Source organism: Vigna angularis, chromosome 8, assembly GCF_016808095.1.
Source record: "Vigna angularis cultivar LongXiaoDou No.4 chromosome 8, ASM1680809v1, whole genome shotgun sequence".
Lineage (NCBI taxonomy): Eukaryota > Viridiplantae > Streptophyta > Magnoliopsida > Fabales > Fabaceae > Vigna > Vigna angularis.
The window spans coordinates 7642978-7696440 of record NC_068977.1 but is presented as its reverse complement, the minus strand read 5'-3'; the positions used below and the strand labels follow the sequence as shown (position 1 = coordinate 7696440).

Here is a 53463-nt window from a genome sequence, read left to right as displayed (position 1 = left end):
TGGTTCTTACGAAATAAATCTTTAAATAGACTTAGATTTTTTTAATAATTTAAATAAATCAATTTTGTTTAAACAATCCCTTTTCCAAATTGAAGTTGCATTAGTATAATAAGTATTGATTAAAACAATGCCCAACAACAAGATATATTATTTTGAAAACATCTTTAACCATTTTTAAAAATACAACATATATTTTAATCATAAAATAAATTTATTATTTTAGCAATATATGAGAATGTAGGATTATAAATAAATGTTTACAATGAGAAGACGAGGATATAACATTTGTGAATTTCACCATATTTATTTTTATATATAAAAATCTATACTAATCCTCACTCTCAAAATAACATATATATTTGTATTTATGTTCCTATTCGTCTAAATAATTGAATATTTTTTAAAAAATAAGAATGGCTTTATTACGGAGAATTTAGTATTGAAATTATTCATATTTTACTCTCTCTCCTTAATATCAAATAATAAAAAGAAATTACATTAAAAATGCTTTAACCACATAAATAATAACAAGTACATTAGAAATATTTGAGTATTCATTCATAAAAGTAAGAATGATATACTTAAACCTTATCAATATATATATTCTCTCTCAACAATGAAAGAGTTGCCACAACTAAAATTTAATTTATAATCCAAACGAACTTGAAATGGAATTTGATGTTGTCCTTCAAATTAAGCAAAGCATTGCATCATATTACTCTCACCATAGATTTCCCTACCAAATAATAAAAACAAATGGAATGTCATAAATTCAAATTCTAAACAAGCATCACTCATGATGAGCAAGTTTACAACTTCATTTTAAGCTTTTCAAAAATAATTTGAACGGTTGGCAGTAGAAAATTAATAAACAAGATGGTATGATAACATAATAAGAGATGCCAAAAACTTTACCTTAAGGTCTTGACAATGAAGACAAGATGGTTACATTGATGAACCAATGAAAATAAGCATATCCCTGTGGACTTTTTACTAATAAAGTTCCACAAACACTCCAAAATCCAACAAAAAATCCCAACCCCATGCTCAGATAAAACTCAAAGCTTAAGAGTTCATCCTCTTTTTTGTGAACTCTTCTTCCTCTCTGTGGACTCACATATGGGCATTGGTTTTCGAGTGGTGAGCCACAAAGCCCAGTGTTCCCAACATAAGAAGTCGTATCGTAGGTATTTAGTGGGCCGCCTGTCGGAATCATTCCTGATAAGTTGTTGAAAGACAAGTTCAAGTAACCGAGAAAATTCAAATTTGAAAAGCTTCTTGGAATCCTACCATGAAGATGGTTTCTTGACAAGTCAAGTGATTCCAAGTTCATCAAACGACCAATGTTGTCGGGAATGAATCCTGTAAGATTATTTCCCGAAAGATTTAAGCTTCTTAAACCATCTAGTGATGTTATACTTTCCGGTATCTCTCCTCTTAAGTTGTTATTAGAAACATCAATGGCTTTCAAAACTCCTAAAAATCTCTCGAATTCCAAGTTTCTTCCTTTCCATGTCAATGATATTTCCTCAAAATAAAGCCCAATTCCACTGTCATGAAATACTAAAGGTGCAGATGTTCCATAGAACACGGTTTCAATTCGAAATTCCATATCTGACATTGCACTTATGTGACCAATGCATTGTGGTATTTCCCCTGTAATGTTGTTTGACGAGATATCCAATATTTGAAGAGATAATATATTACATATACTTGTGGGTATGCTTCCTTGGATCCTGTTACCTCGTAGACGCAATACAATCAAATTTTCCAAGTCTAACCATGTTTGTAATGTTCCTTCAAGATTATTATCCCCAAAATCAACATATCTCAAGCTTCCTTTGCAAAGAGTCAGAGATGGTATCTCACCGAAGAAATGATTGTTATTTAGACGAATCGACAAAATACCTTGTAAATTGCCAAACGACTCTGGCACTCTCCCTGATAAACTGTTATTTGCCAAATTTAGAACTTCCAATCTTTGAAATTTCTCCCAACAATTTGGAAGGGGTCCTTTGAGTGCATTACTAGACAGGTCAAGATAAGTTACTGAGGATGTTTCACAAAAGGAAGATGCAAACCCTGAGAACCTATTATTTGAGAGAAAGAGCTCAAATACACTTGGAGGAAAAGGAAGCAATGGGCCAGACAAATTGTTGAAACTAAAATCCCATGTACTCATAAGCCCTGTCTTAATTTGTGATAGTGATTTTGGTAAGACTCCGCTAAGTTTATTATGGGAAACATTTATGTATAACAAATTTGATGATATGTCCCCTAACCATTCAGGAAACGAACCCTTAATGGATGTATTAGAGATTTGCAGCACCTGAAGTTTCTTTTGTTGTTTAAGCCACAATGGAAATTGATGCCCCAAAATGCACGATGATGCATATAATGCCACCAATTGAAAAGGTGGAACCAAATCTGGATTCAAGTTAAACGAAAGAGAATTTTTACTCACATCAAAGATCTTCAATCTAGATAGGTTTGATACATGCTCTTGACTAATGTCCCCATTCAACTCATTTGAAGAAATGGACAAAAACCAGAGATTAGAAAGTTGTCCAATACTATATGGAAGTCTCCCACTCAATTTGTTGTGAGAAAGATCCAGAAAATGCAATGAGGCAAATTTCGTCACTTCGAATACAGGCAATGATCCATTCAAATTGTTTAAACTGAGATCCAAAGCTTTAAGACGAGGCAAGTGACCAAATAATAAAGGCCCCACAGTACTGGTATTCTGAAGTGAAAGTCTTTCCAAGGATGAAAATAATGAAAAATCAGGAAGCAACCCTTTACCAAATGGGTTATGGTCAAGATTCAACACCTCTAAATCTTTTGCAGAACAAAATTCTGGTAAGTAATCACTGAGCTGTTCAGACAATTTATTGGAACCGAGGTACAGCTTCTTAAGTTGACACAAAGTGTTAAAGGTCTTTATGATGCCATTATCAAGTTCATTATGTGAGAGATCAAGAACTCTGACGACTTTGCTAACATTCAACACCCATGACATGATTGAAGAGTCAAAGTGATTTCCTGATAGACTGAGGATTTGGAGGTAAGTGGAAGAATTGATGTGGGAGATTGATTTAGGTTTGACTTGAGGGAGTCCACAATCATTTACATAGAGTTCAGATAGAAAAGGGACTTTACTTATTGATGACGGCCAATCAGTAACAGCACCAAGATTGTTTCTTGAGAGATCAAGGTACCTCAAAGTAGAAAGGTGAGAAAGCCAATCAAGGTCTCTTGCAACAAGATTATTTTTCCCAAGGTCAAGATATTGTAAATTGGAAAGATTTGACAGAGCATAAGGAATGTAATTCAAACCATTCCATGCAAGTTTTAAATGTGTCAATTGACCAAGTGAACCAATACATTTTGGGATGTCTCCCTGTAAGTAATTATGACTGAGATCTAAGAAAGTGAGATGCTGCAGCTCACATATTGAAGAATCTATCTTACCTCCCAATACTGTAGGGGCACCGAAAAATTCCATATCTGGCATTGTGTCTAAAAGATAGTTTAAATCTTCAACACGTGTAGAATTTGAAAATCTGAGACGAAGAGAGGTTACATGACCTGTTAAATTATTGCATGAAACTCCTTTCCATATGCAACAATCATCACCGTTCCAGGAAGATAGAAGATTCATTCCATGAACAAAACCTTCCTTTAACTTGAGAAGAGCTTGCTTGTCTGTCTCCGCACACGTCTCTGCATGCAAACTTCCATGACATAAAAAGATGCATAAAAAGGTGGCCACACAAAGCTGATAGAGTCTGCTGCGAATCATGGTGATGAACTCTAACTTTTTTGAAAATGTTTTGGGATATTAAATGTGAAGAATGTAAGAAGGAGATATGAAGTGAAAACATTTATAGATAACAATTAGAAGACTTCAAGTCCATGGCAAAAGCTCATTTATTTCCCCATTCCTAGTATTTTCCAAGTCTACTTAATTATAATACAAATATAAACTTGAGCTTAGGGTCAAGACTTTTCTGCAACACATTGATAGGTGACAAAAAAACACGTTGCATTTATTATCGATGAGGATGTTTCAGACCACTTTTCTTTTTATGTTGTATATTGTGGTAAAAAGTTTAATCCTCGTTTTAAAAAGTACTAAGAAAAAAACTGCATTTACTTCGATTTTTTCTATAATAACATTGAAATGAACAGAGGAATCATATGTCATGAAATAATGACCTATTAGAAAATACTTCAATGAAAACAGTTGTAATATAAGATCACACCTTCAATTGAAGTTAGTTCTTTTGGTTACCATTTTTTTTAATTTTGATAATTTTGTAACTATATCAAATCATTTTTTTATTCACTACCCAGTCAGAAATTTTTTTAAAATGCAGGATCTCTTTTTTAAAAAAAAAATTAATTAAGGTAGTTTGGACGATAGAGCAAATAAAAGAAACGTCCGCACAAAAATATTTTAAAGAAGTTAAATTTGTCGCTTTATTTTGTCCTTCTTTTTCATATTTGATTTGTGGATTCCATACTTTTGTGGCTCAAATACTAAGTTTCTTTGAACTTATTACATTTTCTTAAATTTTAATTTGTGAAATACTCTAATTTCTATTTTATATTTCCTTTTCTGATCCTATATGAAACATTTTGAATCTTACAATATGATAATTTCTGATATGTAAATTTTGGCATGGCTTTTTTGCTTTATCTTCTTGTTCTGTTATGATTTTTCATTTTAATTTTTTTACAGTCCTTGAATATTATTATGTTATAGTCCATATTTTAGAAATAATCAGAATATTCTGAATTTTTGTTATAGTCTATAGTGTTGGTTTTATAAACTGAGAGTTCATTATTGCAATGATTGGCTTCAGTATTGCGAAGATTTAAGAAAGGAACCCAATGGTATGTTTTCAACAATTCAATTGTTATTTTTTTTTAAATAAATGCACAAATTTATTTAGTACTTCAAGTTATAGTAGACAAAGTTTCCAACCATCATTAGTATCTTTATCTTTATTATGTTTTAAGTCTTAACCAGTGGAGTCTATAATTTCTATTTTGTTATGAAAGATTTTGAAGTATGTTATTATTATCTCTAAGTTAAATTTTAAATTGTTACTAATACAAAAAAAAATATGTCCAATATTTCAAGCTTTTTATGTCTCTTTTAGATCAAACGTAATTATACGTAAATTTATGTTTATTCCATAGACAACAAACATAAATCTTTTATCTTTATTTTCTCTATTCTGTATAAAATTTACATATGTTAGTACAGACATAAACTTTTTAGTTTTGGCATGAAATAAATATTTGAAAAAAAGAAAATATTCATCACAGCATATATAATTGAATAAAAAAAAGGTAATTTAACTTAAAAGGAAAAAAAGCTAATCAAAACCTAATTTTCTATATAATACTTTTATAGCTTGTCTATTCTAGTCTTAGTTTTTTTATTTCCTTCTTTAATATGGGTGAGGAATTTTCAAAAACCTAAAATAATGATACAATGTTATTATATCTAAAATTTTTCAAACTATATAATTCATGTATTAGTTATAGATGTTTATCGTTATTTAGTTCCCAATGATACTATCTTAATGATGATTTTGTTCAAATACATCATATAGTATCCATATTTGAAGGAATTATTAATAAATGAAGAAAAATTTAATATTATACAACTTTTACGCAAAATATATATAAACTTGAGTGATTATATATACGTGTGTGTGTGTGCGCTTACTAAACAAAATTGACTAATTAGTATAGTCACCTAAACTTGAGCTGAGGGGCAAGACTTTTGTGGAATATAGCACTCTTTAAAACATGTCATGATCACCTCTCTACAAAAGTGTGTGAACTGTTATTTTTCCTTTGAAAAATGGCTAAAGTATTGTAAGCAATTTCACATGACTTCTGCTATAGCTAGCCTTGGTACTAGTGGCAGGAAGATGTGCAGTCTTCGCCCCAATTTCACAAATTTAGCATCACTCACTATAATATTTTTTGTGTGTATTATTAATGTTTTCCTCAATCATAAACTCATAAATTTTTTTTTAATAAATGAGCATATAGACTTCACTGTTATCTTAAAGAGTATATCTTAAATCTAATTTAATCATACCATCAATTTGTAAAATATGATTTGCATTCACTTTTGTAACATTATAATTTGATTACTATATAATCAATGTGAGATTACAAAAATATAGCTCAGTCAACCTTCTTTCTCATCGACATTCATATTAAACTCACTGGCGATATCGACACATGCTTAGTGATATGACTACAATTACAAAGTTGGCATCAGTACTATGAAGTCAAGGCTAAGGCCCTTTCCTAACTGTTTTTGATGTTTTTCTTTTATATTATATATTGTTGTAAAAATTTAATTCCTCATTTTAAATTTATTTTGAGCTATATTTTCACTATAAATTTTACTAGCTTTACTAGAAAAAAGAAAAAGGGTTCAAACTGGGATCTATCTTACATTACAAAAGTTCACAACAAAGTTTTGAATCAAAAGTTTACAAATATTGGTGTATTCACTATAATGTAAGAGATTTATTAATGTGATATGAATTTCTTCTTCTTTTTTTCAAATGTACATATGTTAGTTTATTCATCAGCCAAGAGTTTAACTTTTTTTGCAAGGATGATCACTAGTGGAGGAAGAAAAAGAGATGAAAGATTGTAATACATGGTTTGACTAACCAGGGTACAATTTGGTCTGCTGACCTACATATGGGAACTAAGATTGATATATAAACATGATTTTCTTGAAGTATTTAATTATGATGCTAATTGAAAGAGTTTAAAGATTATTGCATACATAAATCATGGTAGGCCTTTCAATACTTTTTGTTTTGACAAAGGAGAACATATGTAAATCTACAAGATGGTAAATCTAGCAATTCATTCACTTGAGAAGAGAAAATAATGAAAAGTAAAAGTTTTACACTATTGTTGATTAGGAAGATGGATTTTGGGAAGGTACACATATTGCACTCTTGATTCCAACAGAGCAACATACTTATCAAGCATAGACACAACAGCTTCAAACTCAGTCACCTGCTTCTCTATGTTATCAATCTGCTCAACATATTCATTGAAGCTACCACTCTTGCATTTCAACTGCTCTACAAAAACCCTCAACCCTGAAGCCAAGTCACCAAACCCTTTGTACTCTTCTGCCACTCTTACATTCATCTTCTCCAACAGTTCTAGGTGATTATTTGTCCCCTAACACAAAATCTCATCACATTATAACAAAACAAGTAAATAAAAATCACAATCAACTTTTCAAACAATGCTACATTTCAATTCACCAAGTTTTGATTGAACATATAAAAATAGGATGTCAGAGGGAAGGAAGAAAGAATTTGGAGTTTCACCTGAAGCTCGGATTTGATCATGGTGGAAATGCTACAGAATAGATCATCCAGAGATTCAGCAAGCTCATCTGGCTTCTCATCTTGAGGTTCATCTTTCTTCATGTTATCCATAGTTGGAGAGCATATATATTTCACCAATTGACAAGGTCACAACCAACCAAGAGCTGGTTTTCAGGTCCAAACTGCAGTAATTTGAAAACAACAACCCAATGTAATTGCAAGCTCAGAAATCAAACACTAACGTTCTTCTCATAAATTGGATGAAGAGTTTCCATATTGCACCAAAGACCCCCCCCATTCTGCCTCTAAAAATTCTCCAGTTTCCCCTTATTTTTCTTACCTTAAATTTAAGCAGCATTCAGAAAGACAACACCAGAGAAAAGTTCAGGAAACATTTAAGTTCAGTGATTAATAAGATGGAAAGGAAGCAAGTCAAGCATAGCTAAAAAGATTATATAGCCTGACACCATCAACAAAAAAACAAAACTAACAAATTGAAAACAACTACATATATTTTATATAGCCTTGCAACTATTAATACCAATATTAGATATTTATGGAACCTGTAAACTTTACTCCTTGGAATTGTGACAATAATGCTGTAGCATATCTCATACTAAATATACATAATAAAAAATATTAATCAGTACAATAATAATAATAATATTTCATATCTATTGGTAACAGTATAAAACACATCTCACTGCCGATTATAACTTCTTTAACTGAAATAATAAAAGAACGAGGATAAAAAAAAGTAGGAGAGGAACTCAAATTTGAAAACCATTAAAAACCCAAATCTGAGTTGGGGAATTGGCCACGGCGGCGAGGGGGCGGTCGGCGGCAGGCCTGTCGCGACGGAGGGGGAGTGAGGGATACATGGAGAAAAGAGGAAGGAATTCGATTGAAATTGTTTAAAAAACAGATCTTTGAAATCCAATCAGTGATCCACAAAGGCTTCGCTTCCAACCCAATTGATCAAACTGAAGGAAATTCATTCCCTAAAACGATGATATCAGAAATGAACGTGCATATAGCAGAAATCAATTAAATCAGTCTCAGAAAAAGAGAAAATTGATTATACTATGAAATGCAGGGAAAAGGAACACTCACAGAATGGGATGAACACAGTGCAATTGGAAGGAGACTTACGTTGTTTGCAGGTTTTGTTCAATCAGGAAGCTAATTTTTCCTTTGTTCCTTTTTGTCCACCCTTGTTGGCGTTTTCTATTTTATTATAAATTTTTACTTTTTAATATGTGGGGTTTTTAGTGATGATTTAATGGAGACTATTTAAAATATATATATATATATATATTGTTTTTAATTCTATTTACTGAATATAACCTACTTTTTAATTAATTTTCAAAAGTAACATATATAGTTTGAAGGTGAAAAATCGATTACTTGGAAAATCGATTTCTCATCATCATGAATCTCATTATTATTAAATTGCATATTAGAAATCAGAAAGGATTCACTAATTATCTTTTCAAAGAAAATATATTTAATTTATTTTTGGACTTTTTTTGAACATTCTATTTTATATTTTTATTTACTGAAATACTCTATCTTTAAAATAAATTATGAAACTACAATACATTCTATGCAATGAGAAGTCAGCTATTTGAAAAGTAAATATTTAACTAATGTTGAATATATGATTACTTAGAGTTCCAATTTCCTTTTGAAATAGCACGAGTTAACTCGATGAACTGACTATTGAATATCTACTCTAAAAATTATAATATTTTTAAACAAATAAGTTATTTTAAACTTTCAATATTATCAATTTATCTAACTTCTTATCATCATGAAAAGTTTTAATGATGATTTTATTTATAAATTTAATTTTAGAACATTGTTCAATTTACATTTTCTTTTATTCAATTAAATTGTTTTACAAGGTTATTCAAGTATTAGATTATTGAAATTGTAAAGAGGTCACAAAAATAACCATTAACATCCACTTTAAGTTATAAATCAAATAGTTGTCTCCAATTTAAGTAAAAATCAAAATTGACATTAATGCCACACACATGATAAAAAAACACAAAATTTTTATCTAAATGTTCAATGTTAAGAATAAGAAGATCATTGAATTGTATGTTCAAAACAAAAAGATAGGTTATTTCAGCAAATAAAATTAAAAAAAAAGTCTTTAATGGATGTTTTTATACCAGGCTGAAAATTATAGTTTTACTTGCAAAATCATTAAAGTTTAAGAATTTTTTCGATATAAATCAGCTATCGTTATATTGAAACAATTTTATTAAAATAATTTTAGTTTTAAAATATATACATGATTTTTATTTACGCATTTCGTGTAACTCTTTATATTTTTAGAGACTGACAGGAGTTCATAACAATTCAGTCATCACATTCAATCAACTAAGTTAAACATCTTTAGATTTTTCTTATTTATTTAAAAACAAAATATAAATAAAATAATTAATGATATATGCAGATTGTTTATTTATTTAATCTTTAATAACATTTTTAAAGCTATAATAAAAGTTCACAATATAGAAATTAAAATATAATAAAGCAAAAGAGAATAAGAAAAAAAAAACTATTACATCTTACACTTTTGAATTTAAGAAATAAATGATTAAATATACTAAAAACAAGATTAATCTTCCTTATATTTATAATAAAAAAATATAACCTTAATAAAAATAATAATAAATTAATTAAAGATAAAAATAGTATATCTTACAAAAATCAATTAAACTCTCTTTTTATTTTTATTATGGTTCAGAGTTATCTTTATTCTTGGAAACTATGGCAATTTTCTTTTGTTATTTCCAAATCCTTCACTTTAAATTAAATTCTTTCTTTAAACAATTAACATCCTGAAAGAATAAGAGAGAAACAATTCAAAATGAAAAGATGAGCCAAAGGGAACTTTTCAGTTATCTTTTAACTTTTTTACTAGCTGAATTCAGCTTACACAAGAGAAGTATTTGCTTCGCAAACCTACTCTAAAATGTTAGTTCCTAATATTTTCTATGTAAAGGGTATTCTGTTCTTATTATTGTTATAATATTTTCCCATAAGATAAACTTATCATTTTTTATGACAATATTATATTTTCACTTTTTATCACACTAATGTTTATAAGGATAAATAATAAATAGTTTTCTACATAACATTTCTTATCTTAATACTTAAACCATTTACTATGGTTTATTGTTTGGCATTAAACTTGTAGATATTGATATACCAGCACTTTTTTATATTACATTCTTTTAACTGTTACATTAATTAACATGAGGAAAATATTATGTCTATGCAGTAGTATGGCATTATGCTTTGCTTCAAATTTGAAAGAAAATTATCTTAATATATAGTTTAAGATTTTTTGCTGAAGCTATTAGACGACTTATGCTAAAAGCTTATCTTGTTGTTCTAATTTCTTAGTACTATTAAGCTTTTCATGATTTTATCTCTTCTATGTTTTGTTTTCAATTTGGAAACACGATTCCGGTTTTGTTTTCTTAGTACTAGTATCTTGTACAATTTTTTTTGTAAAAGTGTTTGAGCACCACTAGTGCTTTATTTTTATTATGTTCATTTTTTACCGATAATATATATATATATATATATATATATATATATATATATATATATATATATATATATAGTTTAACATGAATAGTAGAATAAAAATAAAAAGTATATAATATATTCGTAAATGAAAATTACATAAAATTTAAAATCAATACATTTATTTACATCATTTTATATTTTCCAGCTACTTTAACATATATATAACATCCAAACAAATATACCAAAATTACTTGCCGCATATCAACATTTTAGTTTTGAACAAACTTTGCAGCTAGTTTTTGCCAATCATAGACAAGGTCTCTTGAAACATGATTCATTATAGTTAGACGAAACAAAAATGCAATAAATCTTACATTCTACATAATATACATCAAATATCCATGCAAAAAAAATAGCTTTCATGACACTGGAATTAGCATGAACAGCAATAGACAAGTCCTACCTTATATGAATATTATTAGTATTGTCTCAACAAACCCAGAGGCTTCCAAGGGCTTCTTCATATGCCCGTTTCCGACTTATTTCTACACTCCATCCTCCAGATCTTGCTCCTCTCTCATCTCGTAGCTTCTTTGATTCCTCATCATCACCTGCAAAGCCCAGCATGTCACCTCCTCCAAGTGGTAAAGGTTGTGGAGCCATGCCTGTGGGTCTTGGCTGTCCTCCTGCAAATGTAGGTGCATACTGTCCCTGAGGAACAGCTCCAAATCCTGTTTGAGAATTTTGGTTTGTGGCCTGCATCAAGAGTATAGAGAATAGAGAAAGTTAGGCGTGTTCTTAAAACCGTTGAAAGGACATTTTCCTCTTTTCAATGCAAAAGAGTTGAGGCCAGAGTAGTGCTAGATTAGGTTTACCTTCAATGTAACTACAACACAAACACTCTTAGAATCTTTCATATATTTATATTATATTTGGAAAGGGTGCTCCATGACTTTGTAGCACAAACTAGATATTGGAACAAAACAGAGAAAACACTTTAACGTGCAAATTGTATTGGCTAATTCAAACATAGTTAAATCCCAACCAAAATAAAACTGCTAAAAGAAAGAAAAAGGCTTCAAGCAAAGTTTTATTGGTATTGAAGGCTAAGGCAATCAAAACTTTAATCATACTGGTTATTATAAAAGTCTCAAATTAAAAATCTCACAGCTGAAGTATCACAAACTGCCAGAAAAACCACAGTTATCATGTATGTTATTGTTCTACAAAATTGCATCTACAATGAATCCACATCTTCACAGTTGCTTCATATATAGACAGACACAAGCAACCCATCAACCATCAAATGTCCAAGAGTTTGTTACGCAACTACTGGCCCATTTATGCCCCATAGCTTGTTATGTAGTGAAACTTTTGGCTCATTTGTCCTTCTTAACTTTACAGCCGTATCCTTTTCTTTTTAAGAGAATCTGATTACGATTTATTAATTTATTTTGGATTTCAAGGATTCATATTTTTTTTTCAGTCAAATGTGGATCAAAAAGATATCAAATGCTGACTTAAGGAAAAACAATCAACAATTTTCACAAATGAAACATAAGTAGTTGTATTAATAATCAGTTTGTGCATGTAATAAATATATATATAATAATAATAATAATAATAATAATAATAATAATAATAATAATAATAATAGAGGCAGTAACATGATAAGACTAAAGCCCAATATCACATAACAGTCTAAACTAAATAAAGTTTGAATACTGTGCCAGAAAGTAATAGCAATCAATTTATAAAAGTCCAATGCTCACCACATCGTTGTCAGTTAGTGCAGGCTGTCCCTTACTTGCTGCCAGAGCTGCAGCCAACTCTTCAGCCTGATTAATTAATATCAGCATAAAAACAGATTAAAAAATGACAGGAAACTTGTACTTATATAACACACTTAAGTTGCACTCTTTTTGTGATTGAGACCATGAATGAAAAGTCTATTACTGAAATGTACCTTCCTAGCTCGATTAATCATTATTTGTTCGGCATTTTCTTCCTGGTATTTAGCAATTTTTTCTTCAATGGCTGAAATATCTATTCCTTCAATCAAGTTAAATGCTGCAATGGGGGAAAAGGTAGGTAAATCACGAAAAGAAAGCAAAAGTTATCAAGTGAAACAGCTGTTAACAAGACAATAAAAGCTTACTCATGTCCTCTACTTCCTCCAAGTAATCATTATATTCCCTCAAAGATGGGAAATCGTCTTCACGTTTGTTAAATCTATAAATTTACAGTTTAGTTAGCAAAATTATATAACTGACTGAATTTGAAATAAAACGGCCAAACACGCTAAGAATTAAAGTGCCGAATATAGTGCAATGATCATGATACTTATTTCTATTGCACAAAACATGTGTAATTTAGTATACGTATTCATTAAGAACTCTAAATATAATTGACATTATATCGCAGCTACACTTGCTAGTATAATGTGGATTAGAAGGCATGGCTCTCGAAAGAAACCAAAAAACTCTACACTTCGTGCCAACATCCCAGCTCTTCTTTTCCCAGCCACAAAACCAACCAAAGAAACTAAACATATGGTCCAATGCCTTGCTCAATTGGACCCTTCAGCAATGAGTAAACATATTCTGTAATACTACCCAGGTTTTTCTATTTGAATTGCAAAATTTAATTGGAATTATTTGATGTGAAAATTGGTGGGGAAGTAGTGCAGCATATTATAGTAATGTACCCTATATTAACTAATGCAATACTACCCACTAACGATGACATTATAGTAATGTGCCGAATATTAACTTCTCCAACTACTGCAGCTTCAATATTTTTTTCATAAAAAAGGCACAATTTATCCTGCAAATTCTGCAGGATTATTTTAGTTTAAATTAGATGTATTTGCATGATTTTCATACTACCAGATGAAAACCAAAAAGACACATCACATACGATGATGATTATTATTCCGCATGTCAGATATACAAAACAAGCAAAGATACATTCATTACAATACAATAAAAGATTAAAAAAAATTAAAAAAATTACATGCTAGAAATCCTCCTTCTGATGGCTATCTCCTTGCTGTGGGGATTTGTACTGGAGACCACCATACTGTTACTGTGAACTTCTTGTTGCCAACTTTATATTTCTCACCTGAATATTAAGCATTAAAAAATTTGCTAGTGAAATAGAAATACTTTTTTTCTGTCTATGAAACAATGAAATTTAGTGATTATTAAAATGAAATGAAAATAATCAAGATATAATAATATAGATAACAAAGGCCTCAACTATTTAACAAAAAAGGAGAGCACAATACATTGACAACTAAATCAGGCCATACAATCCCGAATAACTCCCCTTCCTCCCATTACATACCTTCCAGAATCAAATTTGTGATGTTCAAAAGCCCACGATGGATTTAGGAATTGTGAAATTATATGGGTAAAGTTCACGGGGAACGTATACTTATTCATCCTATGATACCCGATACTCAGGCTGGTTCTGAGTTTACTCATGTCTTGTACACTAAAAAATTGATTGACATTTTCTCCATGTCTTTGTAGAAGAAATGAGCTTTGAGAATGGACAGGGTGCAAAAGGTTGGTGCAAAATTTGAAATTGTACGCATAAAAAACCTAGTTTCAGAAAAACAACTCAAATTGAAAAATCTCACTTAATAGTAGAATTCATACTTTCAAATGCTAGTGAATGAAGTCTTTTGTTTCTGCAGTCATCTGACTGCAAATTGTTAAAGCTTCAACCAAATAATTCAGGGAGCCTCACTTGTTTCTTGAACGTGTATACTGAGGTTAATGAATAAAAATGTTCACTATTTTGGTTTACTAACAGATCCATAACATGATCAGTTAGCTTGTGAATCTATGACTGTGATCTGTGACTGCTAAATCTTGGAGATTCCTCCATAACAGCAGCCACAACACAATTAAATACACTTGTTAATGCATAGGACTTGCAAAGATGTACTGAGTTCTGAGGAGCTAGAAGGAATCACATGCAGGTAATTCCATTGATGCATATAGGATTTTCCTTACTCACACTGAGAGGGTTTTCTACCTTAAATTTTTTATCATTATTTTATGCGTACACATTCCCATTTTGAGTTGACAAAAGGGAATTCATATTCATAATTCCCACCATAGAAATAAATAGGGAGATGGGAAGCTGACATTCTAAAGAAAATATGATAAAAATATCAGCAATACAAAATAAACAACGGTAATGACAATTGAAAGTGAAACACTAGAACATTTGCGAAAACAAACAAAACAAACCCTATCGCACCTACTACACCCCTCCCATGATAGTCAAACCCTATTGCTATCCCAGTCCCATAAAGAGGCCATTACCACCACCATCCACAAAATGTTACAAGAAGGAATCACAATTCTTACCCACAACCCCTACTCCTCCTCCCCTATTCTCCTTGTTAAGAAGAAAGATAGGTAGGTCATGGCAATTTTGTGTTAACTATAGGGCCTTATATGTTGTTAAGTCAAGGATAAATTCCCAATTCCATATTCCTAATGTGGATCAACTTCTAATCAATATCTTTTGGGTTTACTAATTTTCTATCCACCTTCAAATCAATAACGAATTACTTGGTTCATTAATTTCAACCAACAATTTGCCCTTGGTTTCTTAGATAATATTCCTATAGCAGTTCTTATCTCCCTGAACATAAAACACATTTCGGCTTAGTTTTAGACGCACTTGTTTCTAACAAGTTTTTTTATCTAAGTATTGTATCTTTGGAGTTTCAGAAGTTACCTACCTAGGCCACATCACCTAAGATGGGAGAGTGTCCCTCGACCCTGAAAAGATCTCAGCATTCACCACCGGACCTCACCCCAAGTACCCCACCGCACTTCATGGATTCTAATGCCCCATGGGCGTTTACAGGAGGTTATTCGCAGTTATCCCACCCATGCCTCTCCTTTCAGAAATTTGTCAAAGTCCGACAAGTTCCACTGTCCACTGCCACCAGACGCATGCGTTTACAAAATTAAACAACGCACTAACAAATCCTTGTCCTAACCCTTCCTGATTTATCTCAGGTTTTTTCCCTTGAAAAAAATGCATCTGCACCCACACTACAAAATATCCGCCAGCATCTTATCCAGCCTGAGTTTTTTGCCCGCACCTGAAAAAAAATCAATACATAGGCACAAACAGAGAAAAAAAAAAACAATTCAATCAACTTGAGCATTCGGGGATCCATTCCCCCACCACACACACATGTTTAAAGTGTACAACAACACAAGAAGCAGCAAACAATGAAGTAAAAGAAGAAATTTGACATACAAATTCTATAATGTAAGAATATAACCATGATACCACCAGAAAACCATATACTGCTACTGCCAATCATTTCAGTATATTATCCATGTTTATTGGAAATTACAGAAACAAGCATAGACGGAAACAAACCTAAAAAAGAAGACTCGGACAGAGGGAGAAGAGATGATTAGATCCTGCAAAATCAACACTTAGGCATCTGCCACATTAAACCCTCGAATTTTTCTCTCAGATAAACCTTTTTCTTCAAAAAGTTCCCCCAAACCCAGATTTACTCAATTCACCTCTTTCTTTTTCTCAGCTAGATTTTAAACTGAATTAACTTTGAATAAACTTATTGATTTTTAATATTCATCATTATGTCTGAAATAAAATTAAAAAAAAAGTAGTTAATGTAGTTGAATTATTAGAATAGTTTAATTTAATTTAATTAACATTAAGAAGTTATAATAATACATTTTGTAAATAGATATTTTTTTCATATAATGTTAGTGTTCAGAATTTTAAACATCATCATTATTATTATTATATTTATAAAATTAAATGTAAATAAATTTATAATTTTATTATAAATAGTTTTTTATTTTGTACGTAATTTGTTAATTTAAAAAATAATTAACTTTAAAAAGTGGTTAAATAAAAAATGATAAAATAATTAATTTTTATTTAAAAAAATTATTTAAAAGATAAAATTGAAAAATAAATATAAACACAAAAAATGAAAAAAAATTGTTACATATAGATATAGAGTATTATTATATAATCATATTTATATAGTAATTATTTTATGTTGAATACGGATTATTGACTTAACTATTTTAAAATTATTGACATAATTATTGATTTAATTAATTTTTATATGGCTGATAAATATTTTTTTAAATTAGTTATTATTATAAAGTTATGGACATATAGAATTAAAATGTAAAATGTTAAATTAAAAAGTAGAACTAGAAGTTTTAATATACTTAAAGAATTTAGAATTTATGCTTAAATAAAAAAAAATTGGCATTGTAGCTGTTATTTATTCAAATTATTTTATAAAGTTGTTATCATTAAGCTAAATTCAATTATAGTATTAAATGTGCATTATTAATATCAATGTTAAAAATATTATGATAAACATTGTTATTAATTTAAAAATTTAATCATTATTATTTTTAAATTATATTTGACAGGTTTGTTACAAATAATTTTTTATTTAAATTAAATTAAATTACCTAACTAGGTGTTATTTTTAACCCGAAATCAAGTTGTTTTGTGATATACATATTATTATTAAGCTTTTTCATACTAAAAATTGTTTAATTTTTATTTAAAGTTGTTTTCATTTACATTGAATATTTCTTTTCCCATTCACACTAAATATTCTTTTGCCTAAGTAATAACCGTTTAAATTACAATTTGATACTATACATACCAATATATTTACAAACTATAATTATTTTTAACAAATAACTAATTTATACATTTATTCATACAAATATAAGTTGGAAAATTGTAATAATAATTGTTTATTACGTTTAAAATTATAAAAAATGGTACAGTATGCTAAAATTAAAAAAGATGAACGATTTAACTGATACAGATAACATTTGAGTACAGAGAAAAGGAAAAAAATAAATGTTATAACATCATCTACGCTTATACAAACAAGGTTTAAGTGTTGGCCATTCAATCTCCTTCCTCTTAGAAATTTGCTTATCCTACACACATAACAGTAAGATGAATCAGTAGAGATGATTATATCCTGCAAATATATAAAGAACAAAGGAGAAAAAAAAAATGAAATCATATATATTCACTGCAATTTGCTGCATACCTTTTTTGTAAAGTAAAACAAAATAAACATTTTATTTGAGAAGTCCTGCATGGGTGTAAACACCAGTTAGCAAAACTCAAATCCAAGTTAATTACAGTAACGAAATGAACATATCCACACCTTCTTTACAGATTTGAAACCTAGCTCAGAAATAGCATTTGAAAACTTTTCAGGGTCTGCTCCTCCAGTATTTGGATCAAACCTACTCTTAACTTCTGCTATCAAAAGCCAGCCACTGTTAAAGAAAACTATACAAGTCAGATTCTCAGTAGGGATGCAATGTCCACCAAGAGAAGTTAAGATCATGCAAAAGGAAACAAACCCTGGCTTTAGCACCCTATTTGATTCTTCAATGTAACTTTGGTAGTTGGTTCCCATCAATGAAAGACAGAACACAGCAACGTTAACAGATGAGGAGGCAAGGGGAGTCTGCCAATATTTCACAGAAGCACTTGTAAGTAATCTGGTTTATAACCTTCAAATAAGTGCTTTGAGTTGAGACAGTTCTCAGTTTAGGACTCTACTTCGTTTATTTTGAAACTAACAAAAAATGCAAACCTGAAGCCTGACCAGTTGCATTTGCTTTGCAATGTTACCAGTAATAATAGCATATCATAATATTCATATCAATAAAAATATTCATGATCACATAATGTTTATTTTCCAAATACATGAAACATTACACTTTTGTGAAATGAATGCCAAAAACTGACCAATCATAAACTGACTTTTCACATATTATGATGAATAATGACAAGGATGGATGAAAAATAAAATTACTACTGATGCTCTAAAAGTAACTTCCAATGTGCACAGGCTTACAAGAAGGAAAACATACATTTGCCATGTCACAAGCAATTACATTTGGATCACTAGAGACAAGATCCAGAGAGAAGACTTTATTCTTCAAAGTTTTAGCAATGAGTGCTTCCCCTGGAATAGAAACATGAAGGCACTAAAAATGAGCAAAAGAACTTAGGCATCAGGTAAAAGTGAAAATTTGCAATAGGATCAGAGTAACTTCTCACCACAACCAAAATCAGCAATAACAAAAGAAGGGCTCTGTTTTTTCAGCCACTTGATAATTACATTAACCGGCTGTTCAGGCCAATTTGACATCTGCGATTTGTATCCTGCATGATACTAGCCAGATAAATGAAAGACAAATTGAGACCGACAATAAGAATGATATAGAAACCACTAAAATCCATGCCAGAAAAATCGAAACAAAATTTGGTTCAATCACACAAGAAATCATGAGTTCCTTTTTATATCTAAAGAATGTGAGTTAAAAGAACCCTTACCATGTCAAATAACGATGGTTCTTCCTTGAAATAATCTAGAGCCTCCTTTCCACTGAAAAGACATGACACAACATAAAGAACAACATATAACAGAAAATCTAAGTTTGAGGTGCAGAAAACAATGAAGAAAATAAAACAGGCGAACAGACAACACAACATAACATACGTGCAAGTGTAGAGCTTCTCGTTAATCATCCTGAAATGCCCACCAGACAACCTCGCTCGCATCTGCGACAAACAAACCATTCCCATCAAACCAAGAAAAAAAAACATAAATTTACAAATAAAAGGTTGTGTTTTGATTATGCAGTACCTTTTCCAGAAAGGTGGAGGGTTCCTTCAACTTTATGCGCTTCGCAGAAGGGGAAGGAATAGCCTGTTGTTCCTCCTTACCCTTCTTGCCTCCTCGTCTCTTTCGTTTCTTACTCTCACCCATTGTTTAGATTTTGATTTAGCTCTGCAAATCCTTTTTCTGTCACTTTTTCTCTGCTTATCAAACTGGTGCTAGGGTTCTTTGATTGAAAATAAAAATTTACTATCTTTTATTAAAAATAAAAGTTCCTTGATTTATCATTATCAAATTTGTTCTTTTTTTCACTTAATTTTGTTAACGGATATATATATTTACTGTAAAAATGAATTATATCATGCATCTTCTTCAAAATTAACTTTTTTATCTATATCTTAACAATTTTTAATTCATAAAAATATAATATAATGGAAAACATTTATAATAAATGTATCTGCAATTAAATTAATAAATTAAACCTTTTAAATAAAACCGATATTGATTTTATGAATTTTATAATTTTTATATCACAACTTTATAACAATTTATTAAAAAAAAACTAAAATCAGGTTAAACATTAATCGACTAAATAAATCAATAAGTCTTTGAAATATATCTTTATTCATATATTATTGAACTAAAATTATAATATTTTTAAAATAATATATATATATATATATATATATATATATATATATATATATATATATATATATATATATATATATATATATATATATATGGAGTTTTCTAATATACGCTTGTTTTTAGTTGGTACGTTTTGCAAATGTGTACCGGATTTTAGTTTTAGTAGACAAAAACACCTTTGTATATTATGAATTCTAAGTTTTAAGATTCAGGGTATGTAGCTCCAATTGAAAAAATCAGAAACAGTTGCCGTTAAAGAATCTTACAAAAAATTATATGATTTTATAATGAGTTTTCATTTTATAAATTTTGTCTAATATAATTTTATCAAATTTTCACAAGCATAAAGGAATTGGTAATTGACCTGAAAAAAATCAGAAATACTCGTTGTTAAACAATTTCTTACAAAAAATGATTTTATAATGAGTTTTCATTTTATAATTTTTGTCTTATCTAATTTTATATAATTTTCACAAGCATAATGACATCAAAAGGAATTGATAATTGGCCTGGAAAAAATAAAAAAACATTCGTATTTAAACAATTTCTTACAAAAAAATGATTTTATAATGAGTTTTCATTTTATAATTTTTGTCATATATAATTTTATTTAATTTTCACAAACATAATGACATATTGGTAATTGGCCGGGAGGGTTGAGAGGTTAGTGAAGATGGTGAAATTGAGGTGAATATGTCAATGACTCAACTCTTTACAAAAGCAAATTGTTTAAAAGCAAGTGTTTCTGATTTTTTCAATTGGGGCTAGAGTAGGGATGACAGAGAAAAGGTTGGAGTGAGAGAAATGAAAGAGAAAGGGTTGAGAGGAATGAGAGAGGTGAGTAAGGGTTTTGAGTTTTTTTTTTTAGTTTTGAGAATGAAAATCATTAAAATACCCTTAACATTAAAACTTAGAATCCACGATATATATATATATATATATGTATGTACATATATATATATGTATATATATGTACGTACATAGATATATATGTACGTAGATATATGTCCGTACGTAGATATATGTACGTATATGTACGTATATGTACGTACATATATCTACGTACGTACATATATATACATATATGTACATACATATATATATATATATATATATATATATATATATATATATATATATATATATATATATATACACACACATGTGTGGCTTACATACGTGTTTTTAGTTGTTACATTTTTAATAAAATGTATTGGATTTTAGTAAATAAAAATACCTCTATAGATTATGGATGAATTCTAAGTTTTAAGGTCAATGATATTAATAATTTCTATTCTCAAACTAAAAACAACAAAACAAAATCTTTACTCATCCCAACTGAAAAAATCAGAAATACTCAGATAACCCTGATTCACCTCCCTCACTTAATCCTAATCCACCTTTCTCACTTATCCAATTTATTTCTGTCTCATCTCCATCCTTTCTCACCACAGTAATCCGCGACATTACAATTTGTTACTCTTGTTATGTTCGTTCATTTGTTTTTCACTTTAATAACAAAATAAAATAATTGATGTTGATGTTGATTTTTGATTGGAAGGTTGTGTGATTGTTATTAAATTTCTTTTTAAATTTTAGAATTAGTAGTTTATCTATAGAGAGATTTGATATTTTGACTATTAAGTTGTCCGAAAATATTTTCCAGAAGAGAAAACCCGTTACTAGGGGATTCCGGAAGGGATAAGTCATTGTCCAAAAAATCGATTCCTGAGGTCTTTTTAAAAATAATTCTAAAAACATATTTTCCGCTTAAAACAATATTTTGGACTATACTTTTCACCTCTTTGCACATAACCAAAGTCAAAACACATCAAAAAATGAAACTCCTACACATCGTACTAAATGATTTAACAGGAACAAATTATTGAAGAGAGTTATGAACACAGAAAATTGTTGTTGTTGACTATGTTCCCTTATTCAGAAAAGAGACCAATGTTCGTTCCCTTTCGAATGTGTCATATTGATAAGCATATTTTCATTTCATTTTTATAAAAAGAAAAATATTCTAACAAATTACTCATCTTCTAGATTTGAGCAAATTGTAGAATATTAAGCACTTTCCAAGAAAAACTGCATAGATATATATCACATCATGTAAGTTTATTTTAAACAATACGCATCTCCAACTTGTTTGGTCAATATGAACATGATGTTATCATTCTCATTTATCATTTGCCGCATAAGTGAAATTAAGAAAAACAAAACACATTGAATTTCAAATTTGGAATTTAAACTTAATAAATTAGGCTCATAGTTTAACTTAATAACTTCTACTTTTTTTTCATTTTTATGATTTTATCAAAATTGTAGAAACTAAATGTTTTGCAACTATTTATGGGTTGATGCTAACGTCCTTTTCGTGGGGTTTCTTGTTGTTTTTTTGTAGTTTTGAAATTATTGTAGACTTTAATTTTTTACAAATTTAATAACAATCAAAAAGAAAAAAGATATAACACAGTCCTCTAATAAAAAATCAACATCATCAATTATTTTATTATTAAAGTAGAAAACAAATGGACGAACAGTGAAAGAACAACAAATTGCGTTGTTGTGGGTTGGTGTGTAGATGTGAGAGAGGGCGGAGATGAGAGAGAAACAAATTAAATAAGCAAGGAAGGTGAATTAGGGTTATGTGAGTATTTCTGATTTTTTCGTTTAGAGCTATGTAAGAATGATATAGAGAATGTTGGAATGAGAGAGATGAAAGAGAAAGGGTTGAGAGGAATAAGGAATGAGAGAGAGGTGAGTAAGGGTTTAGGGTTTCTTGTTTTTTTTTTTAGTTTTGAGAATGAAAATTATTCAAATACTCTTTACATTAAAACTTAAAATTCATAATATATGAACATATTTTTTTTTCTGAATGTGAGCAAACCCACATATATATATATATATATATATATATATATATATATATATATATATATATATATATATATATATATATATTAAAGTCTTTCATACATATATTCTAAAGACCTAATGTGAGTGAGTGACTCCAAGCACAGTATAAGCTATGGTAAAAGGGTAATGTGACCAATGGTATCAAAGACACATCTTCCTCGCGATGGGTAGCTCCATGTATGAAAGTTGCTAATTTTTTTTATCAACCATCTCCCATGGAGATTTTGAATCATTCTTGCAAACCATGTGACCATCATTCCATGCTTTCTTAATTCCATAAAATAAAATAAAGTTACAAGGCAATATATATTCTACATGGTGTAAAATTAAAAGTCTTTTAATTTATTTTTCTTTGATAAGAATTAGACAATATTATTTTAGTTAACCAAATCCACATTTTTAAGTATTTAATATCAGGTTGATAATTTTGTGGGATAAGTAGGATCTTTATTGGATTTAAGTAAATAAAAATGCTTGTTTGTAAAATAGAAATTAATTTTATTGTAATTTTTAGAATTATTCTTCCTTTTATTATATTTTCTTTTACTTATAAAATTGGTATAATTAACAATTTTATTTGTATTTGAGTTAAGATCATACAATTAAAGGATGTTTATCATGAAAATACAAGTTCTTGCTATCTTCAAGTGACACTCTCCTTCTTCCATCTTACGTAAATCTCCTCCATTTTGTTTACTTAGTTTTTGTTATCTTCTATTCCACTTCTTCTAAATTCTTTGTTTATGCCAATCTTTACCTATATTCTTCAAATTCTTTATTTTATTTACATAAGCATGTTTTTCTTTTGGATGCAAACCTTCACACTTATATAATCCACTTGGATTAATTCATGTTTAGTGGTAACCAATCTTAAAGTGTGTCTTCCATTTCAAATCCTAAGAAAAGTTCAGGAATTTTTTTCTAAACATATTTTCAAATTAAAACACAAGAAGATCTTTATCATTTTCACAACTCGTATAGGGTGTTGTACCAATTCTCTTGTGCTATTTTACTTTTGTGAAAAACGTGTTGTTAAAAGGACTTCTCCCTAAATATTATCAATTTTGTCCAAAATGAATAAATTTTATTTTTGAAAATAAGTGATAAATAAAAATTAAATTTAAAAAATATTTTAAATAATAATAGCAAATTTCAATGAAAAAGGTAAAAATATAAATAATGATAAGAGAGAAAAAAAAGAAAGGAAAACATAGCGTTCATTTTTACAATATTTTTAGGTCTAATTCATGATTTTAACACCACTCATTTTCATTTTTATACACCCTATTTTGTTTTACTACTAGAAATGGTTCAACCCGTTTTTCTTAACATTCACACCCTTTACTTTTATTCTTCACAACTTTTAGAATTTTGGGCCGGTTGTTATATTCTCACATCTATATTTTCTTTAAATATTTCACTTTGCATCTTTTCACATTTCTCCTGTACTTTCACATCCTAAAAATAATAAATTTCAATGAATTTTGAAATTTTAAAAATTCATTAAAATTTTCAAAAAAATCCTTTAATAAATTTTAAAATAAGTTGAAGAAAAAAATCTTCCAACAAATTTTAAAATCCATTAAAAAAAATCATTCAACATATTTCAAAATTTTGTTAAAAGATTTTTTAAAAACTTTAACAAATTTCAAAATCTTAAAATATTTTTTAACAAATTTAAAAATTTGTTAAATTCTTTTTTCAACATATTTTAAAATTCATTAAAGAAAAAAAATATAATGTAGGATTTTTGAAATGTAAAGGATAGTTTTAAATTTTATAAAAATGTGGAAAGGTGTAGAAAGAAACATTCATTTTCCTTTTGCATCTCTCACAAATCCTCTTGACCGCCATGATTTGAAAATTTCACATTTTTTTTATTAGACCGATGTAAAATACATGTTCTATCTATATCTTTTTATATCTTTAAAAGATTCATTTTGAGAGAAGAGTTGTTTTTCATAGGTGAAAAATATTAGTCGAATATATATGTTAATATACTGATTAGGAATCTAACAACATCTAGACGAATTTATCAATATATTAATTAAATTAATCTAACAATATATATTAAATCAATTTATTTTTTAACAAATTTATTCTACATATTTTTTTATATATTTTATTTTTAAAAAATATATTTTATATTTACACATTTTTATTTTTTATATTTTTACAAAATCTATTATTTATATATCTTTACGTAAATATTAACTTTCTAAACCTACAAATTATTTTTCAAGTTTATTGTATTCAAAACTTAATTATAAACTTAAATATTTACTATCTATTTCCTTATTCTCTAAATTTTTTAATAAATACATAAAATATAACTAATTCGTAAATGCAAAACACTTTTCATCATTATCGTAATGAAAAACATAAAACAACGAAATTAAGGGCCACTCCAAAGTGTTCAAGTCAGGTTAATACAAGCTTTGTTGGAGAAACCAACTTTATACCGATTGAAATAGACACAACTTTCATGCCCCTCACTGTCTCTCTTCTTTGTCCTCATCGCCAAAGGCAAAACCAGAACAAGAACATGTAGTTGTAGTATGTATGTCAGTCCTCAAATCAGTATACGAACAAAGGTAAATAGTACCATCTGCTAGTTTTCTCAGTTCATTTATTGACTCTTGAGTTGATATAAAAAACGGGTCATCTTTGTTGACTCCTGGCAGCTGAGGATATATCATAGATTTGTATTACACTGTGTGAATGGAAATGAGGATTCTTAGTGCTTCACCAAACCAAAGTGGCAACATCTTTGAGCGTGTGCATTAATATTAAATATTCTATAGAGATAAAACATCATAGTGCTTGACCAGTGCAGGTGTCACGGATTGAGATGATTAACATTTTTAATTTGTAGACTTAGCTGATAAACATAATCCTTCCTGTTTTTGGCTCAAGAACATATTCCTTCCTTATGACAAAAGCATTATGTTTGGATTAGCTTTATTTTTTTTCTTATGATAGAAAAAACCTTTTGGATATAACATATGATTAGAAAATTTTCTTTAAACAAAACCAACCTAATAAACACAACTTCCCTAAACTAAAACACCTGGGTAGAACATCCCCCTGCTATAAGATTTTGATGATCCCACATATGGGCCTTCGGTTGGTCAGACAGCCAAAATCATCGTGGTAAACTACAAAGACTAAAATGGTGGCAAGCTTAACAAGTTCATAGAGCCATAAGCCAATAATAGAATCAAACTCAATGCATCTATGTTAGCATGTCCACAAAGGTTAGATTATTAAGTTGAACTCGAAGGTGATTTTTGGGCTACAATCTCTACTTGGTTAAATTACTTTCCTATCAATCAGACACAATGAAACATTTACCTAACCCCAGACAACCCACCAACCAATCATATATATATTGGGAAGAGAAAAAGTTAAAGGCCAGGGTAGGCTACCTCTTTCCAAGGCAAGGGCACGGACCTTGGCAAAGGCAACCAATGAAATAATTAATGAGAAAAATACAAGCTATGCATACGCTCCACCATCTTCTTTATGCATGAGTGGCTGTGGGCCTGAAACAATCGATGTTGCACAATCCAACAGATCTCACCATCTCCCCAAAGCTGCAACCACAAAACAGAAAAGTGAGGTCAAAAAACATCATCAAATGCATCATTTTAATACACTAAAATACACTGAACAAGGTTTGTATCTGACCGGTCAATACTATTTCTAGCTTTTTCAGGTATATCTGCTCCATGATATGCCTTCTCAGGGCGATCTATACTCTTTCTTGATTTATCTCTCCTGTCTATACTGGCTCTTGACTTCTCTTTATGGTCTGTGACTGTGCTTGCACCAGGCTTTTCTTTTTGATCAATACTCCTCAAATTCTCTCTAAGATCCATGCTCGGTCTGGATTTCTCCCGAAAATCTATGCTGTTCCTAGGTTTGTCCTGTGGATCAGGAATATGACCAGATCCTGTTTTTTGATGTAGTGACTTCTCGATGACAGTAACGAATTTCTTGAGGTGCTTTATATATTGAGGGTAAAGTTCCAAATCACAGTGATTTCCTCCTTTAATCCACAAGGGTTCATACTTTTGTTTACAATTTTCCCAAAGTTGCTTCCCATGGGAGCAATCCACTACATCATCAGCTGTTCCCTAAAATATAAAAGGCAACACAAAGAACCATCACACTCTATAAACGTAACTGAAAGTTCAAACACAAACTTTAGTTGTATCTCGTAATTCGTATGCTCACTTACAAATATAGTTGAGCAATGAAAGAAATAATCCAACCCATAAATATGTTACCAAATATCTAATAAATACTGACCATATGCGTGTAGTTGGTGCACTCACATCAAAGTTGAAAAAACATTCTAACCCATAAATATTTCAAAAATATCTAAATACAAAGACTGGCTGAAATACTGACCAATGACATATGATACTAGAATACTAATTGGTGCAAGAATTTCAAATACGTTGGCATATTTGAGACAGACAAGTTAATTGTGGATGGACAATGCATATAGGAAGCTCAATCAGTGATCAGCAACAACGATGGTCGAGAATCAGCAATTAAAAACCTAATTTAAGTTCATATGGTCCAATGAATTATTAAGTGGAAATGATAAGAGCATGTACAGAAACCAAACCAAAATTATAAACACCAGAGACTAATATAAGTTAGGGAGAAGGAGGAGGAGGAAGTGACCTAGTGCACAAGGCTCCTTTTCTATTGAGGTCTGAGGAGAGTAGACGTAAGAAAAATATTCACTGACCAAAGAAGTATTTAACAAGAAACTATAGAAAAGAAGTCATATAATTACTTCAATATTGCAGCATCTTCTATATAATGATATATCTACTTTCTAACTATAAATATAAGTACCGTCAGAGATGAGAAGAATACTCACGTGAATCACAAGAACGGGACAATTCACCAAGGGAATTTTATCGATGTTCTGCATCAAAAGCAGATCAATAAAATTAAAATGGACAAAAATTGAACATTGTCGATTATGATTCACCCATTAGCATTGATAAAGGTAGAACCTTATAAATGTCAAACCAGTATGTGCGCTTCACAGGATACATGACACGAAGGCCTGATAAGATTGGACTGTGGAGAATCACAGCCCTAAGGTTTGGTAAACGAGAAGCCAAATCTATAGTTGGTCCACTACCAACAGATTGCCCATAAAGAACAATATCTTCTTCTTTTGCCCCATACTTCTCCTGCAGGCACTTATAAACAGCTTCTATATCTGCATAAGTGTTCTGCTCACTAGGCTGTCCAGAAAGAAAAAATATCAAATTGTTAACCCAAGCTACCCTGCAGGAAGCAATCTCTACCCCTGATTTCTTTCCTCCCTTTTTCCCTTTTATCTTTATTAATTTTTTTCAGTAGAAATATCTTTCTTAAATTTAAAATAAATTACTCATCTCTTCCCTAAGAGATTCTAAAATTATACTCCCCTTTCTCTTCCTTTAAATATACTGTCCCCCTAAGAGATGACTGAGTTAAACTTATTAATTCTTTTCAATATATTCGAACTTCTTAGAAAGAAGTGAATGATTATGAATAATAGATCTCCTAATGACATTTGATCCTATTCGACAACTAGTTCTACAATCAAAAAAATTGATGGTAGCTGTTCAAGACTAATTACTATTCATCGTAACAGGAATCGACATTAGGGGTAAAATCTCTGGAAAACTAATTACCTTAAAATGAACTCAAAATATAACAAATATTTGACTTTCAGCTGTGTGTTCTAAAATAAAACGGGAAGAGAATGTAATATAAACATCTTTGAGGGAGTAGAAAACAATTTATTGTTAAGTTATTTGTAAAATCTGAGTAAAATGTTAGTAATATAAAGAATTCATTAAACAGTCATGCAAACATCAGTGATAAAAAAATAATTTACTGCATTTATTTAAATTAAAGCTTACTATAAAATTAAAATTATAGTTAATACGACGGTTACTATTTGAAGTTCAAATGAAATACAGGTGCGTTTGGATAGCAATTGGTAGCCCCAAACGAACTTTAATCTTCCATCGTACGTTACGTCAACCATATTTAACATTTCCTTTTTCTCCATCCAGTTAGAAGCAAAAAGCAAAATTCAGCCCAAACTTTAATTTAATTAAACGTTACAATGAGTTGTTTTCTCTTAACTCTCAGTCAGTTCATCTCATGTCAACTTTCTGGCTAGTATCTAACACACACTAAGGAATATAGTACTTTTAAAATTCTTAAAATCTGCCTCAAAAAATATTCTTATATTATAAATAAAGATACACAACTCGGAAAGTAATACTCTCACTCTCAGGTGAGATATTTTCAATATTCTTTCTTTCGAATGCCAGCACCTAAACAAAAAAATAATCTTTCAGTCATCTCAACCTACTTTCCTTTTTTTCTCCCATACAAGAGTCCTCTTCTTTTATTTTATTAACATTAATTTTTAACTTACATATGCCTATTTCTAAATTAATTTTCAATACTTTTTAAATAAAAGTACCAACAGTGAAAAATATACTTATATCACAGTTTAAAAATTAAATTAGATATTCTAAATTTAAAATATAGTTTTATATATTTAAGAGTAATCACTAGAATTATATTATTAAAATGTTTATTTATTTTGAATTTTATTTATACAAAAAAAAATGTATCTCATATTCACTACTAATATACGTGATAAACTTACTAATATAAATAGATAATAAAAGTATACATACCTTCCCAGATGACTGTCCATATCCAGAATAGTCATAACTACATAGAGGAAAACAACCATCTTTTCAGAAATTTCTATAGGTTTCCAGTCAGGCGCACAAATAGAACAAAAAGAAAATCCCATTTCAGCCTCTCTAAAATGAGGAATGGGTGTTGTAGTCTAAAATTCAATCCTTAAAAAAGAAAATTAGGTCCCCAAATACAATTAATCAAAGGTATAACTCGACCAACAAATACTATTTCAAGAAAGCATGTGATAAATTCTATTTCTCAGGAAAATTAAGAAAACTATGTTATCTCTCTAACAATACAATACCTAATTTTTCCATTTAAGAAACTATTCGGTCTTTTTGCCAATTTAGTGAAAGAACAAATTTGAATAATTCAAAGACCGAACTTTAAACATAAAAAGTAGAAGTTATTTCCGCCTCCCCCGACAGCCCCCCCTCCAAAACTAGCTTCAGTTTCCTTAAACAAAATTTCATTCCAAACATGTGGATGGAAAAAATAAACTTGAATTGTTTGCACTGAAGATGTAATTAAGGAACAAAAAAAAAATCTAAAACGATAAACATAATCTAAATATGGAAACAAATTCACACCAACAAATAACCAAAATAGCATTATAATTGAATGAACAAATGGGTAAAAGAAAAAAAAATGAGAGGTTTGAGAAAGTAACCCCATGAGGTTAACTCGGAGGTGAAGACTCAGCTCGCTGAACAACTCGTACATCTGACCCAGATCAGCGGCGTTACCGTGCGAGTAAAGCAAAGTCAACGAAGCCGTCGGGTTCTTAATATACAAAGCCACAACACTGTTTCCTCTCTCAGTCCGAACCTTCAAAACGTCGACGTTTTCCCTCGTTGCCACCTCCACCATCTTCGCCTTCCCATCAGTCTCCTCCGTCACAGTGTACGACGGCGGATCCGGCGGAAAGAATGCAAACTTGGCCGCCATGGAGGAGGTCACAGCTCCCATTGAAACACAGAAAAAGTAAATAAAGAGAATATTTTAAAAATAAGAAAGTAAAATTGAAGATTAAATGTTAGGCTAATTTTGAAAGACTGAAACAATGGAAGGTTCTGGAGTGAATGGAGGTGATTATATTCATGTGGTGAGCTAGGGAGTGTTTGGTTGGAGAGACAAACACAAAAGGAAAGTAGCCATTTAACGTTTTATTTTAGGGTTTTTCTTTTTGAATAATCACTCACTTTTCTTCTTATAAAAAATTAATTCATTATTACTTAAATTTCTTAAAAGTATCAAAACTCAAAAACACTTTTTCTTCTTTAGTTACATGTTAACAACATAAGAATTAAATATTTCTCTTCTATTTTAAATTAACCTTAGTTAAATTTTGATATATTTGATTATTTTGAATTTATTTTTTTATTAGACTTGTTAGTTTATTAAATATTTAAATATTTTATACTTTTAATTAATTTTTTGTTTAATTTCCTTTCATAAAGTAGGTGAGATAAGTGTTATTTTATTATGATATTTTATCTTTGTTTTCATGTATTAATTGATGAAACTCATCTTAATTGATGAGATTATTCTTATTATTTAATACTTTTTAGGTGAAAACTATAAAGAATATTCAACATTTTATGTTAATAGAATATTATTTTATAGGGTTAAATTCATCTTTATCAAATTTTAGTTTCAAAATTTATAAAATAAATGAATTAAAAATGTTAATTTAGATATATATGTTTTTCTCATGTTAAAGGTATTCTAAATTAATATTTAACATAAAACGTATTAAACCTGAAAAAAAATCAAAAGGTAATTTAAAACGTAATTTGATGTATTATAAAAATTTAATTCATTTAGATTTGAAAGATATATCTAAATTATATGAAAATTTGGAAAAGTGACAAATTTATCAAAATTTAAGACATATTTAATTCTATTTTATATTAATACAAAACATCATATTTTATAATATATGAAAAATTATTTGGATAACTTAATATATTTTTTTATAAAATTTTAAAAATTTGATTAAAAATATCTAAATTTATTATAAATTGAATTAAATATATTATATTTTTGAACAAGAAAATTGTGAGTAATTTAAAAAAGAAAAGTCCAGTTCAAAATTAATTAATATTAAAATAAAATTATTATAAAATTTTATGTACAGATTAATGTTATCTTCTAGAAAATGTTATATCACTTTTTTTTCTTTTTTACTTCCTAAAGATATTCATAAAAATGCATTAAATGTAATTTCAGCATTTCAGAATTAAAAAAACATTTTTATAACGTACTTTCTAATATTCAGAAATTCATATTTAAGTTCCTTAAACTAGTTACTAATTGGCATTCGTAATTTAACATCAAGTCATAAATGTGTGTATTAAAATAGCAGTAAGTTAGTTACTGCTTTTAAGAAATAAAGTCACAATAAATACAGAGTTTGATCTTAACCAAATAAACTTTGACCAGATTTTAATTATGGTTTGACCGAATCTAAGGTGAAAATTTGAAATGTTTATCCATAAATAATGTTTCCCATAATAAAAATATAAAAAGTAATAGAGTTTAGCAAGTAATATGATGATGAATATTAAAAGCTAAAATGATAGATAAAACAATATTAAAGTTAATTTATATATATATATATATATATATATATATATATATATATATATATATATATATATATATTATGGTGTTGAATGCGAGCTGTATTTGGGGGAACGGCAATTTTGAGGAGGGAGGGATTTGTGGCACTGATGAAGAAGCTGGCACGTGAGAAAGGAGGGAATGATTGGGTGGAATGGCGATGTTTCAGAGATTAATGATCATAGTTCTTCTATGTTGGCCACGTGTCCATTTTTGAATTTGGTTGTTTTCGAAAATTGATTCGAATAAAAGATTCTACAGTTTTTACTTAAATCATTACTACCTGTTAACCATCATCTTCATATTATGACTTAACACATAACTTTAGTTTTTTTTTTTCTTATTTATGAATACAAATTTAGTTAGTGATTTAATTTCTCCTTTTTCAAATTTTTATTTTTTTAATTTATGTATTTAATATATATATATATATAGACAAACTTTTATTTTAAATTAAAAAGAATAGCTTTTTCATTTAAAATTAAAAGTTTTAAAAATGATATCCGGTATTGTTTATATATTACTTTGTATGTAAGTTAATTTAAACATTTTATTTTTTTAAATTTTTTTTAAGAAGTTTATCAAATGAGAAAAAATGTTCTATTTTTACATATGTTCGCTTCCAGATAAAAAAATTATACATATATAAATATATACAACATTTCCAATATTTATGGTTTTACTTTATAAATAATAAATAATGTAAAGACCTGAAAAATAGAGTGTTATGGAGTATTAGAATAATGAGATCGATTATTTTACTTTAAAATAATCTGATAATATATATTGAAATTTTATAAACTCTTCTTATTATTCTAAGAACACTTCATCTCTCAAGAACTCTATCCCTCAGAGTTTTTTGAGTTCTCTCTAAATTTTCTTCTTGCTGAGTTATCTGTTCAACGATTAGGAAGTGCCTAGGCGATCCTGGCGTTGAGGGCTTGAGTTTGGACCGATCAATTTCTCGTTCTTCAGTTGGTAAGTCGTCTCCCTTTTTCTGTCCGTTTTTCTCTGAGCTGTGAGCATGCAACGATTCTGGTTACATGTGATTAGTGGTTATTCCTTCCATTTCTAGCCCAATTTAGGGTTTAAGTGTGGTTCTCTATCACCAATTGGTGAGTTGTAGGTTTCTGTTGAGTTTCCTTGCGATGCAAGGTACGGCTGGAACGTTTCTGTGATTTGGACTATATATCTCTGAGGTAAGGGAAGCTAGGTTGTACTTTAATTATCAATTGGTGTTGTATGTTATGAATTCTGTGATTAGAATGCTATGCAATTAGAATTTTAGCTTGTGAATGTATGTTCGTAACTGTTAGAATAATGGAAACTGTGAAATGTGATTGATGAGCTGAATGTGATGAATCTATATGTTGTAATGTTTGTAAATTGGTGACTGTTATTGGCTGTGATGTGTGGTAGTGTTGCTGTAGTAGAGTGTGAACTGAATTGGGCTGGTTCAATGTATTTTGGAGGAAGTGAGGTAGTGAAATTGAGAATTGGTGGTCAAGGGCTATTAGTGACTGCTGGGATAGTGTAGATAGGTCATATGGGATTGGTTTGAGTCTTTGAAATGGTCAAAAACAGGTTCCAAGTGGTAGAATTGGTTTTGGGTCTATAAGTTGATGAATTGGAGGTTCTAGAGTAGAGATTGGTGCATAAACACTTTAGATTGGTGTTAGGAATGTTTAGAATCTATTAGTTAAGTTCAATTTAGTATATACATCGAATTAGGAGTGTTAGAAGTTGGCCAAGTTGAGTAGAATTGGTAAGGAGTGGTTGAGTTGTGTAATTCTGCAGAATTTCGTTCTGCAGATTATGCAGACTCTTCGCACAGCGAGTTACCTTGGCAAGATGCTCTCTGCCAATGTATCTGCATAGCGAATGGGTGCGCTGTGCGAGTGTTTTGAGAGGGTTGCTCTCTGTTTGTCAATCCACATAGCGAGTGTAATCGTTATGCGACTGGTTGGGGCTGGAACCATTATTCTTTTTATTCGGTCAGCGAGTGGGTATCGCTCTGCGAGTGTTTGAGGGGTTCAGTCTCTGGATGAGACTCTTGCGTAGCGAATTGGGTCGCTATGCGAGGGATTGGGGTCTGCAACATTTTACAATTTTATTCGCATAGCCAGTTTAGTCGCTATGCGAGAGATCCAGAGTAGTTGGTCTCTGTCTTTGGCTTTCGCAAGGCGAGTTGGGTCGCTGTGCGAGAAGTTTAGGGTTTCGCTATGCGAAGGTGTGCGCTATGCGAGGGGTACGTTCTAGTTCAAGCCTTGTGTGTTCTTATGTTGTTTGATATGTATCAAGAAGTGTTGTATGAAGTAAGTGGAAGTGGTAACATGTAATATCTTTGGTGATTGTAGTATATTGTAATCAAAATGGTAAAGTTCAAATGTGATTTATGGACGTAATTCCATGATCCTCAAGGAGAGGAGACATGGTGGTGCCCTATGTTGTGGTTCAAAGTAGAATCTCTAGTTGAGATTCAAGTAAGTTTAGAATGAATGCAGGAGCTCAGTCTTGGGGGTTATCCTGAAACTCCAATGGTCTTTCATTCTCAAGTAGAGAGGATTGATCCATGTCGTGAGGAGTAGCAGGAGGTCCTAGTCTTGGGTGCTTCTAGTATGGCCCAAGGTGAGTAATAACGGACTAACCTTGTGAGTGTGGTAGGGTGAAACCCATTGGCAATGGCTTTGCAAAGCAGTAGAAGCCACCACGAGTGTACGACCCGCCATAGCTCGACAATCATTCTAAGTCCGGACAGTCAGAGTCAGTGTGTGTTATGTGAGAAGGGTTTAAGTGATGGGAATGTATAATATACTTGTATGAATTTTATGGATGGTGGTATGATTAATCTTTATTTAAACTAGCTTACCCTGTTGTGTGCTTATGTTTTGTATGTTCTGCTGTTCTTCTTCTACGATGACCATCCTTTAGATGTGAGCAGCGGAAGAAGATGTTTCTCTGGAGCAAGCATTGGATGGAGGTGATGCTGCTGCTGAGTAGTGATTGTTGTTCTTTATAGCCTTGTGTATAGTTTTGGCATAGCTTTCAGTTTGTAAATAAAGTTTTAAATTTATAGTTGTTTTTGGATGACTGGAAATGTATCACTTTATGTTTAGATGGATAACTGTACTACTTTATCATGTATGTTGCTTCTCCTTATTATAGTCTATACTATATATATTGATATGTTACAAATAATAATAAATAGTATGTATACAGATTAACAAGTAATTTTTATTGCCCAAATTAAAAGACAATGTATATAACTGTACAGTCTTATGAGTGATTGAACTAAAATAAAATTAGTAGTTATTTTTGGAAAAAAAATAGTTAATGTTATCTATAAAGTGGTGCTTTTACTATTATTCATGGGTGGTTTTTTCTGTGCATATTTTTAATGCAGGCATTATTGTGTATAAAAATATACTTTTGTTAAGATTATTATCATTTACTTATAAAATATAAAATAGAATGAAATGTCAAAGCTAAATAAAATTAAAATATTAAACTATGGAAATACAACTTATAAAAAAGAAGCTAGTCAATAACACATAAATTTTGACAGCAGCATCAAAATCATGCTAAGATAATTTATAACATATACATTTTTTTTCTCTAAAATTTCTCTTACTTGTAATTATATTTCTAAGTATAAGACACACAAAATATTTTTTTCTTAAAATATTTTATTTAATTTTTATTTTTAGTATTTTTTATATTGAATAAAGACAAAAAATAAATTAAAATATATTTAAAAAATTATTTCCATAAGTTTTTTAGTTATAAATATTCAATAAAAATTTAGAGTAATTTTTTTTTAGTTTTTAAAAAAAGAAATAAGGAGAGTAAAATAAGATTATGTATAATTATAATTTTCAAAATAAGTGATTGAATAAAAAAAAAATCTAATAACAACTACTACTTTCTTTAAACAAATTTAAATATTTTAAAATTTCATCTATATATTGTCTAACTAGTGTAATATCCAAAAATAAATAACTAGTGTAATATCCAAAAATAAAAATAGTCAGAAGTACTATGTGAGCAATGATAAAATTGTTTTTTATATTGGGATTTTTCCCTTTTCCTCTTCTTTGTCCACATGAGTCAACACCACACCCTTAAGATTTCTAGTTCTGTTTATCAGTGGTGTTGACTAAAATCTTGGCAATATCATTCTAATTTGTGACTCCAGTAAGTTATCTTTCTTGTCTTTCTTACTACATAAGAAGAAAAAGATCCGGTTGATGTTGGGATGGGGTTTCATCAAGAGAATTTGTGTTACCATAGTATTGTATGTGTCATTTAAGCCTTTTAAAAAGCAAATAATATGTTCCACTTCTCTGTAAATTACAATTACAAGGGACTTGGTAAGTGTAGCATGGTATAGGTCTCAAAGACTATAATTCTTCCTCAAGAATTTTTAAGTCAGTAAAGTATTGACTTACTTTCCTCTCTCCTTGTTTAATAGAATGAATATCTTGAAGCAAATATGAAATCTTGAAGTAATCTCCTTTGGAGAATCTTTCTTTTAGTCCATCCCACAAATCTTTAGCATTTTCAACGTATATCAAACTTTTTGCAATTTAAGGAGAAAGAGTCTTGATGATCCATGACAAAACCATCATGTTGCATATCTCCCAAGCATCAAACAAAAGATCGGTTCTTTAGGGTTTTTTTTATATTTCCATCTATGAATTTAATCATCTTCTTTAAAAGGAAAGCATTTTTCATGTTTCTACTCCAAGAGGAATAATTGGTCTCATTTAGAACCTAAGAGATAAGAGTAAGGCCTGGATTTTCTCTAGGATGTAGGTAAAAGGGGTTGGATAGATTAGTTGACTATCTATTTGTTCCATCACGTCAAGAACAAGTCAAGAGTCTACCAATTTTGGTTTAAAAAGGAGAAAGTAGTAGAAAAATAGTCAGAGCATGTTTAATACTTGTTCTGATACCATATTAGAACTCGTATCCGAGAGAGAGTGAGGGTTCGAGACCCGCTACAAAAGGAGAAAAATCTCTCATGGTTGTCAGAAGGAGGGAAAGCAAGGGATCAAAGAGAAAGACGAAAAAGAGATAAGAAATGACAACTTGTTTTCTATTATTGTGTATTGTGTCTACATATTCTTACTTACATGGAAGAAAATGAAACCCTAACCTTAAATAGGCAAAGGGAAAGGGGAAAAACTTGGAAAACACTAATTTTCTAACTTATTACTACTTATAAGTAGTAATCCTTGTAAGCTAATGATAAAATGAATAAAACATTATTGCACAATAAGATTTCATTATACATTTCATTAGAGTCAAAATCATTCATCCTAATCATGTCATTGACCAAGATAGAATCATCCGGATAAATGTAATGATGTCGGACTGTGACAAGTTTTGCACTTATAGTGGTGAAATAGTTGTCCCTCAAGCTACCATACAAGGTTAATCTGTGTACTACCTATGGACAAAGAACAATAGACAATAAACTATGATCTTATGCTACTCCTCACCACATAGTCGCCTTCTCTATTTGAGATGACGCGATTATTAGAGTGTCAAGATAATTTTCAAAATTGAGTCTCTACATTAATACATCACTTACTTAAAACCATCACTAAGAATTTCACCCTAGAAATTCTTTACAAACCTTTCATGAGTTTAATCACATTTTCCATACCATCAAATCATTTCAGATTGCATCACTGAACATTAAAATGTAACATACTACCATCTCAACACTAAGTATAGAAAAAAAAACTTAAACTCACTCGCCCTACGGCTAATACATGGCATCCAGCAAGCATAAACTCGCCGAACGAGCACAACCCACTCGCCTAATGAGAGCCCAAACAAATGTCTTCTTCAGTCTAGTAAGGGAGTTTGCCCAGCCCCTGAAACTTACTACCAACCCTTCCCCTCCAAAAAAAAACTTGTTCCGCGAGAAGTCGTCACTCACTTAACAAGAACCAAAACAGTGAGCTCGATAAGCCTAGCGAGTTGGTTCGCCTAGCCACTAAAACTCACTGCCAGAACTCTCATGTACTCACCCAACGAGCTCTCTGCTCACCTAGCTCCACTGTATAATTCTACAAAATTTGCACCCTTCAACCTAGCATAACCTATCTTTGGTACTCTTGTCAACTTCTACTACTTCCATTTTGTGTTCTAAGCTACCAATGACCTATCCTAGAGTATATAACCCATCCCAAACTAAGTTTAAACTCAAAATATCAAAAAAATCCCATTCATTGCAACTAAAACTTTATCTCATAGACCTTAATCCATTCCTACCTTTTCTAATGCACAATGTAGCAACTTAAGGAGACTGAACGAGTCCTAAATGACTCAAGAACAATGCCCAAACATTCCACTTTGACTTAAACCATCCAAAACAAAATCTTACTATCCAACACCTCTAGAATGCACCAAAATTCGTTCTAAACACATCCCATTATCTTTCATCCGCTTTTAGACCAATTTTCTGTTAATTCACCATCCAAACAAGTTTCAACAGCTACATATCATTTCCTAAATTACCATATCTCCAATTAGACCGTTACTTTTAAAATTCACCTATTAAGACCCTCGTTTTAGACCAAAAATTGACTTACAACCATGCTTAACCCTTTTATTCCCAACATCTCAATCAAATAGCATCACTAACTTCACAATCACAGCTAATTCATAATTAAGATCAACTTCAAATAGATTCATTACAATTTAACACATCCATTACAATACCAAACATCAATTAAGTATCTAAAACCATTCAAATCACAATTTATACTAAGACAGATACAAATTTCCACATTTAAGCAAATTCAACATAACCTAACTGAAATCATCAATTAAAAGAACATAAAAAAAGGTCACTAACTTCCCTTACCTTAATAGAAACACTACTGAGCTCTAGACACACACAATCGTTGCTTCAAGCACAAGAAACTCTAGTAACGCTTACAAATCACCGAATTGTGATCGGAGTAAGTCCTTAGGACCTCAGATTAACAAAGAACTAGGAAAAGAACACAAATGACACATGCGAAGAAATTTTTAAGCACGGTCTTAGACTAGTAAGAGCGAAAGGGAAAAAGAAGTCAAACCTTACTTGCTCTAGAATGAAATTTGATTGATAATGGAGATTACACTGTTGTGATTTCCTAAAAGCTTCCTGATTGTCAAACATATAATCGGGAAGTAAGAAATCTTAGAGAGAAGAAAAATGAAACTCAGAGAAAGAATTCGAGAAAAAATATTAGTGTTTTAAATAATTAGACGAGATTATAAAATTCTATTTATATTATTGAATTATTTTAAGTTTAAAATACTTGATCTCGTTATTTTAAAATATCTATCAATTCTAATACTTTACTTTCTAAATTCTTATCACTAGTAGAGAGTATATAAGTTTACCTAAAATTCATATAAAATTTATTTGTTTACAGTTGGATAGGTATAGATATCAAATTAATTCTTTAGTTAAAAATTTAAGATTATATAATTTGTACTTGTTTATTTATTCATATGAAGCAAATGATAGGTAAATTGATATGATGAATTTTTTCTAACTTTTATTTCTTGGAAAAGTTACTAGTACAAAGATATCGTATAACGTCGTTGTGTTTTGGCTTTTCACGTCGAATTCGAGGTCGACGTCGTATCAGGAGACGTTAAATTGACATCGAATTTAAAAAATTCGACGTTAATCAAATTGACATCGAATTTTGTTCATATTCGACATTAAACAACTTTTTTGTTTTTTTTAATTAATTGTAATTTTTTTTTACAACTCTACAAGATCTGAAAAGCAGAAAAACAACAAATTTCAATTTTTAATATTTTATAAAGCATGAACTATGAATGTGTAGTATAGTATCATCAACAAACAACAATAACGAACAAGTTCAATCAAATAACAACAACAAACAAGTTCAACCAAATAACAACAACAAACAAGTTCAACAAAAAACAACAACAAACAAGTTCAACAAATAAGTTCTTCAAAACGAAAATGAAAACAAAAACTAACCTTCAAAATGTGGGTTCGTCGGAATAAAGTGTTTCCACTAGTGAGAGAGAAAGCAAAATGCGCCTATGAAGGACAAGAACACGAAAATAATCGGTCAAAACAAACGAAATTTATACATAAAGTAGTTAATTAACATGCATTTGTATAAAGATTACATGTGATGGTCGTCAAACTTCGTTCGAGAAAATTTGAGAAGAGAAGACGGTCTCGCGCGCTAAGATAAAGTGAAGAAATTTTCAATCTCCCAACTCAAATTAAAAAGGGGAAACTTTTGACCGACAAATAATACGTCGAAGCTCTTACAAAATTTGACGTATTATATGTGATTTAAAAGAAAAAAGAAAAAAAGAATTAAAAAGGGCTTACTTCTTTTTGGCTTCTGGCTCACAAATAATAGTCGAAGCCCTTACAAAATTCAACGTATTATTTGTTGTTTAAAAGAAAAAAGAAAAGAAATTAAAAAGGGTGACTCTTTGGCTTCTGATTGACAAATATTACGTCGAACTCCTACATAATTCAACATAGTATTGGTGGTTTAAAAGAAAGAAGAAAGAGAATGACGCACTGGTTTAAATAAAACGTTCTACTATTATATTTATTTACAAAAATGTCACCAGACGTTGGCTATTCAGTGGGTGGACGTTGAACGCGTGACATTATGTACTGTTTCTGCACTAGTAAGTTAAATAAACAGATAATTATATGAACTTATACACAATAAATAATTATAGTATGGTTTAAAAAAACATAAAGATTCAAAATTAAGGTATGTAAACAAATATTTGTTAATTATTAAGATAATCACAAAAGCATGAAATTGATCCTCTGGTGCTTTTGTGAGAGAAATAAAACATGAAAGAAGCTATCTTTTTTTTCAAAATTATAACTAAAGAGAAGATAATAAGGATAAATTTAAATTTTTAATTTTAAAATTCAACTATTTTTTTATTTCACTAAATAAAAAAAAATCATAACAATTCATATTTTAATATTTTCTCCCATTCAGACATATTGTAAAAGCACATGTGTTAATATTTTTCTCCAGTTGACATATAGTAAAAGAAGATGGATGTAGATTACTTATGATATCAATTTATTTCCATGCAAAGTCATAATAGAGTGTAACATATGATAATTTTTCATAAAAGAAAAAATTTATAGAAAAATAAACTAAAATGTGTTTGGAATATATATGTGTGTATTTGTGTGTGATATTAGATGTTTTCTGTGGTCCGATTGAAAATGGAAACGCTCCCTTTTCTCATAATGTATATTAATTAATAACTATTTTTGCTGTTTTTTCTTTTCCTTTTTAAATAAACTAATATATGAAAGTTGTCACTTTGTGTTTTGTTTGGTTTGTAATTTCGCAGTGGATTTTGAATGCAACTTTGTTTGTTTCCTTTTCCAACTTTAATAATTTTGTTGCAGATTCTACGTTGTGCTGTCACGTGTTGTACCGACATGACCCAAACACGGTTTCAAATGCCAATCCAAACTAAAAACATGTAAAGTCAATTAATACTTTTATAAGTTATTTTTCTTAACTTTTTTAGTAAAATATATTTATTTTTCTATATATTTAAATTTCAGTTTTAGTTAGCCATTTTTATTTTAAACTAGGGTTAAATATGTTTTTAGTCCATAAACTATTAAGCGAATTTGTTTTTAATTCCTCTTTCAAAGTAAGGTACATTTTAGTCCTCCACCTTAAGGAAACTTTAATTTTTTATCCTTAAAAACTAACACGGTTAAAAACCAGCTGAGTTGGTTGACGGTGTGCCACGTGTGTTCACTGTTTTCCTTCCTAACTCTTGGCACGTGTGACGACACAGATCCACCCTCTACATCATGACCCACCCCACCTCCATCTACCTCCTCGACTTCTCCTCGACTTCTCTTGCTACCGTCGTCAACCCCACGCCCTCCCTTTCCTGTTTTACTCTCTCTCTTTCTCTCTCTAAACTTTCGTTTACCAAGTTTTCTGTTCTACCTGGTTGCAGAGGAGAAACCGGAAAAAGGCTTGGAAAAAATCAGAGTTTTTAACTTACACGTTTTTGGTCATGGACAATTATTGCCATTCAGCTGTTGATCTCACGGGCTAGTTAATCATGTATGTTTTGGCTAATTTTGTACTTGTGTTTTTTCCCATTTATTCATTTTACTGTGAGATGTTCCTCACTGCTTTGAGGAAAATTGAATAAAATATCAAAAGGGTGTTTTAATTTTTAATTGGAAATTCCATATATACTTGATCCTTAATTCTATAAAGATACAAATTTGGGGAAAGGTAGAGATTTTGGTGTTTTACTTACCCGTTTGAAATTTGAAGATAGATTAGAGAAGAAAGGACGTGTCTGGCAACAAGGGCTTGATTCTTTACTGTAACAAGGGCTTGATTCTTTCATATCATATATTAACTATAAAATTCATTTGTCTTCTTATGTTCAGCTGGTTTCACCATCCATTTGTTTAGCTTCCAGCAAGTTGTGCTTTTGACCAAGTACCAAAGACCTCGGTTTTCAACTTCAAGGTGTAGATTGTCCAACACTTCTACATGTTAGAGAATCTTTTGAGTCAGGATTGTTTACTCAATTGACTAAAGTTAGAAACTGAGTTTGATACGAGGTCTGTAGTGAAAAGGGAAATCAATTTGGGTTGTGAAAAGAGAACTCAGATTGTGCAGGAAACCGGCGAAGCGTACAGATCGTTTGGGTTTTTCCAGGTGCATAGGATGTGTGGTTATGATGAATTATGTATATTTTTGCTTTAAGAAAAAATGTTTAAAAATAACAGAATAAAAATTGAAGCAGGTGATTAATCACGGGGTGGGTGTAGAAGCAATGAGGGAAATGACAGAGGTGGCTCATGGTAGGAGTGACGTCAGAATGGCATTACACCGTCAGCTAGCTCAGCTAGTTTTTAACGGTGTTAATTTTTGAGGACAAAAAATTAAGGTTTCCTTAAGGAAGAGGACTAAAATGTAACTTATTTTGAAAGAGGGACTAAAAACAAATTCGCTTGATAGTTTAGGGACTAAAAACATATTTAACCCATTAAACTATTAGAATATGCTCTCAATTTAATTTAACTTTTGTAACAATATTTATCATTAAACTTTAAGTATCAATTAGATACTAAACTATGCTTTCTAAGGATTAATTTAATATTTATAAAGTTCAAGAATCAATTTATATTTATTTATATATTTAAAGATGATTTTTTTTTCTGAACAGCTAATTTAGTACTAGTTTACCATTTTAATGATAAAAGAATCATTTAACCATTTTTTAAAAACTTAGAAAATGATATTTTATAAATTATAATAGTTTAAAAAATAATAAAACCCAATTATTTTAATATTAAATAATTTTAATATAAACAGTTTTTTTATAAACGAGTTTCATTATTTTAGAACACACAATCTTTTTAGAAACCATTTTTCTAAAGTTTTTTAACTTCTTTCTAATGGTTCTTCTGTCCTGCTCGTCTGATTAAAGGACCGAGACGGTAGGATTGATCTTTTGCGGCGAGTTCTTCAATATAGATAGATCAGTTTCTTCGTTTGAGTAAGTTGAGTTTTTAACTGTTTTCCTTGGTCTTTTCTTGTAGTGGTTACATGTAAGACCCGCTTAGTTTGCATGCCCCGCTTAGTTTACATGCGTCCTTTGAGTTTTCAGTTTAAGTCTCTAGTGACCAGTGGTTCTAACATGTATATCTTGATTGTGTTTTTTTTATTCGTAGGAGCAGATATAGCTTCCTTGGCTTTTGGATTTGTTTTAGGACCCTTAGAGCTCTTTGGTCATCTGTCAGATAGAAAAAACTAGTTTATTTGATTTGGATTGGTAGACATGTTATATTTGATGTTTGTATGATGATGTGATGATTTATTTGTGAAATTTGATTGAATTATGAAATTTGAAAAATATTGGTTTGGTTAATTTTATCACTCATAAAAAACATTATTATCCAGAATTAGTTTGAGTCTTCTACAACAACATGCATATTTTTTATGATGGAGTAATTCACACTGAAGTAAAAAAAAATCAAAATGACAATAACTCCATCACTATTTTATTCTTTGACAAACATACCTTCTCAATGAGTCTCTTTTGAAGGAAATATGTTTGATGAGTGGAGAGATAATTACTTTACTTTAGATGCTAGGACAATGATTTGTAACTCGAATGCAAACAATACGGGTAGAATACTTGTCGAGATGATGAAGGTTGATAGTAGAATAATCCACTATATTATATGTCACATTTTGGTTCCTCATACAACTAACCTTGCACAAACAACAAAAGAATATCTACTTTTGGTGTGAACACTTTCTACTACAAGGGACATGAACCGAGCTCATCTCACCAGACATCGAATAAAAAAGGCGTTACAGGACAATGCTCCTCTACTATATTCCCAACTTAATACCATATTTATGGAGCACTTTGAAGTTCCTTTTGATGATGAGCCTTATGTACCAGTTAAAAGGTCTTTCAAAATTAAGGCTGAAGTTATATGTTCATTTGGTTTTGTTAAAAACAATGATTGACAATAGGTTCATAAACGAGATGATGCTCAGTCAATTCATAATGACTGCCCATGATCTCCAACCTGATAATTTCTTCAATTATGTTGACAAAAATAATGAATGTGATTCGTGATCTTTGGGCATTTGTTGGGAACAAATTTGACAACATTAATGTTCGAGTTGCACATCTCGAAGACAAGATGAATTATCTACATCATCACTTTGGGCCATTAGGGCCCTCTAAAATTTAATTGTATTATGTTTTTCTTTTAGGGTGTTGCTCCCTCCACCACCCCAAGTGCTTCTGCACCTCCCCAGTATTTTCTTTTATTCCAAAAATACTCTACACCTCCCCACTATTTTCTTTTATTCCAAAAATATCCTACACCTCCCCACTATCCTCAACAATCTTTCTCTTTCTGCATTAATGGAGCATTCATATGTCTTAGATTTAAACTTGTGATATATTGCAAAATACAAAATTCAGAGGAAACTTCAATATTAGTGCTTCTACCACTTTCATTTTATAAACTTAAAAGTTAGATGCAAATACAAAATAATGAACATAATAATATTAATAGTAAATAATATATTATTATTACTATTATATACTAACTTTATAATGACGAAAGAACTAAATAAATTCCAAATCTTTAAAAAATAATTTTTCTTTTATATTTTAAGTATTTAATAATATTTTTATATTATTTATCTAATAAATTAAATACTTTATTCAAGTTATTTGAGTCAAACATGTCGGTAAGTTAAAACATAATATAATGTTAAAAATTATAGATATTAAATGTAAAAATAAAACACACACACACACACACATATATATATATATATATAAACATTTTTCTAGAAATTTAGAACAAAATTTTACCATTTATTAAGTAATTTGAAGAAAAAAAATATATTGAACAATGAAAATAAGATTGAATCAAACTTATTTAAAGGAAAGTGTAAATAAAATTTTGCAATAATATATCACAAGTTTAAATCTGAGCCATCTAAATGCTCCATTAATGTGGAGAGAGAAAGAAAGATTGTTGAATATAGTGGGAAAATGTACGGTATTTTTGGAATAAAAGAAAATAGTGGGGATATGTAGAATATTTTTTGAATAAAAGAAAATAGTGAGGAGGTACAGGAGCACTTGGGGTGGTGGAGGGAACAACACCCTTTCTTTTATTATTAGGTTATTGTACTGACTTTTATAAATTAATAAGCATATTAATAGGGTACAAACCACATATGAAAAATCACATTATCAACAACTACATAAACTCTGTTATAGCCATTTTTTCACTCGTAATCGATTACAATATCAATTATAACATTATTGTAATTAATTACACTGAAGTCGTGCATCTCTAATGATTTCAACATTATGTAATTGATTAGAAATGTCAAAAAATGTTTGGAGAGTGTATGACTTCATCTTTTAAAATTATCCTAACCGGAAGTTGTACATTCCTGCATGACTTCTTCATTTGATTCATGTGAGGACTGCACGACTTGCCTATAAACGTAATTTTAAAATTTTATCATATTTGTCTATAAACAAAAGAAAACCTTTAACTCAAGTTTAGCGGAGTATTATCTAAAAGTTTTTCAGTTATAAAAGTTAATTACGAACTTAATACCTAGTAAGTTATGAAATCTTAGTTACAAACTTAATACTAATAAAAGTATTATGGGAGAAATTTTCAAGGATTTATGTGTTTTGATAAGTGGCAAACTTAAATAAACCAAAACCAACTCAATTTGTTTGGTTTAATTTATTTTAAAACGTTTGAACTACACTAACTTTAAACTTGTTTATACACAAGTTACGTAGCATATTTAATTTTTGAATCCATTATCCAATTGATGCCCTAAGATTTTATTAAAAATATTATATATATATATATATATATATTACGAAAATAAAATATTAGATAAAGGGCAAACAGACTGCACTCAAAACTAATCAAGAGCTCAAGGCCCAAAAAGAAAAATTACAAAACTGAAGAAAATGTACTGGCAGTTTCTTCTTGCACCTATAATTTTCTTTCGGCATCTAAATTTTTTTATCCTATTTTGTCTTTTTGAATAGTATAATGTAATTTTTTGGATTGTGCTGTGAAATTCAGAAGTCAAAAATAATTTTTGAATTAACTTAAAATTATTTTTTATCTTTTAAATTATGCAATTCAGAAATTCTTTTAAAGAAAAAAATTTCAAATTATATAATTTAAAAGTTAGTTTTTGAATTATACAATTTAAAACTTATTTTTAATATCTGAATGTAAAATCTAAAACAAATAAAATAAAAAGTTTATAAAAGTGCAGCAATGTATTTCTACCATATTTAACTCTGATTCAATGTTTGGTGTTAAAAAACACTTTTATAAAACATTTTAAAATAAATTTAAATATTCAAATCTAAATAGTTTGATAAATAAAAACTAATCTAATAATGACGGGTTGAGTTTACAATAAAATGACACATTTTAAATATATAGATTTTATTTATTTATTATAAATTAATTTTATCAGTGAACACCTCAAGTAATGTTGATTTTAGAAATATAAATTATTTAATGGAACCGTAGTTAATTGTAGATGTATAGAGATTCTTTAATTTTAAAATTTTAAATGACTTATTGTAACATTCCATAAATACAGTAATAAACCATACAATAGAATAATCATATTAATTAACATATCGGTTCAGTCTTACACTAAAGTCGAACGTATGCTCATGGCCGAACGATCTTACAAAACGAGGTACAAACATTAGAGATGTACAATACAAGCATAACTGACCGAACGGTTTACAAAGCAAAATACCGAACGGTTATATCAAGCAAAAGGGAAAGTGGTCGTTCGAAAACAACACACTATACTAGCTAAACTATACAGCGAACCGAACGTACTACCGCTCGGCCTTTACTTCCACGTCAACGTGATTCTCTTCCTCCAAATTTCCTTCTTCCAGCGCCTCTTCCAGTAGCGCATCTCCATCTGCTTACATCCACACGGATGATCATTGCAAAGACAAGACGAACGTACAGATACAGGACAACACGATGAAAACACAGGGTAAGCTTATTTGATTTAATTCAAGTAATAACATGCATTTCTCACATTCAAATATAACAAATACATTTCAATATAAGATTCAATCAAACCCTGATACTAGACTGACTATCCGGACTATATGAATCTGTGTAGCTACAGACGTTCTTGCACCCGGGTGATGTAGTAACTGGGATACACTCAACAGCTGCCACCCGAGGTTAGCCCTATCCAAAGTACCCCTAAGGACTAGGACCTCCTGCCGTTTCCACACATGACCTACCCTCCTCTACGTGAGGACGAGTACTCACGGAACATCAGGATGAACTGCCAGCATTAGTGTAACCACAGTCATACTTTACCAATTCCAATATTCAATACATGAGTCGTTCCTCCCCGGAACGCTCGTTCAAAATCCACAACCGTTTAAACATCTCATATACTATTAATCCTTTATAATCTTTCACTTTATTTTCATTTTCATCTTCAGTTCCAAGGGCATAAAATACCGAACGTTCATCCCTCTTCATAACGAGGACGAACGTGAGGAACGAGTCCGAGAAATCTTCCCTTCCAGAATAGAATAAAATCGACTACCATAACACACCATATATGACGAACGTCATTTGCCACTTGAATCAGTTGAATGAACTGACTCTCGTAAGTTCAGATCAATACTCAAAGAATAATTTAAGTACAGAGGTTCTAGGCCAGATCCAATGGATATAGACACCTCAAGACGATTAGAGAACCATACTTAGAATAATTCAATTTCAGAAACCTAATGCCAGTCAATGACTGAACACGGTAAAAGGAATTTTACTGAATTTGGACGAACGCTATTTCAACAAGTTTGATAATTAAAGACGAGTACGAGCGTTCGGTATAAGACCGAGCGCCACTCATCACGAACGCTTTGGGTCGAGACCCATCACTGATTTAAACTCGTGATAGAAATAAATATAATACGAGATGGTGAAGATAGGGTGTAAGAATGACTAAGTATTCAGATATATGTTTACAAGATTCTCAATTCCTCACATAACACTCAGGACATCTACACTTGGCCGAACGCTCAACGTAACACTATTACAATAGGACGTTCGTCCTCAACTAGAATTCTTCCCAAATGAAAGAATTCAATTTCAAAGAAGTTCACTGTCAACAGCGAACGGTCAAGGACCGTTCAATGACGAACGTACATTATCATAGAGAGATTTATATTCAGAATTCATTTACATTTAACTCATTTCTCAGCATATAGTTTCATATACTCATATCATAGTACATTTTCATATTTCTCATACATCAACTCATAATCATTATCATATACCAAAAATCAAATATCACAAAGTGATGCTTCATACAACTCACAGAACGTCCATACAGCACAATACAAACAATACGAATTAAATTGAATAAGTTTCCCTTACCTCTTAAAGTGAACGAACGTACTAAAACACTCTTCGTCTGACTGAGTTCCCTTCTACCCTTACGTTCCACTCTTCTTTAAACTAATTTCAAGCATCCAATAAACCAACAGAGACTCAGACAGGATAACAGCATGCAACCGAAGCTAGGTTTGCATGTATCAGAAAAACGGACAGATAGGCATAAGGAAACTTACTAGTTTCAGAACTTAGATCTGTTCGGTTCAAAGTGAAGCTTGATACGCCGAGAATGCTTCCACGGTGCCTGAACGGTGATCGGAGTAGAGAAAGGTAAGTTACAGTAGAGAGAAGGAAGGGTTTTCTAGAGAGAAGGAGGAGGAAAATGAAAGATCAAATTTTGGAAGGAGGGTGCATGCAGAGGAGAGTGGGCAGGGTTTTCAGAAAATCATTTTTGTCTGCCCCACGTCCAAATGGACGTGTGCTCTCCTGTAGACACCTGTCCTCCACTACTAATTTTCGAATCTTTCATTCTTGACACCTGGAGTTTGAGTGCGTTTTTAATGCATCTGAGCAGGGTTTTGGGGTGCATTTAATGAGATTAAACAGGTGGGTTTTCCAAGGTCTAACACTTATTTACTTTTGGAGAGTCTTAACAAATTCTTTTAAATATTTATGAAAAAGATATTCTATTTCTATCAGTTATAATGCATGATAAATTTGTTATATTTGTTGGATTGAATGTGTAAAAAAAAGTTATACCAGTAAAATAAAAATAAAAATAGTTATATTTGCTATTCTTTTAACATTCTATATTCAATAATTTACACTTTTTAACCTATACTAAAACTTGTACTAAACATTAAAAATAATAATACTTTAACAATATGTTTTTCACAATATTTGAACACTATCTACATGTTATTGATGGATTTATATTGGTGTTTATGATTATTATTATTGATCATAGAATAATTTTGGACAAATTACAGAATGACACATAAGTAATGTTAAAATATTATAAAAAAATGTCAAAATATCATTATCCGGTGAATTTATTTCTCTTTCACAGGTGGACTATTACTCGCTGCACTTCCATAATTATTAACTCTACTTCATAATAAGAGGAATAAAAATAAAACACCCTTCGCTATTGTCTCACACCATTTACTGCTAATGTTGTCACCATGGCCCTACTGGAAGAAGAAGAGTGGATAATAAAAATAGAAAAAATACGAAAAAAAAAACAATTCATTCCGAACAAAATTTTCAAAACATGTTTTATTCGTTCTAGAAAACTTTATTAAACATATTTAATGTACAAGTTCTTTGGAAAACTCATTCTACAAGAAATTATAAGCGTTTCAGAATGTTTATTTTCAAAAATATGCTCCAAAATATATTTATTATGTTTCAAAAACTGTTTTGAAAATTGTATTTTGGAAATTTTGTTCTAAAATTTTCGAAAAACATTTTTCGAATTTCCTGGAGGGTGAAATGGTCATATCGATAATTTGAGGGGAGTGCATAAATAAATTATGTCGGTGTAGGAAGCAAAAGCCACACAGATGAAGGTCGGAGACCCATTTCGTTTTGTTCTTTTTGTATTTCATACTTTCTTCTGCACGGCCAGAGGGTGTTAGAATAGTAAAAACATGTTCATGCGTTAGAGTTCTGAATTGTTTAATTTGGAAGCACATATTAAATTGCAAAGTTTAAATATATTTTCAAATTAGGAAATACATTCCACGTTACGAATTATATAAACAACAACTGTAACATCCCAATAAATAGTAATTACCATTAATTAGAATTAATTACAATTAACAGTAAACAGTAAACAGTCTTTACAACTAACAGAGATCAAAAGCCGAACGGCTTGAATTGTAGCGCTACAATAATCAAGTCCAAAAACAGCGAACGCTAATAACGAACGGTTTACAAAATAAATAACCGAACGTCCCCAAAAACTATACAGATAAACCAAATACTAAACCTAACGAGCGCACTAAGGCTCGGCTTTAACCTCCACTTCCACAAGGTTGGCGTCCTCCAAATTTTCTTCTTCCAGCATTTCTTCAAGTGGCGCCTCACCATCTGCTCACATCCACAACGGATGATCATTGCATTGACAAGACGGACGTACATAACCAGTAGACAACACAAGGAATTGCAAGGGTAAGCTTAGGTAGTTTAATTCATACAGCTCACATACAATTTAACATAAGAAATTAACACACAAGACATACATCAATGAATCAGAATAGAATAAATTATCCAACACTTATAAATGACGACCGTCCGGACTGTATGGATCCATGTAACCGCAGGCGTTCGTGCACTCGGTTGGTGTAGTAACTGGAACACTCATCAGCTACCAACCGAAGTTAACCCTATCAGCCTCAAAGTACTCAATAGGGCTAGGGCCTCCTGCCATTCCCACACATGACCTACTCCCCTCTACATGAGGACGAGCACTCACGGAATATCAGGATGAACAGCCATCAGCGATTTTACCATGGTCATACTTTACAACTCATCATATTCAGATCAGAGAGACGTTCCTCCTTGGAACGCTCGTTCAAATTCCAAAATCATAATTTCATCTCATCTATGATTCGCACATTTTATAATTCCCTCAACATCACATTTTCATTCTTAGTTACACTTCCATAAAAAGACGAACGTTAATTAACTGTATGGACGAACACTATTTAAGAACATGACGAACGATATTTAAAATCAGGACGAACGCTATTTAAGATTAGGACGAACGCTATTTAAGAACAATAATTATTCAATTAGTACGAACGTTTGATAGGAGACCTTGCGCGATGTTGAATGGACGCTCGTTATAAGGCCGAGCGTTATTTCGGACGAACGCTTGGTAGAATACCGTGCGCCGTTTAAGACGAACGTTCGACATAAGGCCGAACGCTTATCAAAGACGAACGCTCGACAGAGGGCCGAACGCTATCAAGGACGAACGCTCGACATAAGGTCGAACGCTATCAGAGACGAACGCTCGACAGAGGGTCGAACGCTATCAAGGACGAACGCTCGACAGAGGTCGAACGCTATCAAAGACGAACGCTCGACATAAGGTCGAACGCTATCAAGGACGAACGCTCGACAGAGTGTCGAACGTTCTCAAAGACGAACGCTCAATTAGCATTTCAAATGGGATGCTCGTTCTAAGACAGAATCCTTTCCAAATGAAAGAATTTAACTCTAAATCAATTTTAGAGAAACCGAACGGTATATGACCGTACAAGGACGAACGTATTTTATCAAGCAGAGAATATGATATTTTCCAGATTTTCATTTTTCAATAACTTTACAGTTTTCATACGATTCATGACTTATAATCTCTATCCACCATAAATCTCATACATTACAAAATTCATATTATCATCCCAAACCATACAGAAACTTAATCATTTTCCCAATCATACATTTCATTCTCAGCATACAGTTCAAACAACATTCATCACATACATCCAGTGCAACCATGCTCGTTCATGCATCAAATATTTCATACACTTCAGACATCCAGTATACTTCAGGCATTTCATACACATCAAACAAGTATTAAATTAAATTACTAAAGCTTCCCTTACCTGGTTCAGTAGTGCACTTCCAAATGCTATGGTTTCGCTCGTTCTCTCACAGCTTTCTATCCAAGGAGTTACTCAACAACTTTCACTAAATCTAACATACCAAAAATCGTAAATAGATCAGACCTCTAACCCATGCATGCAACCAGAATTTGGTTCGCAGAAACTAAAGGGACGAATATTCAGAGACGAGAACTTACCAGTTCAGATCTCAGTTCTGTTCGGTTCAGAACGATGCTCACG

The 53463-nt window shown here is 30.5% G+C and overlaps 5 protein-coding genes across 11 annotated transcripts; all 5 read right to left on the bottom strand.

Annotated features, from left to right (window-relative positions):
- Window positions 1-519: 519 nt before the first annotated feature.
- Window positions 520-3835, bottom strand: LOC108345350 (receptor-like protein EIX1). The gene is made up of 2 exons (XM_017583947.2): window positions 916-3835; window positions 520-736 (listed from the first exon to the last, which is right to left on the bottom strand). Exon 1 carries the CDS (start codon window positions 3803-3805, stop codon window positions 917-919), a length of 2889 nt encoding a protein of 962 aa, XP_017439436.2. The 5' UTR covers window positions 3806-3835; the 3' UTR covers window positions 520-736; window position 916.
- Window positions 3836-6813: 2978 nt separating this feature from the next.
- Window positions 6814-8646, bottom strand: LOC108344875 (biogenesis of lysosome-related organelles complex 1 subunit 2). Of its 5 annotated transcripts, none has more exons than XM_017583403.2 (3): window positions 8550-8646; window positions 7398-7579; window positions 6814-7245 (listed from the first exon to the last, which is right to left on the bottom strand). In XM_017583403.2, exons 2-3 carry the CDS (start codon window positions 7506-7508, stop codon window positions 6964-6966), a joined length of 393 nt encoding a protein of 130 aa, XP_017438892.1. In that variant the 5' UTR covers window positions 7509-7579; window positions 8550-8646; the 3' UTR covers window positions 6814-6963. The 5 variants fall into 5 exon arrangements, with proteins under 5 accessions (XP_017438892.1, XP_017438889.1, XP_017438890.1 ...); XM_017583400.2 differs by having other exon boundaries at window positions 7398-8398; window positions 8511-8638; XM_017583401.2 differs by having other exon boundaries at window positions 8511-8616.
- Window positions 8647-11260: 2614 nt separating this feature from the next.
- On the bottom strand, window positions 11261-16527 carry LOC108344780 (uncharacterized). Of its 2 annotated transcripts, XM_017583273.2 has the most exons (7): window positions 16371-16527; window positions 15715-16083; window positions 13965-14072; window positions 13108-13181; window positions 12916-13019; window positions 12722-12787; window positions 11261-11705 (listed from the first exon to the last, which is right to left on the bottom strand). In XM_017583273.2, the coding sequence occupies exons 3-7, from the start codon at window positions 14027-14029 to the stop codon at window positions 11439-11441; spliced, it is 576 nt and encodes a 191-aa protein (XP_017438762.1). In that variant the 5' UTR covers window positions 14030-14072; window positions 15715-16083; window positions 16371-16527; the 3' UTR covers window positions 11261-11438. The 2 variants fall into 2 exon arrangements, with proteins under 2 accessions (XP_017438762.1, XP_017438761.1); XM_017583272.2 differs by lacking the exon at window positions 15715-16083.
- A 1209-nt stretch (window positions 16528-17736) lies between these two features.
- On the bottom strand, window positions 17737-19890 carry LOC108345106 (ribosomal RNA-processing protein 8). Its single transcript, XM_017583679.2, has 9 exons — window positions 19678-19890; window positions 19531-19592; window positions 19365-19416; window positions 19089-19203; window positions 18899-18993; window positions 18383-18489; window positions 18181-18295; window positions 18061-18105; window positions 17737-17944 (listed from the first exon to the last, which is right to left on the bottom strand). Exons 1-9 carry the CDS (start codon window positions 19798-19800, stop codon window positions 17873-17875), a joined length of 786 nt encoding a protein of 261 aa, XP_017439168.1. The 5' UTR covers window positions 19801-19890; the 3' UTR covers window positions 17737-17872.
- Window positions 19891-25557: 5667 nt separating this feature from the next.
- On the bottom strand, window positions 25558-31106 carry LOC108346029 (uncharacterized). 2 transcript variants are annotated; one of them, XR_001833766.2, is made up of 7 exons: window positions 30641-31106; window positions 29961-29997; window positions 28263-28499; window positions 28124-28171; window positions 26914-27362; window positions 26652-26819; window positions 25558-25936 (listed from the first exon to the last, which is right to left on the bottom strand). XR_001833766.2 is itself a non-coding variant. In XM_017584954.2 (6 exons), the coding sequence occupies exons 1-6, from the start codon at window positions 30937-30939 to the stop codon at window positions 26747-26749; spliced, it is 1143 nt and encodes a 380-aa protein (XP_017440443.1). In that variant the 5' UTR covers window positions 30940-31106; the 3' UTR covers window positions 26441-26746. The 2 variants fall into 2 exon arrangements, 1 of the variants encoding a protein (XP_017440443.1); XM_017584954.2 differs by lacking the exon at window positions 25558-25936 and having other exon boundaries at window positions 26441-26819.
- Window positions 31107-53463: the final 22357 nt, after the last annotated feature.

Bases quoted from the DNA above. Each gene is read 5' to 3' on its own strand.
- LOC108345350 (XM_017583947.2), bottom strand. From the start codon at position 3,805: ATGATTCGCAGCAGACTCTATCAGCTTTGTGTGGCCACCTTTTTATGC.
- LOC108344875 (XM_017583403.2), bottom strand. From the start codon at position 7,508: ATGGATAACATGAAGAAAGATGAACCTCAAGATGAGAAGCCAGATGAG. The intron at 7,246-7,397 runs GTGAAACTCCAA...ATTTTGTGTTAG, and splicing joins TGATCAAATCCGAGCTTCAG to GGGACAAATAATCACCTAGA.
- LOC108344780 (XM_017583273.2), bottom strand. From the start codon at position 14,029: ATGGTGGTCTCCAGTACAAATCCCCACAGCAAGGAGATAGCCATCAGA. The intron at 13,020-13,107 runs GTAAGCTTTTAT...CCCCCATTGCAG, and splicing joins GGAGGAAGTAGAGGACATGA to CATTTAACTTGATTGAAGGA. The intron at 12,788-12,915 runs GTACATTTCAGT...TTAATTAATCAG, and splicing joins TGATTAATCGAGCTAGGAAG to GCTGAAGAGTTGGCTGCAGC.
- LOC108345106 (XM_017583679.2), bottom strand. From the start codon at position 19,800: ATGGGTGAGAGTAAGAAACGAAAGAGACGAGGAGGCAAGAAGGGTAAG. The intron at 19,593-19,677 runs GTACTGCATAAT...TGTTTGTCGCAG, and splicing joins CCTCCACCTTTCTGGAAAAG to ATGCGAGCGAGGTTGTCTGG. The intron at 18,296-18,382 runs GTTTGTTTCCTT...TTTCTTTAACAG, and splicing joins AATAGGGTGCTAAAGCCAGG to TGGCTGGCTTTTGATAGCAG.
- LOC108346029 (XM_017584954.2), bottom strand. From the start codon at position 30,939: ATGGGAGCTGTGACCTCCTCCATGGCGGCCAAGTTTGCATTCTTTCCG. The intron at 29,998-30,640 runs GTTACTTTCTCA...TCCTCTATGTAG, and splicing joins CTCCGAGTTAACCTCATGGG to TTATGACTATTCTGGATATG. The intron at 28,172-28,262 runs GTTCTACCTTTA...CTTTTGATGCAG, and splicing joins ACTGGTTTGACATTTATAAG to AACATCGATAAAATTCCCTT.